The sequence below is a fragment of the Protopterus annectens genome, chromosome 4.part1, assembly GCF_019279795.1.
Source record: "Protopterus annectens isolate FY-2018-M chromosome 4.part1, PAN1.0, whole genome shotgun sequence".
In the NCBI taxonomy this organism is placed as follows: Eukaryota; Metazoa; Chordata; order Ceratodontiformes; family Protopteridae; genus Protopterus; species Protopterus annectens.
The window spans coordinates 465946324-466008981 of NC_056734.1; the positions used below are offsets into that span (position 1 = coordinate 465946324).

General features: G+C 40.8%; 1 long non-coding RNA gene across 1 annotated transcript; it reads left to right on the plus strand.

Moving 5' to 3' along the window:
• The first annotated feature begins 41852 nt into the window (after positions 1–41852).
• On the plus strand, positions 41853–55986 carry LOC122800924. The gene is made up of 6 exons (XR_006364658.1): positions 41853–42071; positions 44719–44843; positions 47491–47615; positions 50246–50370; positions 53023–53147; positions 55817–55986. It is a non-coding gene; the product is annotated as an uncharacterized LOC122800924 (long non-coding RNA).
• Positions 55987–62658: the final 6672 nt, after the last annotated feature.

Below are 62658 nucleotides of genomic sequence, written 5' to 3' on the forward strand. Positions count from 1 at the left end.
CTTAAAGAGGGCTAATGAGGAGCTTTGCTTGACATGAATGGGTAGTCTTTTCCAGTGCATGGGACGTCTCTGGGACAAGAATCTATCCCTCCAGCATGTTCTGTTATTGTGGTGACAAGGTTTAAGTCCCTGGAGCGTGTGGCCCGGAGAGATTGGGATTTCTTTAAGTGTAGCATGTCCATCAGATCTGGGTTAGACATGGCTTTGTATGTTAGGCAGAGGTCGCCTCTGAGTAGGCAATATGCGGCAGAGTAGAGCTGGAGTTTTTTGAGGTGGTCTGCATATGGCAGCTGTTTGAGGCTGGTAATCCTCTTAGTGAGGTATTTCTGTGGCCTTTGTAGTTGTTGTAGATGTCTTGCAAGGTTCATGCCAGTTGGGGCATTGTACTCTATAATGGATCTGATGAGGGATGAGTAGAGAGGAAAGATAACCTCTCTTTTTCTGGAAAAGAACCCCTTTGACATGAGGAGTGCCATGTAGAAGGATTTCCTGAATACTGTGGTGACGTGATTATCAAAGGAGAGATTTCTGTCCAGCTGTGTCCCAAGGTCTCTTATCACACTTTCAGAGCATTTCTTTAGTGGTACACTTTCGGTATTTAGCAGGCTACCGCCTATGTGGTAGTTCATGGGTGTGGTGTTTTTCCCAAAGGGGATGGCAATGCACTTCTTGACACTGAGCTTTAGGCCATGACTTTGACACCAAGCATCAGTCTCAGTGAGGCCACTTTGTAGAATGTCCACATCCTTAGGCAAATCTATTATGGCTCCTAGTTTTCAGTCATCTGTAAACTTCATTAGCCAGAGACCAGCTGTATTAACCTGGACTTCTGAGATGTAGTTACCAAACAGGAGAGGACCCAGGACCGAATCCTGTGGTACTCCGCTTGTCACTGGTCTGAAGTCGGATTTGGAGTTGGCTACTTTCACTGTGTGGGTTCTGCCAATGAGCCAGTTGGCCACCCATCTTATGACATAGGGATTTATGCCCAGTCCAGTGAGTTTATATATAATACCAGAGTGGGGGATGGTGTTGAAAGCCTTGGTGAGGTCAAGATAGGCTGTGTGTACCACCTTACCTTCATCTACGGCTCTGGCAACTGCTTCAAAGAAGTCAATCAGGTTTAGGAGGCATGATCTACCTTTTACAAACCCAGACTGAGTGGGATCCAGAGTTTGGAGGTTACCTATGTCTTTGTTTATAAGCTCCAGGATGATGTGTTCCATGGCCTTGTAGACCAGGCTCATCAGGCTAATGGGGCAGTAGTTCCTGGGGTCAGTGGTGGCACCCCCTTTGTGGAGTGGGATAACCATCACTGTGCACCATTCCACAGACACAAAGCTTGAAGTGAGGCTATGGTTGAACATGGTACTTGGGTGGGGTGCCAGTTCGTTCTGTAGTTAGTGAAGAACACAGCCAGGGATGTTGTCTGGTCCCATGGATGCTGTGTTCTTGGCTTTGGGGAGTGCTGTCTTTACTTGTGCGTCCGTGATTACAGGGGCTTTGCAAGTCTTCCTTTATGGAGATGGACTCTTTTGGGGGGTGAGGGGGGGTAAAGTTTGCACTGAAACTGTCTGCCAAGATGTTGGCAATATCAGTTGGTTCAGTAAATCTAGTGCCATCTTTTCATTTTTATCATTTTTATCATCACATCTTATTCCTACTCTTTGGTTTTGTAAATATGTACATGTCTTATACCTTCATGTCATGTTTATTTGTTAGCTTGCACTTAACTTATTTATATAACACTATGTTTGGTGTACTTAATTTTGTTTATAACCTTTACTTCATGTAAAGCTTGTTTTTAAATAAGAATAATTATGTATGTGCTTTTTTTCCATATGTTCCTGGGATGAGATTGAAATTGGTCAGTTGTGATCAGAATACTACACCAGTAACAAATTAAAAAATAATAAATACATATATACATGCATATAGAATAAGCTAAAGTAATCTGCATATTTGTAAAGATGGGAGCTGTTTAGGAGTGCCTACACTAAGGCACTGTATGAGCACGTCCACTCATGCATGAATCGTGCCATCCCAAATAGAAACAAGATGTTCTCCTCCAAAAAAAGGAAGCCAATCTGGTGATCCCCTGCCATAAACAAACTTTACAGCAAAAGGAAGAAACTGTTGCAGGAAAGTGGAAAATCACAGGATGCAAAAACTCTCTTACCAGCCTCAGTAAGAAGCTGAGATCCCTCATAAAATCCTCCAAAGCTAGTTACGAAAATAAAATTGCCAAAGATTCCAAAGACAACCACAAGGCATTCTATAAATATGTCAAGAATCTAAATGGCAATGGTCAGATCTGCTCTGAGCTACAACAGAATGGCATTAAATATACTGATCCCAAGGATACTGCCAGTATCCTGACAGATCAATTTCAATGCCAACTTCACCCCCCCTCTCACCCCCTAAATGGCCCATCTCAATATCGGAAGATTGCCAAATTCCAGTAATAACGGCCACACAGGTAAAAAACGCACTCTTCAAAGCTAAGAATACAGCATCCATGGGACCAGATGACATCTCAGGCTGTGTATTACATGAACTACAAAATGAACTGGCACCTCACCTAAGTGTCATGTTTAATAATAGCCTCACCTCAGGCTTCGTGCCCACTGAGTGGTGCACAGCTACAGTTATCCCACTCCACAAGGGGGGATCCACCTTGGATCCCAGCAACTACCGCCCCATCAATCTGATGAGCCTGATCTGCAAGGCCATGGAATGTATTATCATGAAACTTATAAACAAAGACATTGGCAACCTACAAACACAGGACCCCACCCAGTTTGGGTTCATGAAGGGCTGCTCTTGTCTCCTGAACCTGATTGACTTCTTCGAATCAGTCTCCAGAGCCGTGGATGAGGGCAAAGTGGTCCACACGGCCTATCTGGACCTCGCCAAGGCCTTTGACACCATCCTCCACTCTGGAATTATAGATAGACTTACTAAGCTGGGCATTAATCCCTACGTCACTCGATGGGTTGCCAACTGGCTTACTGACAGAACCCACACTGTAAAAGTAACCGACTCCAAATCCAGCTCCAGACAAGTGACAAGTGGAGTACCTCAGGGTTCAGTCCTGGGACCACTCTTGTTTGGCATCTACTTCTCTGAAGTACAGGCCAACACTAAGGAACTCTGGCTAACAAAGTTCGCAGATGACTGCAAACTGGGAGCCATTATTGAATCCCCAAATGATGTGGATACTCTACAAAAGGCCCTTACAGAAACAGATGCTTGGTGTCAGAGCCATGGGCTCAAGCTCAATGCCAAGAAATGTATAGTTATCCCCTTTGGGAAAAAACATATACCCGTGAATTACCACATAGGTGGCAGTACACTAAACACCTAAAGTGTGATAAGAGACTTAGGAACACAGGTGGACAGTGGTCTCACCTTCGATAACCACATCGCCAAAACAGTCAGGAAATCCTTCTGTGTGGCACACCTCATCACTAAGGGCTTTTCATCCAGAAAAAAGGAGGTCATTGTCCAACTGTACCCATCCCTCATTAGACCCATTATAGAATACAACGCCCCGTTTGGTATGTACCTCTCAAGACATCTGCAACAACTGGAAAGGCCGCAGAAATACCTCACTAAAAGAATCACAAGCCTAAAGCAGATGCCCTACGCTGACCGCCTTCAAAAACTCCAGCTTTACTCTGTCGCATATCATCTACTCAGAGGCGATCTCTGCTTAACATACAAGGCCATGTCAAACACAGAACTGTTGGACATGCTACACTTAAAGAAATCCCAATCCCTCAGAGCCACACACTCCAGGGATCTAAACCTTGTCATCACAATAAACAAAACATGCTGGAGAGATAGGTTCCTGACCCAGAGACTCCCCAGACTCTGGAATAGACTGACCATACATGTCAAGCAGAGTGTCTCTTTGGCCCTTTTCAAAAGGAACCTTGACGATTGGATGGGAGAAAGGAAATTTACCCCGGGGATCACATCAGTCACCCTGCTAGACAGGGGTCCAGGGAAGTAAATAGTGTGGGAAGAAATAGCCAGGGAATTGTTATGGCTAGGCTTGTATAGGCCCTAGGGCCGATAGCCTAGTACCAACCTATGAACCTATGAAGGAATCATACATAATCGACTGAGTCAAAGAGGATATCAGCAGAAAAAAATGTATCAGATCAGCAATAGACTGTTCAAAATAAAGTGTGACTATCTTATGGAAAATGTGCGAACTTTTTTAATGTTTCAGAGAAAGAGTGGCAGATAATTTGAACAACTTATCAGTTTATTTATTTGATTTTGTTGATAAGGATAATCTGAGTGGGCAACAACCCATTTTCAGTGAGGTCCAAGGAGAAAAGTTCCAAAAAGGTGAAAGCAACATACATTACTTGTCACATACTAGAAAATACTTACAAAATACACATTAAAAATTGCAAACATTAATTGTCATGTACATGCAAATATTTGCAAAATGCATTTAATAGTAAAGTCTCATACAACAATGATTACACAAATCTTAGAGAAAGGCTATACAAATAGCATACAGACATCATTTAGTAATACTGTACAAGTTAAACATCATGACGTGGGACAGAGTTCTAAAACATGTACAAATGCAGATATTACAAGACAGCATTCAGTGCTGGGCAGGTACGTTATGTTAAGGCAGTACACAATAAAATAGAATGTGTGAAGAGAAAATGAGTAGAGATTTAACATAAATATTGTGCTGTTGAGATATTAAGATGTTAGTGAAGTAAGTTATTACAGCAATGTATATTAGAAAGACAGTGAGTTGTGATAGGATCTGAATACACAGACCATGTGGACAGTATGTTATATGTTTGTTAATGTTATCAGGCATTTAAATGACATATAGCAAGAGTCAGACTTATAAGAAAACAGAAATACATGTGAGAAATATAAACCATTTCTTATGTAATTTGATGAATAAATTTGACCTGTAGCTTTTTCAGTGACACATAAGCAGACTCCAGAACAAAGATTTCTTAATTACCGGTGGTGCCTAATCTAAACTAATCACCTTTTTATTTTTTTAAATGTTCACAGGAACAACAAATGCATATGAAAAGAAACAATGCACATTGGATCTTTAAATGGGGTTTTGTGTGGAGCAGAACATTGAGCATGGATCAAATTCCTGACACCAAGAGGTTACAACACTATATAAAATAGGAATTCTCACTTCAAAAGAACAGCAGAACTGAACAGATTGGACTGAGATTTCATACTACTGAGAGACCGTGCTACAAACATGAAAATAGGTATTCTCCTTGGCTTCCTGCTGCTGGCTGTCTCACATTGTGCATGGGGTGCTCAGGAAAAAAAGGTAGTTAAACTATAATCAGTTTTTCTTTTTTTCATCTGTATATATAGCACCAGACTGGATGAATTGAAATTAACCTGTTTCATGATGGTTTTAATATTTACTGAAAGTGATTCTTAACTAGCAGAAGCAATATACTAGATTGACCACATGCACATATTTTTAACTTATTGTTTTCTGTGAAATAAAAGCATAAATGCATTACTACTACACTGATATTTACAGGAAGAATACAATACTTAATACAGTTTATAAAGAAGCATGACCTTTAAATAGTAAATAGCATATGCTGTACACACTACTGACTAGAACGGGTGTACACAGTTTATCTAGTGCTTAAGAAAGCAAACGATTATATAAAACTTTATTAAGTTGACAGAAGAGACCAGGTCCAGAAAGAGGCTATCTACAGTGTAATTCAGCTGTTTTAAATTATTGTGTTTCTGCTCCATACTCCCACTTAAGGGTAATGATTAAACATGTGCATGGACACTGACATTAAGAGAGAGAGAGAGACATAGAAAGAAAGAGAAAAAAATAAACTTTGAAAGAGTTTGAAACTGCAAAGAGTACAATGAAGAACATTGTAATATCCCTAAAATAACCCAGGTTCTCTTGGACAGGTCTTGTGTATAAAACAATGCCAGGATACTGAAATAATAGATGATTTACAATAAAGGAAACATAAATAAATACATTCAGCAATTAACTGTAATGCTGTTATGAAATATATAAATATATATATATATATATATATATATATATATATATATATATATATATAAAATATGTATATAGAAAGAGGGAGAGAGAGAGTGAGAATGAGAGATAAAGAAATAGATATATATGGCTCCATGTCATTTGACTGAATGTGTCTTTGGCTAAACTACAAATGGTTGAACAAAACTGACTGAAAACTCATTTGACTGAATCACAAGAGAATGAAAACTGTAGAACTCTATGTGCAGCATGTTATGATGCTGTTTTATCATAACAGCTGTTAGTGAAGTAATTGTAAAAAGAGTATGTTGGTAAAGCCCTCTATTATGTTGTACCCCCCAGATTTTTAGATGTTTTTTCCGCACCAGCTCTGATTCAGTGTGTGTGTGTGTGTATGGTGTTTTTTTTTTTTCTTCTATGGTTGTGCAACCATGGAGTTAGAAAATATAAGGGTGGGGCAAAATCCCCACTGAGGGGATGCAAGGGGCTTCCACCGCAAAAAAAAAAATAATAATAATAATTGTGATTCACTGAAATGTATTTTCAGTCATTTGTGGCCCCTGATTTCTCTTTCAGTCAAACATATAGTCGATCAACTATCTTAGAAGCATATACAGATAAGTAATATATCTATCTATAGCTATGTATATGCTCCATACATGCATAAATTATATGATATATGATATATATGACAGCAGTGCAGCTGAGGAGCTTCTACCACCACTGCACTTTCTCTGGATCTCTCCCAGAAAATGGATGCAATAAATGAAGGAGGGGCAAACTTCACACGTTTTTAAAAACTCCCTGATTACCTTAAAGGTTTTAACACAGACTGCTCTGATTTGGTTGTTTGAATATTTAGTATAATAAAGAATGACTGAATTAGTGTGTTTGTAATGTTCACATCAAAGAGGTACTTTAGAATGCTATGCATGACTCACTATGAATTGATTGGCTACTGATGGTTTTGGAGACTTTATTTGCTTATGTTTTGTTAACTGGATTGAGGCCCATTTTCTCTGGAAATCAGGATGCAACTTGATCAGAGTCAGATAGCAGGCAATTGGAGACTGAAGTAATCAAACTCATGACTAGATGATGAAGCTTACTAGCAGCTTGAATACTTAATAATCCGTGTTAATTGTCAGACGATCTGTGGCACTCATGTTCAAGTAATCTACAATCACAGCTGCTTTAAAAGAGATCATCAGTCTCATCTGTGTACTTAGAATACTAACTGCATAACAAAACAACTCCATAATAACACCACCCTCTAAGGCCTCCATAACCTTTCCCAATTAAATCCCTCATTCCAGATACCCCAAACTAAACTGCACTGTACCAACCATTCCTTCTCAATTCTTGCACCCAATCTCTGGCAACCCCCCCCCCCCTTCACCTTAAAGAAGTCTTCTCTTTCACCACATTCAGAGCTCATCGCGAAAGACAACTTCATCAAAAATCTGACTGCAAGTACTTTTCCACAGACACATAACCAACTCCCTCCTCACCTACATTCCTTCTACTTTCATCATATGTTCTCAGCTGCTGCTTCCCTCTCATATTTACTATTAAAATTAATTCTCATTTGATTTTCTACTGTGATAACATTTACATATTGTATCAATTTTCTATGGGGTTATGTACCTTCTGAAATTATTATGTGCTTGTGAATTTGTTCTGTTTTCTTTTTTTTTTGTATGAATCGCTTCACTTGGGCTGTGCCTACAAATGGTCTTTACTAATGAGTGTACTATCCAAGTAAGCAAGCTAAAAAAATAAATACATATTTATCATGCACAATGCTGTATAGTGTAGGAGAGACATCTGTCCAGATGTTGCTTGTCCAAGCTGATCTTCAAAACTTAAACAATATCCTTATTTTAGTCGTGTTTCCACATGACAGCAACATCCTCAATGAAGTAACCAAAGAAAAGTGCACATTCTCTGTATGCTCATGTTCCAATGGCCTGTGCCTCACTGCTGTACCATAAACATATTTCACATGAAATTAAAGCAACTTTTCTCCAAATCGTCAATAAATGAAATTATGTTCACTGTCTCTGTCTAATTTATTATTCTGTGCACAGCTCCAGTACTTTTTGCTTTGCCAACCATTCTCCTGGGAGGCATCTTGTGACTGGATACAATTACATAAAGATATGCTGCAGCCACATATTTTCCTTTTCACAGAGCTGAACTGGTTCTAACCATCATGAACAATGCAGTGAATGTTCACACTGATAGCCATCTGCTCAAAGATCTGCTATCACTGACTGTATGGTTTGACATGAACACTTGTTTTTTTTTTTTTTTTATTCTTTCATTGAATTAGTGCAAAACTGACTTGCAAGAAAATAACTATTTCCCATTGTCAATGTCACCCTTCCCTTTAGCATGAGAGTTTTTTGATTCATGTTGGTCCTCTGAGTCCAGAATAGTACACAGGAAAAAGGATATATAATTTTGTTTCTTTAGCTATTAAACATGCATGTCAGTTCCCTACCATAAACTGCGAGCTCAGAGCATGCCTCCAACACTTCCACAGCTCTTTCCTTTAGATGACCTCTCCATGAGAATCAGTAAATAGTCACTGGCTTTAATCCAGAAGTGATGTCACTGATAGGCGCTGTGCTACATGATAATACTTTCCTGTTTAAATCGAATGTTAAACTGATCAAACAATTTCAGCCTCTGTCACTATAACCAACAATATTTTACCTTTTAATAAAATCATCATACTGCCTAACTCATATCATTATGTCTCTGAAACTGGTAGTAGCATGATCTATTGAACAGGAAGTTAGTTAATATAACATAGCTGTGTGCACTTGTCTGATCTGCTGCTTGTTGAAAACAGGCACATGATCTGACTGATACGTACATGCATTTGCTAGTTGTTGTGCTGACTTATATTCAGACCCAAACATTTTATAGAAGCAGTATCAGGTCTAACTTGATCGAGTACTGAACAGAATATTTAATCTAAGACTGGTCCAGATGTGGAGTCAGATTATTACATCTAGTAAATAATCAAAGGAACTGATCCCTAGAAGGAAGGTAGAGTGAGGGAGTGGTCTTTGCTCTAACATCAGGATGTAATGCATTTATATTATTATTTTTTTGGGGGGTGTTTGCCCTTTTCAGCATTCTAATACATGTAGGCTTAGTTAACTTGATGTCTGGTTTTCAGCCTGTGGGCCTTCGCAGTGTTGCATATTTGGATGAGAAATTCTAGTTCCTCACATCAGAAGCTTGCAAGTACCATTTAATGATATATTTAGATTCATATTATACAAATAGTCTGAGTAATATTGGGATGTTCATCAGGATTCTTTGAAATAAAATTGGACACAAATCTTTCCCTTATTTCCCATGCATAAATGACTTTAATTATGTGCAAAATCAGCCTTAGATATAATATAAAATAGTTAACCCTCTGACATTAAAAATGACAGAAGTTTTTGCAAGCAATGTATTGCTACCCAGCCTACAATATTGTTTCCATATCACTGCATTGCTTGCTGATCAAAACTCCACTCTAAATCATATTGGAAATACAAAATTCTCAGATGTGCTAATTTTCCTAAACTGCGCTACATTCTCCATGCTAAAGTGGCTGTCAATATCATCTATTGCTCAGTTTTAAAATCAAGTTATGGTCTCTCAGATTATGTTTTCTTGTCACCAGCTAGACTCTGCTTAGACAGCTACTACTGAAAAAGCCTTTATAAAGACAGCATGTGCCTATAGGAATGCCACCCACAAAGAAAATGAGTTATTGCTTTGTCAGGTTTGACACAAATTCTTTCTTCCCCTGAAAGAAAAAATAAGACTGAATCTTTTTCATTACTGATGACTTTTGTTCAGACCAACTTATCAGTATAACTTGGTAGCTGAATTTCTAAGTCCCTGCCAGTGCATCTCAGGAATTATTTTAATTTTTTCCTTTTGCTGATAGCCGTAGTACTTAACAAGTCTTCATGCTTCTCTGGTAAATACACAGTACTCAGCAAATCTGCATTGCATATGTTTTGTCTAGCATGTATTTCAATTTCAAATCATACTGCTGCAGAATAAGCAGCATTCACTGTAATCGTAGATGTTCTTTCTACAAACATTGTCTGTATCTGCCTTGCAAGTGTTAATATTCTGTTTCCATGTGAAGGTTTGTACCACCATCACAGCTGTGCAAATTCTGGCATGCAGATATTAGTGCTAACTGTTCCTTTTCTATCTATACATACCAATTTTGTGCATCTGCAAATGCTCTTATTCAATATGCAGTTAGTTTATTCTCTACTTTTCTGTCTGGCATCTACTTGCAGCAGAGTTTGATTATTTACATCATAGTAGTTTAACACTGGTGCCCGTGTAGTTTCTTAATCATGTCAAAACTCATGTTTTCTTCATAGCTAAATTATCATTTTACATCTTGCTCTGACAGCTTTCAATGGGGGATATTTATCTCCATCACATTACAAACAAACTTTGCTGTCTAGTTCATAAAAGCATTAGAAATTGTTTCCTATCTAGCCAACAGTTAATTACCCAATAAATGTCTTCACAAAGCAGAAGTACAAGAGTCGGTGGCAGCATTTCTGTTCTTTCCGGAACTGTGGCCTAGAAATTCTGGCATTACTTCAGTAAAAATTCTTTGATGTATGTTCAATGGAAGTTAATAAATAGCAATATAGAGGATGTGTCTAGTTCCATTTTCTGTATTTTATCATATTGGAGACATCCAGTTTGGTAAAGTTTTTTTAAGAAAGGTAAGGGTTTGCAAGATTCTTCCTAAACAGATTGTGCCATATATCAGAAATGTGAATGCTAATAACACTGATATTTTGTAGGATGTTTGTAGTTTGTTTGCATGCAGATAAGTGGATTTTATTTATTAATTCCAAAACTTTCACATAAAGTGAAAAGCCCTTTCCCTAAACTTGCCACTATTTAACAAAGTACGTATGAAGGCCCTGTAAGGATTTTTTTTGTTATATTTGGGGATAAGAAAAAGAAAATATTTGCTTTTTTATCATTGTAGATTCAAGATTGATGGTGATATGCTCTCACTTGCTTTTTAGTAACAGGAATTGGCCACACTTGAATAGCTTTTACTTTGACAGGTTCTAGCCTAATATTACCACTCCCCACTCCCCACTCCCTACTCCGTGTCCTAAGTAAGTGACCTCTGCCATACCCACCTGACACTTACTGGATTGAATGGTTAATGCTGCCCTTTTAAACTGGTCTGCACATGCCCATAGCATAGTCTTTAATGTAGAGTTTAACCTCTCCACAAATAATATTAGTCTGGGGATGGTAAGAGGTGATCTTTAAATGTGTCACCCCACAATGTTTCCACAAACAAGTCAGCAGGTCTGACATGAAGATGGCAACTTAGTCAGTCAGTATCTCCCTTGGAAAACATACCCTGCTGAAAATTTCTAGCAAAGCACTTGCCACATTTTCCACCTCAATGCCACCTGCAAAGGGAATAATAAATACTACAGCTAGAAGTGGCAAACAATAGGCTCTAGGCTCTGTAAACTGCCATATTACCTCACCTTCTATCCCTCCCTTAGCAGTCCACTCTTTATACAGCAAACCTTCCTTCTTTACCTCAATATCACCTGCACACAGAATATTAGGGACTATAATGAGAAGTGGCAGATGGTAGGCTCTAGGCTGTGCCAACAGCTGTACTACCTCACCTTTCAGCCCTCCCTTGGGAGTCCACCTTTTATACAACAAACCTTGGTTCCTGTATAGACTCCCTTCTTCCTTAAAATTCGGGAACTTTCTTAGCCATCTCCCTCAAGCTTTGTAATGTAGTTGAGCCTGTCTCAACTATACATTTGTGACCCTCCCAAGCTTCCCTTCCATAGGAAGTCTAGTAACTTCTGACAGCTGTAACTCACTGTCAGTCTGAGTACTGTCACTCACCTCCATCCTTTCAGTCACTGTGCCCAAGGGAACATCAGTACCTACAACAGCCATGGCTCACTTTGAGACTTAATCCTACAGGATAGCTCCTTCTCTGAAACAGCCACCACACCAGTCCCAGCTTCAGGTATTAGATCTGTCTTGGTCTTCCGCAGGCTACCAGATCTACATGCCTGTCTACATGCACACAAGGTACTGCATCATCAAAGTCATTCCCTGTCAGGACATCTGCAGGAATATCCTCAAAGACACCTACCTGCTTGGTTCCTCTTCCACCCTCCCAGTCAAGATGAACCCTAGCCAATGGTATCTGGAATAAGGTCCCTCCAAAAGCTCATACTGGAGTGGACTTTCCAAGCAAGTACTGCTCTTCTTGAACCATTGCAAACCTCACAGTGGGTATATCAGAAGTTGTGTCTCTCTTAGCAGTAACCTGTTTACCATCTACTAAGGTAGGATATAAATTCTGGTGATAGTTTGATACCCCTGTTGTTTCCAAACAACTTAGCACTGGCAGTTTATCATCCCCACATGCTGGCTCCCTCACCTTTTGTTTCTCACCTTGCCTTGATGGATGTTTGACTGCTATGTGGCTCCTCTGGTTACATTTGAAACATCTAATCCCTAACAATGTACTTGGACTAGTAGTTTCCCCTTTTACTGGTGTAGTCTGTTGGAATAGTTTAGACCCCCCCCCCACACAATGGGTTCCCTTATGTCCATGTGCAGCATTGGGTAACCCTTTCTTATTCATTTTTCACTGCTTGCTAAGTAGAGATCCCATTTTTCCTCAACTCCTCAGCAGAGTTACACTCTCGGCCTGCTAACCAGATTCTCATGTTATCAGGCAAAGCACGGAGGGCTTGTTCCCTCACCAAAACATCTGCCAGTCCCTTAAAAGTGGTGACCTGACACCCACTCACCCATCTGTGAAAGTAAGTACTTAAATCAGAAATATAATCACATACACTTTCATCTACCCTGCGTCTATGTTCATGAAACTTTTTTTCTATAAGCTTCAGGTGTTAGTTTCAAACAATCAAGACAGTTTTTAAACTTAACATAATTCAAACATTCGACATCAGACAGTTTTGACATGGTCTGAACAGCTTTATCATGGAGTAAGGGAGTCAAGAGTCAAACCCAGAGCTCACGGTCAACATCATACTGTCTACATACCCTTGCAAACATATGAATAAAATTATCAAAGTCATCCCCATCCCTCTATTGAGAAAAAAGCTTACTGACCTTTACAGTTTCTGAGGTCTGATTATTCCCTTCCCCATTATCTCCATGACCCTCTTGAAGGGTAAGAAGCTCCACTGCATGCCAGTGTTGTCTCTCATTTTCCTTGACTTCTAAACATCTCAGTTTCTGCTGATTCCAGTTCAAGATGTTTGACCTCCAATACATATTGATGCTGTTTCTCCCCAGCCTCAGCCTCCAGATGTTACATTCTCTCCTTGGCCTCCTGGCACAGTGTCTCTAACTCCAAATGGATTCTCAGGTCCTCCAAAGAATAGTTGGACTATCCTGCCTCAGCAGGCTGCCCATCCCCAATACCAAACTGGATATCCTCTGAATGTCTGGTCTGAACTGAAACTTCAACTAAGGCTACAATCATTGCCTCCTTAGGCTGGCATGCATCAGTCCTCTGGCTTCACACTCCTTAGCCAACTGGTTCTTTGTCAGCTTACTATAGTCATCTGCTTACAACATTGCCTGCTGTCTCTGACTAACTAAAATTAAATAAAACTGGAGAATTGAGATTCTGAATGTTTACTTTTTGGCTGTCAAGAGTGCACACCTTAATAATAACTATCCACAGGCTACTGAAGTCCAATTCAAAATCCCACACCATTGCCACCAAATAATGTAACATCCAGATAATGGATCTATATCACATAATTGAAAGCTGATAACTCCAAAGCACAATACCACGAACTTCAAACCTTGAAAGCTGACAACATCGAATCCACCAAAAAAACCTAATTACCCCAAAAAAATGCTCTATGCAGGGGGGCAATCCCCCCTGCACACCCCCCACACCCACTACTCCTTAAATATACCAACTCCAAGATCACGCTACAGTGCAGTAAAGGGAAATCTTTCCTTCCCACACTCTATGGCGATCTCCGTTCTACGGTTCGGCGTTTTTGGACTTCGAGGTTTGAAGTTCTGAGTTTTGTGCTTCAGAGTTGTCAGCTTTCAAGCTTATGATATAAACCCCCAGATAATACCCCACCAGGCTGTCAGCAATAATTTGATGTCTTTACTATCCTGGGTCAATAACTAAGCTTCAGTCCTCACTACTGACGCCAGTAGGAGACCATCACTTAAAAGGAGTAATACTTCACAATTTTCCCCTAAGACCACAACAGGAACATACTTTATAACCTGGGAATGGACTATATACTTCTGTCCACCCCTAATGTAACTCCTTATTACATACTTCAAAGCAATGTGCCCCTGTTTAAGACCTCTGATATACTCACACATCCAAACACTTCTGAGAAAGCCAGACACTGATTTTTAGCTGTGCCCCTTTCCCAAAATAATATGGTAACATGCATCCACCAATCATCGAGCCTACAAGCTCTTTTAAAGGGGTGTCCAATTATGAAAACTAGATATTAAAATAGATGACAGCAAATGACCTAAAGCAGCCAGGCTTTCAGAGTGGCCTGGGAAGTTATCAAAACAGGTATAAACACTTTCAAATCACTAAAAAAAACACAGATTGACCATCCACAATGTAAGTTAATAAAATATTTAATGTTGTTGTTGTGTCTTTCGGCTTTTCTCGGTTAGGGGTCGCCACAGCGGAACTCCGGTCTGCTAATGATTGGCAGTTGATTTTTACATACCGAGTTGCCAGCCCTGACACACAACCTTCAATGAAGGAATGCCCATTCACGCATGTCTCCACGCAGAAGACGCTCTAGCTGAGAGTCGACCCGGACGGCATCTTACTGTGAGGCGACAACGCTACCGCAGCACCACCACTGAGATTAATAATAATGAGCAAAAATTAAAAATTTAAAACAGAAATCTCCAGTAAAAAAACAGAACTCAATCACCAGGAAAATGAAATCAATACTGCAGGATAGACTTCCAACATGTAGAAAAACTCTAAACTGATTAGTTATAATGTTCCTATCTGACAGAAGAGCACTGTCCCTGATCTAAACTCAATTATTACAACAGAGCAAAGGCTGGCTTACAGTTCTTGGTAAATTCTTTTGGGCATCCACTGCACAGTGCAACTGTAAACAACTGACAACTGCAACTGGCTATTAACTGACAATAACTGACTTCAACTGTCTCCAGCAGGCTGTTTAACTGTCACAACTGTTCCAGTTCTAATTTTCATTCCATATTTTGAAAATCAACCAACAGATGTTTAATAAAGTTCCTTCCTGTCTTTTAGCCTCTGACAGTAACACATATCAGCTGTCAACATTCTGATGACATCATCTGCAGATCAGCTGATTCTGAAACAGTCTGCAGTTAGAATCCTTTTCACAAATATGCACAGTTAGAAATGTAAAGGAACACTGTTCAAGTCCCTAAAACACTCTGTACAAACAGATTATAAATCAACATGCATGAACCTATCTGCAATAGTTTTACCTTTAAAACCTTGAATCACATTGGTTCTAGTGCTCATATGAGTGACTCAAAACCACGAAAATGTAAACATTGACAGTCCTTAATGTTAGAAAAACAGCAAATCGAAAAGCAGATTCACTGTTTTTCGAACATTAATGTCAAAAACACCCCCCTACTTTATAATTCTAACTCCAAGATTGCACTACAGTGGGGAAAGGAACCATTTCTAATCCCCACTATAGTGCAATCCGCCCCAGAATGTCGAATGTGCAATGAGCGAAGCTCACTGTGCATTCGCTCATTGCACATTCAAACCTTTTTCTGTTCGGCGTTTGCAGATCTTGCAGACTGCCTTTCGCGCAATTGCAATTCACCTGTGTGCAATACACACATCTAAAGGTAAACCCTACAATACCATAGCTAGTCATGCTGGCACACAATACACAGGCCAACCTGAAACCATGCACAAAAACTTTAGCTATACATGCTAGCACTGAGGATGGTGTGTAATTTCTTTACAGAAGCACCCAAGCACTGAGTGACAGTGGGCTATCATTGTTGCTGGTCCACATGTGTTACATTTCTATTTATTAGGTCCTACTGCTACATTCTCCATTTTATCTGCATGTCCTGTGTAATGTCTTATTTTGAGGCACACTGGTTTCTGGGCTTCTCTTCTCTTGCTGCTTTACTTCAATCTCAGTGTTCCTTGCCAGTCTAAAATGTCTGAACCCACTATAAATGGGAGCTGCCTACTAAGGCAGCAAGTAGTACAGTAATGCCATCCCTGTGCTGTCCTCATCCACAGTACCTTCTTCCACTTGAGATGGATGACCCTCCTACAAGTCACTCCCTCATACTCTTTCAACTAGCTTTATTGTGCCATCAGGGGTCACTATAGAACCTCTTTGCCTAATGCTTGTAATCAGGTGTCTCTTTCCATTTGTGTCAGAGATGCAGATGTTAATGTATTATTATTATTTTTATTATTACTCTTTTTCTAGAAGAAATCTTAGAATGGCTGACATAGCTGGTCATTTTGAAACGCAATATGTCATACCTTTCAACTGTCTTGAATTTTGTGGAGTATTTAGATTTTTGACTCATTTTTATTTATCCTCAGAAAATGTGATTTTCTGGCAAATCATTGAAGATTACAGTCTTTAAAAAATTATTGACTTCTGAGTTTCAGACAAGAAATGCTCTGGGAAACATTTTCTTCTATCAACTTTCTAACTTGATAAGAGCAATATTTAAAATCTGTACCTAATTTTAAGGCTTTTGTCACTCCCATTACTTTTGCCTTTGTCCTTGATTCTACAGCTAAAATAATAAGAGGTATGGCTGGTGTGTGTGTGTGTGTGTGTGTGTGTGTGTGTGTGTGTGTGTGTGTGTGTGTGTGTGTGTGTGTGTGTGTGTGTGTTTGTAGATTTGTATAATTAATATTATCAGCACAAGCTAGCATATTCTTAAAGGGAACCCAAGAACACCAGAGGAAATTGTGCAGACTGCTTGATGTCTCAGCCATGTAAGTACATCCCTCTTGGGGACCAGATTCTACAATGGCTTAACCATTGTAGTACTCTGCTATTATTCATTATAAAAAAATCACATTATTAGTATTAAAATATATTTAATAGATCATGGTAATAAAAAATAACAAGAGTATTTGAAATACATTCAGATAATCAAAGCTTAAGAATTAACAGGTCTGCCAAAAGGGATTCAAATACAGATCATCTTGCAGGCTGTTAGTGTATAACTACATATTGTACTTATTTTACTGCCTGCATTTTAACAAAGTTGTTTTTATGTTTAAATTACCTGTTTAATTGTTGTAGACTACACACTCAAGTGTGATAGCCATTTCTGTGCATTTAAAGTGTTTTTTATTGTATCTGCTTTATTTTCTGGAAAAAAAACAAAAAAAAAATACTTGTGTTGCCTTTCTAAACTAGTATAGTCCAGTTTTCAGGTTAGTGCTGAATTCAGGGCTGTGTTACAAGTTTCTGTGTTTGCCCATACCTTACTTGGATAGAAGCACGTTTCTCTGTTCACCTGTGAGAGAGGGGAGCTTTGAGCAGCCTATCTGTCCCTGGAGGAGTGGTTTCAGCCCAGAAATTAGTAGTTTATTGGCCATTTTGGGCTAATTTCTATCTCTTTCATTTCCCTGCTATAAAACTTGCATTTGTGAGGTTTTTGCTCTTGCATACAGCTCGGCAAGCTCCTGCCTGGTGCCCTGCAGATTTCTACAGCAGCAGAGAGACAAAAAGAGAGACTTTGGAGTGATTAAGTATCATTTTTCTGCATTGTTCTTGCGGCCTTTAGCTAATTCCGCCTAAAATGCTGATGTTTTAGAGTTTCTGTGATTTAAAAAAGCTTGTTTCAGCTACATATTGTACTTATTTTACTGCCTACACTTTAACAAAGTAGTTACCCGTTTAACTGTTGTAGGCTACACACTCAAGTGCAATAGCCATTTCTGTGCATTTAAAGTGTTTTTTTTTTATTGTATCTGCTTTATTTTCTGAAAAAAAAAACAACAAAATACTTGTTTTCCCACCTTTCTAAGCTAGTATAGTCCAGTTTCCAGGTTAGCGCTAAAATTTATTTATTTATTTATTGACATTTGTTAACCGGGTTTGTCTAACTGGGCTTGTGGCCCATTTTCAGTGGAGACCCGAGGAGAAAAGCTCCAGTAGTACATTTTAAACAAGTACAATTTTAAACAATATTGATATAATAGCAGTTATAGCAAAAAGATTTGAATATGTTGGGTTACGTGCATAAAGTTAAAGTTGCATTAAAAAGAAGCTAAGTAACAATTTTACATTGATATAGGTCAATAGGTCAACAATAAAAATTTTTTGTTTGCATAAAGACACATTGGAAAGAGAGGTGTAATGAGATACTATGTATGGTCCTTTTGAGGGTACATAAAGGGAAGGAAGACTAGGTAGGGTCATGCTAAGGGCAGGTTCTGGAATTGAGAAAATAAGCTTTTAGTTCATTTTTAAAGTGTGAGGTGTGGGAGATTGAACGTAAGTCAAGGGGAAGTTTGTTCCAAGCATGGGCAAGGGAGTGTTTGTACAGTAGTTTGCCTACTGACCTTTTTGGGTGATAGATATCAAGTAATTGTTGGTTAGAAGTATGGAGGGTCCGGGATGGGATGTAGATGGAGACTAAGGAAGATAGAGATGGACAGAAGGAGGGGTTATAAAGAATAGAGTGTAGCATATGCAATTGATAAGATAGCAGAAATTGAGGAAGTTCAAGCCATTGAAGAGTCTTTAAAGAAATGCAGTGGTGTGAGTTGTATGGGGAGTTAGTAATGAATCTGGCTATTTTATAGTAAGCCTGTTTAGAGTGGAGGCCTGGATATTAGTAAGAACTGGGGCAGTGTATAAGAGGGAGGGGAGGGAGGAGTGCCTGGACCAGGGTAAGTGTAGACTAAGGGGTTAGGAATTATTTGTTCCGATATAGCAGACCTAGTTTCTGGCTTGTTTTTTTTTTATACATTGGAGTATGTGTAGGTTGAACTTTAGTTCATCGATAATGACCCCTAGGAGTTTTGTGTGGGTGTCAGGTTGGATAGTTGTATTATTAGAAGATGTAATAAAAAAGGATGTTTTGTGTTGAGAAAGAGAATGGGGAAGGAAAAGGAGGAGTTTGGTCTTTTTGGGATTTAGGATCAATAGGTTGTGAGAGAGCCATTGTTCAGTGGATAGTAGGGCCTTTTGGGTCAGGGAGTGTAGTTCAGGAATGTTATTTGAGATGGATATAAGTGTGGAGTCGTCAACATACTGAATATGGGAGGATTCTTTGCATGAGGTGTAAAGATCATTGGTGAAGATGTTAAACAAAAGGGGTCCCAAGATGGAGCCTTGGGGAACACCAGTGGAGATGGGAAGTAAAGGTGAGGAGGATAAGAGCCATTTGACAGATTGTTCCCTGCCGGATAGGTAACTATTAAACCAGGCAAGTGCAGAGGGGGACAGGTGGAGATTTGCGAGTTTGGATAGTAATAGAGGATGAGAGACAGTATTGAAGGCTTTGGAGAGATCTAGGAAGAGACAGGAAATGAGTTTATTGTTACCTAGGGCTTCTGCAATGATATGAGTGAAGGAGAGGAGGGCAGTGGTGGTGCTGTGGTGAGGACAAAATCCATGTTGGGTAGGGGTAAGTAAGTGGTGTGCGAGGAGGTGATTCAGAAGCTGTGTGTGAATACATTTTTCTAATATCTTGGAGAGTGGGGACAGAATGGCAATGGGTCTGTAGTTTGAGGGGTCAGTGGATTTTCCACCTTTATGAAGAGGGATAGTGAAGACAGATTTGCAAAGGGTGGGGACAGTTGATTCCAGAATGGATCGATTAATTAGTATAGATATAGGATAGGCAATTGAGTCAGCAGCAAGTTTGAGGAATGTAGGAGATAGATTGTCAGTGGAAGGAGAGCAAGGTTTTAGCTTGAGTAGTAGAGATTTGATGTAAGTAATGGAAACTGACTCAAAAGAAAACAAAGTTGTGTTAGTGGGACTTGGAGGGGTGGGTGTCGATGTAGAGTTTGGCTTAGAGGTTACCAGATTTTGGATGGAAGAGATAAAGTGTTTATTCAGGAGGGTAGCTGTTTCCTAAGAAGAAGAGTTAGAGTATGGGGTGGGATTAGAGGGCTTTCCAGGATAGAGGATGTTGAGAGTTGACCAAAATTTTCGAGGATTGGATTTGTTGTTAAGCTGAGCAGAGCTATAGTATAACATTTTGTCATTAGTTGTATGATTTTTTCCAAGGTTCCTCAATTGCCTGCATTTTTGAAGAAAAGGTGGGTGTTTAGTTTTAGTCCAGGTTTTTCAAGCACAAAGTTTAGGGCTGTGTTACAAGTTTCTGTATTGGCCTATATCTTACTTGGATAGAAGCAAGTTTCTCTGTTCACCTGTGAGAGAGGGGAGCTTTGAGTAGCCTATCTGTCCCTGGAGGAGTGGTTTCAGTCCAGTAATTAGTAGTTTATTGGCCCTTTTGGGCTAATTTCTATCTCTTTCATTTCCCTGCTATAAAACCCACATTTGCGAGGTTTTTGCTCTTGTATACAGCTCAGCAAGCTTCTACCTGGTGCCCTGCAGAGTTCTACAGCAGCAGAGAGACAAAAGAGAGACTTTGGAGTGCTTAAGTATCATTTTTCTGTATTTCCTTGCTACCTTTAGCTAATTCTGCCTAAAATGCCGATTTTTTAGAGTTTCTGTGATTTAAAAGGCTTGTTTCAGCTACATATTGTAGTTATTTTACTGCCTGCACTTTAACAAAGTTGTTTTTGTGTTTAAATTACCTGTTTAACTGTTGTAGGCTACACACTCAAGTGTGATAGCTATTTTATGTGCATTTAAAGTGTTTTTTTTATTGCATCTGCTTTATTTTCTGTGTTTGTCCATACCTTACTTGGATAGAAGGAAGTTTCTCTGCTCACCTGTGAGAGATGGGAGCTTTGAGCAGCCTATCTGTCCCTGAAGGAGTGGTTTCAGCCCAGAAATTAGTAATTTATTGGCTATTTTGAGCTAATTTCTATCTCTTTCATTTTCCTGCTATAAAACCCACATTAGCGCGGTTTTGGGTGCTGGGCAGTGCTGGTTAACTGGGGTATAACTATTTCCAGGCTCCACAAATTCTGCTCTTCAATTTTTCCCTTGGAACTAGACAAACTTTCAACTGAAGCACTCAAACCAATCACTTCTCAGCTCGGCACTTGCTCAAAACTCATAGCAAGCACTAATAAACCTTAGCACTAGACCCCCCCCCATGTACTCTAGAGAAGGACAAGGCTCTCTAGTCAACCTCACCAGCCAATCAGTAAAACAGTTCACTGTACCTATCCAGGCATGTCCAAAGGGCAGTTTTAGGTGTACTCTCTGGTCCAACTGGTGAATCTTGGGCATTTTGAGGCAATGTTACAACTGCCTCATGTACACAGACAACCCTCTCCTCTTACCACCAAACACTAATACATCCGAGAGATGCAATTATACAGCCAAACTGGAGGCTAAGCTCTCTCAACCCAAGACTGGACCAGGCAGTCAAGAGAAGAAGGGAATTACTTGCATCACACCTCCAGTCTCACATAGGCCTATGAAACCAGCAAAAAACACACATAAATACATGAAAACATACTCAGAGGCTCTAAATAAAAATCTGCAAAAGCAACAGAGACCTCCAAAGCAGACATCCAAGCAACCTCCACCCCCCAACACAAACCATGAAACACATACTTCACAAAACAAGTGCACCACGCAATCACAGCCTTTAAGGCAAAATAACATACCCAACAAACTAGTAATAGATGACACTATAGTCAGGCACACTGATGTCCCACTCACTAGGCTGAACAAGGAGAAGGTTACTGTTAGCTGTCTGTCAGGCGCCAGGATCCGCCACATAACACAAGCACTCAGGTCACTCCAGAACAAGTACAAATGCGACTCTGTCATTGTCCATGTTGGTGTGAATGACCGGAGCCATACCTCTCTGGACTACATGAAAAGAGACAAAGAGGAGCTCTCTGATCACATAGCCCAGGCCGGTCTGACCCTGACCCTGAGTAGCATTCTGCCCTCACCAAGAATGATACCACGGTATAAAGAAAAAATGATCAGTTTCAACAATTGGCTAAGCTTCTGGTGTCATTCAAAGGGGATCCAGTGTCTGTCAGCCTGGGATGATATGCTCGACAAGCCACACTGCTTTGCTAGAGATGGCTTGTACCTGTCACCCTTAGGCTTTCGAATACTGGCCAAGGCTCTTGCCACCCCCATAATGCCTTTCTTAGGCAAGGCTCAAAAGACAAACCCACTACTGTAAATAGCACAAGTAACAAAAAACTGAGGGTAATGTTACTCAATGCCAGTAGTCTAAACATCAAAATGCAAGCACTCAAGGCACTCCTCAGTATGGAGAAAATCGATATATGTGCAGTAACAGAAACCTGGTTTAAGGCTCCAGAAAGCACCCCAGCATTACCAGGCTACAACTCATACCATACATTTCGGCCACAAAACCCAGACTGAAATACAAAAGGTGAGGACGTATCCATATTTATCAAGGATACCCACACCTCCAGGTTAGTGCACAGCACGATGCCTCAGAGATCATCCACGTGCAACTAACAATGGGCAAAACAGCAATCCAAATTGTAGCTTGCTACAGATCACCCACTATGTCCCAGGACCCTCATTCCACATTTCTGGAAACACTGGGAAACATAAAGGTCCTACCAAACACCCTAATATTGGGTAATTTCAATTGCCCAGACATTAACTGGGAGAACTACTCAAGTACTAACTCCCTTACCCAACATTTCCTAGAATTTATAAACTCTAACACCCTGGATCAACTGGTCAACACCCCCACCAGAGGTGACAACATATTGGACCAGGTCATCACCAACATGGGAGACCAGTGTTCCACACCAGAGGTCAACCCCTCACTGGTTAAATCTGACCATAAACTAATCACTCTGGATATCCACATTCTGCCCCCACCCCTGGTCAAAGAAACCACTGTAAAAAGCTTTTCAAAAGAAAACTTCACGTTACTTAAGACCATGGTGGAAATTGCCAAAGCCCCCATGCTTAAGGATAATGCTGTCCAAGCTGCAAATTCCTTTACAAATGCACTCTATGGGCATTTACATGAATGCATGGATCGTGTTATCCCAAGCAAAACCAACACTCACTCCTCCAAAAAAAAGGAAACCAGTCTGGTGGACCCCTGCCATAAACAAGCTATACTATAGAAGGAGGAAACTAGTACAGAAAAGAGTAAAATCACAAGAAGGGAAGACATCCCTGATCAGCATCAGCAGGAAACTATGATCCCTCATAAAGTCATCCAAGGCTAGCTTCGAAAGAAAAATTTCCAAGGACTCCAAAGATAACTACAAGGCATTCTTTAGCTATGTCAAGAATCTAAGTGGCAATTCTCAGATCTGCTCAGAGTTAGTGCAGAATGGCACAAAATACACTGAACCGACCGATATCGCCAACATCCTGGCAGACAGGTTCAGTGCAACTTCACCCCTCTCTCACTCCCAAAAGGGCCCATAACCATACCAGAAGAATGTAGTGCCCCTGAAATCAGAGATACTCAGGTTAAAACAGCCCTCTCCAAAGCCAAAAACACAGCATCAGTGGGACCGGTGACCCAGGCTGCATCCTACACAAGATCAAAGATGAACTAACCCCTCACTTAAAGACACTGTTCAAACTCAGCCTCTCCACAGACTACACGCCCATAAAGTGGTGCACAGCAATGGTTATTCTGCTCCACAAAGGTGAAGCCACAACAGACCCCAGGAATTATCGCCCTATAAGCCTGACTAGCTTGGTCTGCAAGGCTATGGAGCACATCATCATGGAGCTCATTAACAGACACTTTGAGAACCTCCAAATACTAGACCCTACCCAGTTCGGCTTTGTTAAGGGCAGATCATGCCTCCTAAACCTGGTGGACTTTTTTGAGACAGTTACCAAGGCTATAGATGAGGGAAAGGTGGACCACACAGCCTACCTAGACCTCGCAACGGCCTTCAACACCATTCCCCACTCAGTTATAGACAAGCTCACCAGCCTGAACATAAACCCCTATGTCACGAGATGGGTTGCCAACTGGCTCATGGACAGAATGCACATGGTAAGAGTTGCAGGAGCTAGGTCTGACTCTAAACTGGTGGCATTCCTCAGGGCTCAGTCCTAGGACCCCTCCTGTTTGGCATATACTTCTCAGAGGTACAGGCTAGCAGAGGAAGACTATGGCTGACCAAGTTCGCAGACGACTGCAAACTAGGGGCTATAATTGACCCTTCAGCTGACACAGACATCCTGCAAAAGGGTCTCATGGAGACAGATACCTCGTGTTAAAACCATGGCCTCAAGCTAAATGCCAAAAAGTGCATAGTCATCCCCTTTGGAAAAAACATAGTACCCAGAAACTACCACATAGGTGGTAGCCCCCTAAATATGGAAGATGTTGTAAGTGATCTGAGGACCCATGTAGATAGCAACTTTCCCTTTGACAATCACATTGCCAAAGTGGTTAGAAAATCCTTCTATGTGGCCCACCTAATCACAAAAGGGTTTGCATCCAGATCAAAAGAGGTCATTGTGCCCCTCTACACATCACTCATCAGAGCCATCATAGAGTACAATGCCCCACTTGGGATGTACCTTACACAACACCTGCAACAACTGGAAAGACCACAGAATTACCTCACCAAGAGGATCACTGGTCTCAAACAGATGCCCTATGCAGCTCGACTGAAGAAACTCCAGCTATACTCGGTTGCATACCGCCTACTCAGAGTTGATCTCTACCTGGCATACAAGGCCATGTCCAACCTAGAATTGATGGACATGCTCCACCTAAAGAAAACCATATCCCCTTGAGCCGCACACTCTAGGGATCTAAACCTCACCACAACAATAAATAGGACATGCTGGAGGGATAGATTCCTGTGCCAGAGACTTCCCTTGCTCCGGAACAAGATTCCAATCTACATTAGGCAGAGCTCCTTGCTAACCCTCTTCAAGAGAAACCTTGATGAGTGGATGGGAAACAGAAAGTACACCCCGGGATCACTTCAATGGCTCTGATGGACAGAGGTGCAGGAAGCTAATCTAAGGGGGTGGTGTAAGCCAACACATTCCAGCTAGGCTTATAAATGCCTTCGGGCAGATAGCCTAGTACCTATGAACCTATGAACCTATAAGATTAACACTATGAGCTACTGAAATATTTCATCTTGTAATGCTGACTTTCACACCATGAGTCTCAAATTAATACTTTGCAGGCCGAGAAAATAACTTGCAGGCAATGATCATAACTCACCAATGAAAAGAGGTTAATGGGTTACCTAGTGGCCAGCAATAAACAAATAAATACAAGGTTTGCAAGACTAAGTTATACTGTGTTAAGACCCAAAGGTCATATCAAAATACACATCCTGGTGCATATGGATATGCCTGTTGACTTACTAAATAGTCCAGTGCTGTCTTAACGTACTTCAGGGCTGGACTGTTCCTAACAAAAAGAGGCAGTGTATTACATGCTTTAACAACAGATGTGTGAAATACTTCATTCTTCTCATAGTATTACTTTTTTTTTTGTAATAATTTTTATTTTTGTTTTATATTTGCAAAATCCATAACCATTCCATATTTACAAAATGACCATATTTGCATGTTATACATTTTGGATAAAGTAGAAACATGTAGGTCATACAACATACCTAATTACAATATATGCAAAGATGCTTTCCCAATTAATGCCATTAGTCTAAAAACAGCACATACAAAAATGATACTTCATCCATAGTTAAGCTGTGTACTCGTGGGAATACTTCCAGTTCATAAGATATGGTGTACCTGGTGCTTTATGCTAATAAGATGCTATAGGACTGTTCCCAGATTTCTCGGGCTTTCATATTTTTGTTTCTTTTGTCCAATACTATTTTATGTGCTAGTAGATGTTTAATAGCAGATTTCTTGAATTCCTCCCAAGAGATACTTACAGGATCTAACCATTTGCGAGCTATATATAGCTTCATTAATAAGAAAATCGTTATGTGTGTTAGCTTGTTTTCCTGAGATGTTGGCCGGGAGGATGTGTAAAAGAGTAAATTCCCATGTTAGTGTTGATGCTTGATACCCCATTTTCTGCAGTTGTAACTTAAGAGAATTCCAAAGCTTGAAAACGCATTTACAACTCCAGAATATATGTATTAGGTCTGCAATCTGGTCTTTACAGTGTGGACAGTATGGGGACTTAGTTGCATTGAATTTGTGAAGAATTGCTGGGGTGAAATAAGCATTATTATTAATCATGAGTTGCGTGTAAGAGAGTTTTTTTAAGTGGAATAGTTTCTAATGTTAAGTTGATTGCCTTTTCTATTTGCTGGTCATCCATATCAGGTTTTAATTTTCTCCAGTAATTAGAGAAGAGAATATCTTTCTGGAATTTGATTTCCCATATCATTTTGTATGAGTTCGTTATTGCTTTCCTTGACATTAACATAGTCTTCCAAAGTAGGGTACAGTTTTCTATGTCACTTTCAAGTATGGTAAGGTTTTGGAGGTAACTGGAACACACCTCTTTGATTTGTCTTAAAATTATTATATATACTTTAGGTAAGTTTAGATTACTTCTTAATTCATGAATTGTGCTATTGAGGAATGGGTAGATATCTTGGATTCTCTTATGTTTTAACCGAGGGAAGGAGTCTAGGTTTAGCATCTTGTTATTTATTTTTAAGTTAGGATTTTTATGGAGGGGTTGTAGTATTAACATAGCTTGTCCAAGGTTTAAGGAGTGAAAAAGTTTTTGTGTTATATTTAAAGAATGTTTTAGTGGCTCTATTATGTTATAGGCTTGTAAATCTTTTTTATTTAAGAAGGGAAGCACTTTGGGATTGATGTCTTGTGTTTTTATGTACCTATAGTATATTGTTACCCAGACCGGTGAATCAATCTTTGCCGAGGGGTCATACTCTACTATTCTCAGTATTCTATTAGGGTTGATAATAGAGTAGTAGGTTTTGAAATCTGGCAAGTTCAGACCCCCTTTGTTCTTGGGAAGTGTTAGTTTTTGATAGGAGATTCTGGTCTTTTTAAGTTCCCATACAAATTTTGCTAGAAAGGTATGAATTTGTTTGAAGAATTTATTATGTATAGTTATCTGAGATGTCATAAATAAATATATTAATCTAGGTAATATGTTCATTTTAATTATTGATACTTTAGACAAAAACAGTAGCTTAAGGTTATTCCATCTTGTACAATCTTGTGTTATGTTTTGCCATTTAAGAGTTACGTTATGTTGGTAGAATTCCTTGTTATTCTGAAAGAAAGGGATCCCCTGGTATTTTGTTTCTTCTTTTATTTTTAATTTGTCTAAGAGAGGTATTAGGGAGATGAGTCTAGGTGGCCTTAAGGGGAATATATTAATTTTATTAAGGTTTAATTTGTAGTTAGACATGTATGAGAATTGTTCAATTGTGTTTATTATTTTGGTCATGTCTGAACTTGGTGTAGTAAAGTGTATGTTTAAATCGTCTGCAAATGCTGAGAGATAAACTTTGAAGTTATATATTGAGGGGGGATTATGACATGTATTTTGTTTAATATATAGAAATATGGGGTTCTAGGTAAAGGTTGAAAAGAAAGGGTGATAGCGGGAGTACTACTTTTTCTATCCTGTATGCCAGCTTATTTCCCCTAAGGTTCACTTCAGTATGTATAACGTCTATGTTTGGTAATATTCTTTGTTCTTCATCAAGTAATGCTCAATACCACAGACATAATTTATACTTCAACAGCCTGTAGCAGCTATAATATGATCCTAAATACTGCTGCTTTTGACTGAACTTCATGTTCTTACAGTCAGATATTTTCCACATGAATTTCCTTTGAAAACTTTCAAACCCAGTAAATTCTCCTTAAAATAATTGCAAAATAATAAATTAGATTCAATAATAGGTCTAACATAATTATCATGCAGCCTTTGCAGGACATCACTCGATCTACATGTAAACAAATGAGTGAGTAGATACATGTATAAAACTTTAGAATCATTTTAATTCCTTCTGTTTAAATTTTGAAAAAAAATTGAATTTCAATTCACTGTTGGATATATTAATTTACTTTTCAACTCTAAAAGAGAACCAAGGTACAAGTCTGTTTTTTCAGCATTGACATAGAAACACTCATGTAGTAAAATAACTTTCCCATATTCAAATGGTATGCAACTGGATGCATAGGGTATTGAACCTGCAGAATGTAGACACTCTTTAAATGGGCTTGAACTGCACCATCACCTAACTACTTTCAGCTACTAGCTGCACATAACACAATATAATTTATAAACCATCTGCTTGTCCTGACTGCAACAATATTCTCCCTTGCTAGTACCTTAAAAGTCCTCTTTGCTCTAATAGCAAATATCTTATCCACATCTTCAAATGCAATAAATTTCCTGGTCTCTTCCTATACTCCTACACTGTTGAGAAAAACTGGAAAACTGTCCCACTACCCATTAGATGTAACCCAAACCTATTAACATTCAAAGTCTCTCTAAATGAATTCCTATCCAATACTTGTATCTGCTCTTCTTCCTTTCCTACCTAATATCTTACCCACCCCCTACTTCTCATTGCTAGTATTTGCAGTTTTCACTCTGCATTTCCTGTCTTAGTCTTGACCAAGATATTGTAATTATATATTTTCCACTACGAACCGGATTTTCTTCTTCATGTATTACTACTACTGTTGTTTAAACTTCTTTATGGAAGGTATCTTATCATTTTGTATCCTTGAGTGTGAACTGTAAATGCTTCTGCTTTCTTAAATATATTGTACGTTTATTTATGTGAAGCTTTTCCTCCTGGGCCCCTGCTGAAAATAGGACTATGAGACCCAGTTGGACTATACAGGTAAATAAATAATACATAAATAAATAAAAATTACTGTTAGCATCTCATTTTTTTTCTGCTTTCTTCTGCCATACAATTAGGAAAAAAGCATGTAGTATGAGAATTGCCCTCTGTACTGCAATAGCAAACCAAATTCTGATGGAGGGCAAATCTTCATTTTCAAGATTAATGACAAATAATGCATCCCATTTTATTTACATCTATTCAAAACTAAATTTATTGAGGAGTAAACAGGATTATGAAATGTGACAATTACTTTTGAAATTAAAAGGCTGCAGCATTCTATATCTATTTATTTATTAATTAAATTGGCTTACAGAAGTAAAGCACTGACAGATTCTGATCAATTTCAGTCTCCATTCAGGGTCAAAAACTGACTAGACATACAAAATAGACAAGAGTACAATAGCTCATCAGTGATAGCAAAGCAATTGGTGCATTAATGCTTTGGATACATAGCAAATCAAATGTATTAATTTATAATGTGTACAAATGTTTCAAAACATTTGAGAAATTAGAGATGTAAAAAGGAGCAAAGTATCTTAGTGGACGATTTAGAGTGGAGAAGAACTAAAGTAGACTTAAGTAATGTGACCAGAGGGGTAAAATGTACATTCTGCTTAATTTTGATTAACTAAATGTGATTTAGTAGAGAACAGAACTTGGAGGAAGAGGATGAGTGTGTGCAAGGGCGCCCGCAGGCAGGTGCAAGGGGGTGCACTTGCACCCTCCTGGAATCATCTGGCCAGGAGATTAATTTACTTCTAATTTAAAAAAAAAATTTTAAGGGCACTCTTTAAGAATGCCCTTTGTGTCCAGTCAAACAAACGGAGGTGCTTGCGACCTGTTTTTGTCTTCTCCATACGTGCGATCAATGGTTTACATCTTCATCTTCCGCATTCACGCGCAGAATTTGAATTCCAGATGGGGGCCAGCAGAGATGCCATGTTGTGTCCAGGAAGAGGGCATTGCCATAAGAATTGGAGTAAACAAGCTGTTTCAGGAGTAGAGAGGGATTCCACAAAGGTAGGAGGTAGTGCCGTTTAAGCAGCATATAGGGATTCCACAAAGGTGTGTGTGTGTGTGTGTGTGTGTGTGTGTGTGTGTGTGTGTGTGTGTGTGTGTGTGTGTGTGTGTGTGTGTGTGTGTGTGTGTGTGTGTATGTGTGTGTGTGTTTGTGTGTCCGTGTGTGTGTGTGTGTGTAATGTTAGAAACAGGAGATTCAGTGCCTGTTAGCCTGGCTTGAGATGTGCACCAGATAGGCTTCACTTCTCAGTCTCTTTCCCTCTCTCTCAAGGGAGTACAGAAAATGAGCAGCAAATTTTCTCTCCCCCAGTTCCTTTTTCTGACCTTTTCAAATTTCAAGAAAATAAAAAATATGCAAGATAAAGATCAGAGATGCAGTAACTACTAAATGCCAGAATTCTCATCAAAAAAATTCTTGTTGTACAAGAAGGTTTGATTCTGTCACCCTCCATTTGCCTACTATGTGATTCTGAGCAAGTCACTTACCCAGACTGGAGTTGCCTGTGAAAAGGGGCACTTGTGCCCAATGGGTTCACCTGCTTAGAAATAAATTAAAATAATGTGACATAGACGCTTCCCTCTACATGGATGGTATTAATATCTGTGCCAGTACTGAAATTTGATTTACATATCCAGAATTCATATCAAAATTTTAGAATATTCGTCCTTTCACTGTTGCAGAGCCAGTGGGACAGGTGGTGGCATTTCAATCCTAGTAAAAGAACATATAAAACTAGAAGCTAGTCACTGTAAAAGAACACCTAAAAAACAGAAGCCATGTATAAAACCCAAGACCAGGGCTGAATCCATAGACAAGTGCTGCATGGAGGAGTAGCACTAATTTTCTGTGGGTTCATGGTACAAACTCTTCCCTCTGTCTTAGTTCATCAATACTTAACTTCTACCTTTATACACTCAAAGTAAAACTAATATATTTTATGCCTTTTGTAGAATTAAATCTGCTCTGCCAGTAATGCTCATCTTAAAACTAGAATTTTAGACTGAACTTCTATAATTTGCTTTTAATTGCTATCAATCTGCATGACAAATTGCATTCTGCCCATAGATATATGTATGATTATGTTAACTGTAAAAAACGACTAATGTTTGAATTTTTATTAGAGCCTATATAATATTTAGATACAACTGTTAAATCCTTCATGTCAGCATTGTGTTTGGAGCTTTTCTTCCAGAGTCTCCACTGAAAATGGGTTTCTGACCCAGTCGGACCTTCCCAGTCACCAAATGTCAGTAAGTATATAAATAAACAGCCACATAACTAATCATGTGTGTTAGACGCTGAACAGCTTTGTAAGTCTAAGTAAAAGCCTTCATAATTAGAGACGTGTGATGTTAATGGGAGAAATGGTACCTGGCTGCTCGGAATCTGATCAGCGTTACAACAGATGTGTGACAGACATGATATAATACACAAGGAAGGCAGGCTAATGTGGCTAAATTAATGCATGCTCACATGTGCATTGTAGCACAATATAGCTGCATCTCATCCTCATCTGGTACAAGAAGGGCAGCGTAGCAGCTATCAGGTATGACACTGCAGGCGTGTAGAACAAAAACCCGATCCTGCTCATCTTATAAATGGAGAAGAAATGGGATAGATAAGAAAGTAGCAAAAGGGAGAACAGCAAGCAGGGACAGACAGTAGGATTACCATAAGGCATGAAAGGGGAGTGGGGAAAGAAGAATGATTCATTAATTATGTATGTATGTATGCATTCATTCTTAGAAAGAGCCCTTTTTCATATATAGGAAATAAGTGTATCAGATGAAAGAGAGAAAGAAGAGCAGGCAGCAGGGTCAGGTAGACCAATGTAAACAGACCCAGATAGAAATACAGACTCTTGCGGTGGAAAAAACAAAAGGTAGGGAGGACAGCAGAGAACCACAGACATATAGGGGATGTATAGGGGATGGACAAGTGATAGTGGTCAAGGCTGGAAAATTTACAAGGAATGTAGAAAGGCACATAAGGGATGGAAAACCCCAAGATGGGGATAGGGTAGGTCCTTGCACAGTTGTATGCCAGGCCAATCGGGAGGGCAAGAAGGCCAGGCAACACTCACTTGGATGGATAATATTATAGGATCATAGGAAGTTACTAGGCTATTGGCCCTGAGGCCCTTATAAGCCTAGCCAAAAGTTTAGCCCATGTTTAGACAAGTCAGTACCCAAAGCCCCTGTCCAGCGGGGCCACAGGTAAAATCCCAGGGATGCATTTTCTGTTTCCCATCTAGTTATCCAGGTTGTGCTTATAAAAGGATAATGAGGTACTCTGCTTGACGTGGAGAGCAAGTCTATTCCACAGATGGGGGAGTCTCTGGGATACAAATCTGTCCCACCAACAAGTCCTATTGATTTCACAGATCAGGTTGAGGTCACACAAGCGTATTACTCTTGTGGAACTTGACTTGCGAATATGCAGCAGTCCCATCAAGGCAGGGTCTGAGATCACTTTGCATGCAAGACAGAGGTCACATCTGAGGAGTCTGCATGAAACTGAGTAGAGGGACATAGCTTTTAGCCTATCTGTATAAGGTAGATGTTTGAGGCCCTGGATTCTCCTGTTGAGGAACCTCTGTGTGGTCTTTCCAGCTGCTGCATGTGCTTTACAAAGTACATGCTGAAGGGGGTATTGTACTCAATTGGCCTTATAAGAAAATAATGCAGGGATGTTATGAGCTCCTTGTCCCTGGATGAGAGAACCTTACTTATGAGGTGGGCCATGTAGAAAGCTTTCCATACAATGGAAGCAACATGGTGGTTAAAAGTCAGGTTGCTATCAACCTGGGTGCCCAAATCCCTCACGACTGATTGCTTGCTTAGGACAATGTTATTAATGAGATAATATGTGGTGACATCACTTTCCCCAAATAGGATGATGATGCATTTTTTGGCATTCAGCTTGAGGCCATGTTTCTGGCACCAGTCATTTGTTTGGGTGAGACCCTCTTGGATGATGTCCACATCACTTGGGGAATTGATAACCGTGCCCAACTTGCAGTCATCTGCAAACTTGGTCAGCCATAGCCCACTAGTTTTGGCCTGCATCTCAGAGAAGTATATCCCAAATAACAGAGGCCTCAAGACCAATTCCTGGGGTCCTCTGCTCATTTTGGGTCTACTGCTTGAGGTGGCTTCCCCTATTTTGATTAGGTGGGTTCTATCAGTGAGCCAATTTACTACCCATCTGGTAACATACAGAATGATGCCTAGTTGAGAGAGTTTATCTATTATGCTCAAGTGATGAATAGTGTCAAAGGCTTTGGCCAGGTCAAGGTAGGTGGTGTGCACCATCTTCCTCTTGTCCAGTGCTTTGGTGACTGTCTCAAAGTCAACCAGATTTAATAGACATGACCTCCCCTTGATAATACCAAACTGTGTGGGGTCGAATGTTTGGAGGCTGGCAATGTCCCTGTTAATGAGGTCCATGATAATCCATTCCATGGCCTTGCAGATCAGGCTAGTTAGGCTGATGAGGCTATAATTTCCCGGCTCGGTGGACACTCCACCTTTGTGTAAAGGGATGACAGTGGCAGTCCTCCACTCGGCTGGGACAAAGCCAGTACTCAGGCTTTGGTTGAACAGGGTGCCTAATGGTGCTGCATGTTCATGCCTGAGTTCATGTAGGATGCAGCCTGTGATGTTTTCAGGTCCCATGGAGGCTGTATTTTTGGCTTTTGAGAGGGCAGTGAGGACGTGTTCCCCTAGAGAAAAGGGGAGGAGGCAGGTACTGAGGATGTCCTGATTTACTGATGGGGGGACAGAGGGGTGAAGTTTTTGCTGAATCTGTTAGCCAGTAGATTGGCTATATCTACAGCATTTGTGTATGTGGTGTCCTTGACCACCAGCTCTGAACAGATCTGGGTGCTTCCTTTGAGATTGCGGACATATGTGAAGAAGGCCTTATGATTGTCTCTAGTAGATGTGGCCAATTTGGAGTGTCAGTTGGCTTTACAAAATTTCACTAGTGCTCTTATTTTCTTGTTTAGGCTAAGGAGAGATTGCTTCCAATTGGGCACCTGCTCCTTCTTGGTCCTAGACTGCAATATGTTCCTTCTGTTATATACTTTATTGCAGATGTCCACCAGACATGTTTACTCTTCTTGCGGAGGATGATTTTGTCCTGTTGGGTATTCCTGATTCCATGTATCTATATAAATGCTCGTATAGTATTTTGGTGTAGGTTTGGATATTGGTGCCAGTTCCCACAGAGGGAAAGGAGGCTGTGAAGCTGTTTATACCATTCCTCAGGAGATTGTAATCAGTTTTGGAGAATTAGTTTTGCTTGACCCTAGCTAGAGGGGGTCAGGGGAGATGGTGACTTCGAAAGTGACTGCTGTATGGTTGGATTTTGCAAGGGAGGATGATACTGCAGGGGGTGTTGCAGTGGTTACTCATGTTGGTTAATACCAAGTCCAACATATTATCACCTCTTGTTGGAGTATTGACTAGCTGTTCCAAAGTATTTGCATTAATAAAATCGAGGAATCTCTGGGCATTTGTGTTCTGGCATGAGTAATTTTTCCAATCTATGGTTGGGTAGTTAAAGTCACCCAAAATCAGGGAAAAAGGTTGAATCTTGATAGATTCAAAGAGGTCCAGATAGGTGGAGTGGGCATCTTGAGTCAAATTTGGGTCTTGTAGCTAGCTATGATTTGAATAGGGGTCTTGTCAATGGTTAACTGCACCTGGAGTGTCTCCTGTGTGTCATACTGTTTGTTCAGCCTGGAGGTGTGTGTGCCTTTAATTAATATATATATATATATATATATATATATATATATATATATATATATATATATATATATATATATATTGAAACTCCACTCATTTGGCTTTGCTGCCCACAGTTTGGGGTCTGAATGTATGATAGGATGAGAAACCAGGTAAGGCTGGGGTGCTCTTTGCAGCTTTGAATCAGGTTTCTTTGACTGCACAAATGTCAGCATCTTCCAGGGTTAAGAATGCTTGCAGTGAGTACAGTTTCATGTTTAGACTCCTAGCGTTTAGCAGTATGACCTTTAATTTGCATTTTGTTGAAATTTTTTATGTTGGTAGTATCGACCTCATGACTTTTCCTAAAAAAGGCACTATAGGGGAGACAAAGGCCTTTGCCATAAGCCTGAAGCCCAAGTGAGACAGATGCAGGCCATCTCTAGCAAGGCCTTGTGGTCTGTCAGTCATATCTTCCCAGGCTGACAAGTACTGGATCTCCCTGGAATGACACCAGAAACTAAGCCAATTATTAAAGTCAATCATTTTCTGTTTATCTTGAGGCATCATTTTGTGTGATGGTAAAATGCTGCTTAAGGCTAGGGTCCTACCTGCCTGGGACACATATTCAGCGAGCTCAATCATGTCTCTCTTCAAATAGTCTAGGGAGGTACATCTCAAGTCATTCACACCAACATGGACTAAGATAGAGTCATAACAGTACTTGTCATTGAGAGACATGAGTGTATGTGTGATATGGCAGATTCTGACACCTGACAAGCAACTAACCATGACTTTCTCCTTATCCAGCCTGGTGAGAGGCACATCTGTCTAGCTCACAATGGAGTCTCCTATGACTAATATGTTGGGTTTATGGTTAGGCCTTAGTGGCTGCGAGACACAGGTGTGTGGACTATGCATGGTATTTGGTGTGGAGGGTTGTGGAGTTAGTGTTTGGTAATGTTAGTGTCCGAGGTCTCCTTTTCTTTGGGTTTGCTTTTGTTGAGAACATCCGCATATGTTGGTATGTGTTGTGTAGTTGTGGGTGGTTTTTGAGGTGTGCTGATTGTATTGACAATCTTCTCAGTGCCAGATATACTGGCTTGTGAGGGACAGAACATATACTCTAGGTTTTTAATGCAATTACATCTCACAAATTGCGTCCTTAGGTGGTAGTAGATGGCTGTCCATGTACATGAGGCAGTTCCTACACTGTCTCAGGATGTCCATATCAACCAGGCTGGCAGGAGAAACTGTAGGAAATTGCCCATCCAAATTTGTCAGAATCTGAGGGAGAAAGGTCAGGGAGACCTAAGGGGTAGGCCTAAAGCCCAAGTGCTTAAACCAAAACTAACACTTATAATTTCAACAGGCTATAAACATGCAGTAATAAATGCAACAGAAAAGATGTAATTCAACACTTTAGAGAACATGTAGCAGCAAGTAGCAGAAAAAATAAGATGAAGTAATAGAGTAGGAGGAGGAAACACAAATAGTGCATAAGCAGATGAATAAAGTGTTTTTTTTTTGTTTTTTTGCATTATATTTTTGGTCTGTTCCTCATAAAAATTCTGTTTTTTACAAATCACTGGGATGAGCCAAGGATTAAAGTTACTATATAAATTACATGCATTTGTGTTTCAGACTTGATATCCTTCAGAAAATATGTTCTAACACATGTCCTGTTATTCTAGCAACATTCTAAATGTGTCCCTAGTTTGGGGCCTGTGTGTGTGTGTGTGTGTGTGTGTGTGTGTGTGTGTGTGTGTGTGTGTGTGTGTGTGTGTGTGTGTGTGTGTGTGTGTGTAAAAAGGAGGTAGCATACCCTTCAGATATCCAGGTTTTTGAAGAATGTCCAGATTTTGCCCCATATTCCTCCTAAAAAGGATTGAAATTGCTAAATAGTTTTAGACATCATATCCTTTAGAAAAATGCATACCAACACAAATCCTGTTGTTCTAGCAATTTTATAAGCTCATGAAAGCAATGTTTATAATCTGTCTTTGTATATTTTAGGCTTTGTTCAGATTTCTTACACTAAGAAGTTGAGGTGTGTGTGTGTGTGTGTGTGTGTGTGTGTGTGTGTGTGTGTGTGTGTGTGTGTGTGTGTGTGTGTGTGTGTGTGTGTGTGTGCACACGCATGCATGCGTGTGTGTGTGTGTGTGTGTGTGTGTGTGTGTGTGTGTGTGTGTGTGTGTGTGTGTGTGTGTGTGTAAGAGAGAGAGATAGAGAGAGAAATGCCCTAGTTAGATTTAGCAGGTGGAATTTATTTTCAAATGCATTTTCAAGGAATTGAGAGCTTCAAGTGAAGCAAAGGTTACTGCTGCTCATGCTGTCTGCTTAAAATGTGCAACTGTTTTGTTTAGCAAATGGTATCATTATTGTGGTATAGAATTTTAACGCAGTGTTAACACAGCAAGTAGCATACTTGCATCTTGATGTAAAGGGCTGTAGGTTCTATTCCTACAGCATGTACATTTGTATTTTAAGGGGGTATAGCACTGCAGCCCTTAGTATGTCCTCCTTTGGATGAGACACCTAATAACTATGAACCTGTTTTTCATCTTGCCAATCATTTCCTATTGCAATATACCAGCTTATCGTATATTTTAATGTAACATAGGCAATTTATTCTTTAATGGGAAATAGGCACTGAATTTGTAAATGAAACACTGAAATATAAAGTTGTTTTCTAGCAACAACGTCTTCATTGGTTTCAGATCTCTTTAATGTGGAATTATTTAGATGACTTACTTCTGCAGAGATTCTGCATATTGATTGATATTGGTGGATTGTATGACAGAAGTTTGAGTGGCCCTTTATGGTTGAAATGTTCTGAATTGGGCAGGTTGTCATTATTGGTTCATATGATTTGTTTCATTGCTTAAAGGAAAAATGTTCAGAACTATAAATTTAAAACACACTCTAACAAGTGGTGCTGTATTATACAAGGGACATAATTAAATTATTATATAATTAATACAGTCAGGAAGGTGACTCAAAGAACTTTTGCATGGTTCTAAAAATGTGTGCAAGGAGCCTATAATTTGGAAACAGGCCAAAGGTAAACTTACCATGACACTAGCCAGATGCATTTCTTTTGAATGTGGGTTTCAAAGGTAGAGAAGTTTTAATGCTAAGTCTGTTTTCATTGTAAGACCATTGTTTTGTTTAAGTTTAGTAAATGTCTATCAGTGTTTATGCTATAAAATTTGAAATAAAAGTTGTAAATGAAATCCAAATACCTGTAATCATTGCACCTTGCCCACCCTGAACATCTCTGGATCTCTGCTGCTGTGGCTGCTGCACTGTGAGCTTAATCTGCTCTAGGCTCTAGCTCTACTCCTGCCCTAAGCTACTCCCAACCTGTGTCTGAAGACCTTGGCCGTCCTTTCAGTGAAACTAACGCGGACTGCATCAACCTACCCTGTCCATTCTAGGAATAAAGACTCTAGGCTCTAGCTCTACTCCTGCCCTAAGCTACTCCCAACCTGTGTCTGAAGACCTTGGCCGTCCTTTCAGTGAAACTAATGCGGACTGCATCAACCTACCCTGTCCATTCTAGGAATAAAGACTCTAGGCTCTAGCTCTACTCCTGCCCTAAGCTACTCCCAACCTGTGTCTGAAGACCTTGGCCGTCCTTTCAGTGAAACTAACTTGGACTGCATCAACCTACCCTGTCCATTCTAGGAATAAAGACTCTAGGCTCTAGCTCTACTCCTGCCCTAAGCTACTCCCAACCTGTGTCTGAAGACCTTGGCCGTCCTTTCAGTGAAACTAACGCGGACTGCATCAACCTACCCTGTCCATTCTAGGAATAAAGACTCTAGGCTCTAGCTCTACTCCTGCCCTAAGCTACTCCCAACCTGTGTCTGAAGACCTTGGCCGTCCTTTCAGTGAAACTAACGGACTGCATCAACCTACCCTGTCCATTCTAGGAATAAAGACTCTAGGCTCTAGCTCTACTCCTGCCCTAAGCTACTCCCAACCTGTGTCTGAAGACCTTGGCCGTCCTTTCAGTGAAACTAACGCGGACTGCATCAACCTACCCTGTCCATTCTAGGAATAAAGACTCTAGGCTCTAGCACTACTCCTGCCCTAAGCTACTCCCAACCTGTGTCTGAAGACCTTGGCCGTCCTTTCAGTGAAACTAACGCGGACTGCATCAACCTACCCTGTCCATTCTAGGAATAAAGAAAGCTCTAGGCTCTAGCTCTACTCCTGCCCTAAGCTACTCCCAACCTGAGTCTGAAGACCTTGGCCGTCCTTTCAGTGAAACTAACGCGGACTGCATCAACCTACCCTGTCCATTCTAGGAATAAAGACTCTAGGCTCTAGCTCTACTCCTGCCCTAAGCTACTCCCAACCTGAGTCTGAAGACCTTGGCCGTCCTTTCAGTGAAACTAACGCGGACTGCATCAACCTACCCTGTCCATTCTAGGAATAAAGAGTATGTTTGGGCTCCTATATTATTGATTTGTTTGGCTCCCTTTTGAGTCTCCTAAAAGAGCTTAAAGCTGCCAGTGTTTCAGCCGCTACAGCCAGCTACCTCTTGCACCTGACCTCCCCTTGTTTTGTACTCACTTCTCCTCCCAGCCTCTCTCTTCACCCTACTTTCCTTCTTTTCACTTTGCCCCTCACTATCCTATCCCGTATTTTCCATCCCCACTTGCTGTCCTTTCTACCTGGACTACTACCTACCATAGTACCTTCCTCTCCTAGCTACTACTTTGTTACTACCTTGACTCCTTCTAGCCCTTTTCAGACCTTAAGCTTATCACTGTCCTTTTTCTCTTAGCAACCTGTACTCTCTACCCTATTTTGCCATCAGCCTTCTCATCTACTTTGAATCCTTATCAGCAACTAGCTTTCTCTCTTCTTTACCTCTACAATTCCTCCTGTCCTCCTGCTGTAAGCCTTACACTACCTCTCTTTTATTAAAACACTGTTCAACTTTCTGGTAATCTCTAGTCTTATCCCTACCCTTTCCTACTAGACTTTCACCTAGTCTATTCTAAATTACCTGCATTTCTGATTGTCTCCTTCCTCATCTCTTCTTCTGTGGTTTCTCATCTTTCCTTCTCTCACTTCTACCTTTCAGCGAAACCATCTGTTCTAACTCTTTATTCTCTGCCTTCTCTAACTCACTTTGCATTTCTACTGTTCCTCTCACTGACCTTCCTCCTTCTCCCCACTATCTCCACTTGGTTCCGCCCACCCTCTCCTACATCACACCTGATCTGCTTCCGCCCCGCCCCTATCTTTAATAAGTTTACTTATACCCCTTCCTGTCTCTGCGACACTCCCTTGCCCACCTTGAACATCTCTGGATCCCTGCTGCTGTGGCTGCTGCACTGTGAGCTTGCTCTGGTAGGTTTACTCTTACGGAGTCACCAAATACCTATTGAGACTGTGTACTGTATGTACATTTGCTGCCCATTACCTGGGCTTCTTTCACATTGCTGTATTTCTGCTGTGATAACTGTGATGGTATTTTGTTCGATATCTCTACTGAAACGATGCAGCGTTGTTCGGACTTGATGTGTTTTAATCACTGCATTTGCTAACAACAGATTTGTCATAGTTTAATACTGTTTTGTGCTCCAAGCGCACTTACTCTGTAGTAAGTGGCCCAAGGTGCACGTACTTTTGTGTTTTCTTTTTTGATTGCTGCTACTCTGTTTTTTTGGTGCTTGTACTAGAGCGTTTTAGCGGGTGACTTGAATTTAGAATATTTAACCACTGTAATGAGAACAACGGCGTTTTTCCAACTCAAATTGCTGTAGCGCTCAAACGCGCACTGTTTTCTAACTTATTTCAAACTCTGTTCTCGCGTTGAAGCCTAGACAAGCTTTCTTTCATTTTGCTTGAGAGTATTGCACTTTCTGTTTCCTTATCAATTTAGTTAATGTGTTGATGTCACTTAATTTACTAGAGGCTTACTAACGGGTTTCTACCTCCTTCCTCATATGGTTTGGAAGAGCGTAGCCTATTTTGAATGTACTAGCTGGCTTAATGTTCTGTTTCCTGTAATACCCAGCATGTTTTAATCAGCGACTTACTGTCTGAATTATGGCTAACTCTATGTAGTCTTTTGGGCTACAGTGCTATTTCTTGTAGTACCCTGCTATTACAACTACGCCTCTCTTTCTAAGCTCCCCCACGTGTTGAGCTGGTATCAGTTGGGAGGTATATAGCTAGTATTTTTTAAGGTCACTACCCCATCGTGTTACACCTATTATAGCAGTTAGCCCTTTTGAGGATACTGCTAGTTTATAACTTCTTCTCTTTTCTCTACGACGCCAGTTGCTACCTGCTTCACCCACCTAAGTCGCGAACAACTGTATTTTTGCGATTTAGCGGAAAGTGGTTTCAGGTGCCCTGCTCCTCTCTCCCTCCTCTAGCGACTCCAATTATACCGCTGGATTATCCCCTTATATTTCTCTCAATTTTGCTGCTATTTGAATCACTAGATGCATCTCCTTGTTAGCTGATGCTAACTACAAGTGCCCCCCTAACTTTATTTAACTCCTCTCTGAGTGCTCAACGCGGTCCACTGTATTTCGCGCCTTAGTGCGAAAGTGGTTTCAGATGTCCTGCCCCTCTTTTCACCCTACTCTAGCGACCTATATTTACATCTTTCGTATGTCCCTTTCTTTCACTCTTTTTTACTGATTTTGTAGGCCACTGGCAGTAATTACTGGATACAACCCTACTTTTAACTTTAGTCTGGGGCCCTTAAGGTTGCTCCCTACCTGCTGTATGTATTGTACTTACCCCCCCCCCCAGATTAATATAGTACTTAGGCTGCCCTCTAGTTCTGTCCTCCTGAAGAGAATTTCTATGTTTTTATGGCTGCACAATGATTCTTACACAAATGAAATAAGACAGATTTGCTACCTGCTTCTAATGTCTCAACTAGAACTTTGTATTAGACTGTATATTGTATGTACTTTAATGCAACTGTTGATTACTTTTGTTGATGGTATGCTACTACATTACCTGTTTGTTAATGCTATGCTATTTTAACTTAATATTTTGCTAATACTGTCTCTCTTTTTGTTTTTATTCTCTGTATCTTGTCCTTCTTCTTTCCCAAAAGCTCTAGGCTCTAGCTCTACTCCTGCCCTAAGCTACTCCCAACCTGTGTCTGAAGACCTTGGCCGTCCTTTCAGTGAAACTAACGTGGACTGCATCAACCTGCCCTGTCCTTTCTAGGAATAAAGAGTATGTTTGGGCTCCTATATTACTGAGTTTTGGCTCCCTTTTGAGTCTCCTAAAAGAGCTTAAAGCTGCCAGTGTTTCAGCCTCTACAGCCAGCTACCTCTTGCTCCTGACCTCCCCCTTGTTTTGTACTCACGTCTCCTCCCAGCCTCTCTCTTCACCCTACTTTCCTTCTTTTCACTTTGCCCCCTTACTATCCATATCCCGTATTTTCCATCCCCACTTGCTGTCCTTTCTACCTGGACTACTACCTACCATAGTACCCTCCCCCCCGAGCTACTACTTTGTTACTACCTTGACTCCTTCTAGCCCTTTTTTAGACCTTAAGCTTATCACTCTCCTTTTTTCTCTTAGCAACCTGTACTCTCTACCCTATTTTGCCATCAGCCTTCTCTTCTACCTTGAATCCTTATCAGCAACTAGCTTTTTCTCCTCTTTACCTCTACAATTCCTCCTGTCCTCCTGCTGTAAGCTTTACACTACCTCTCTTTTATTAAAACACTGTTCAACTTTCTGGTAATCTCTAGTCTTATCCCTACCCTTTCCTACTAGACTTTCACCTAGTCTGTTCTGAATTACCTGCTTTTCTGATTGTCTCCTTCCTCATCTCTTCTTCTGTGGTTTCTCATCTTTCCTTCTCTCACTTCTACCTTTCAGCGAAACCATCTGTTCTAACTCTTTATTCTCTGCCTTCTCTAACTCACTTTGCATTTCTACTGTTCCTCTCACTGACCTTCCTCCTTCTCCCCACTATCTCCACTTGGTTCCGCCCACCCTCTCCTACATCACACCGGATCTGCTTCCGCCCCGCCCCTATCTTTAATAAGTTTACTTATACCCCTTCCTGTCTCTCGCACACTCCCTTGCCCACCTTGAACATCTCTGGATCCCTGCTGCTGTGGCTGCTGCACTGTGAGCTTGCTCTGGTAGGTTTACTCTTACGGAGTCACCAAATACCTATTGAGACTGTGTACTGTACGCACATTTGCTGCCCATTACCTGGGCTTCTTTCACATTGCTGTATTTCTGCTGTGATAACTGTGATGGTATTTTGTTCGATATCTCTACTGAAACGATGCAGCGTTGTTCGGACTTGATGTGTTTTAATCACTGCATTTGCTAACAACAGATTTGTCATAGTTTAATACTGTTTTTTGTGCTCCAAGCGCACTTACTCTGTAGTAAGTGGCCCAAGGTGCACGTACTTTTGTGTTTTCTCTTTTGCTGCTACTCTGTTTTTTTGGTGCTTGTACTAGAGCGTTTTAGCGGGTGACTTGAATTTAGAATATTTAACCACTGTAATGAGAACAACGGCGTTTTTCCAACTCAAATTGCTGTAGCGCTCAAACGCGCACTGTTTTCTAACTTATTTCAAACTCTGTTCTCCGCGTTGAAGCCTAGACAAGCTTTCTTTCATTTTGCTTGAGAGTATTGCACTGTTTCCTTATCAATTTAGTTAATGTGTTGATGTCACTTAATTTACTAGAGGCTTACTAACGGGTTTCTACCTCCTTCCTCATATGGTTTGGAAGAGCGTAGCCTATTTTGAATGTACTAGCTGGCTTAATGTTCTGTTTCCTGTAATACCCAGCATGTTTTAATCAGCGACTTACTGTCTGAATTATGGCTAACTCTATGTAGTCTTTTGGGCTACTTCTTGTAGTACCCTGCTATTACAACTACGCCTCTCTTTCTAAGCTCCCCCACGTGTTGAGCTGGTATCAGTTGGGAGGTATATAGCTAGTATTTTTTAAGGTCACTACCCCATACGTGTTACACCTATTATAGCAGTTAGCCCTTTTGAGGATACTGCTAGTTTATAACTTCTTCTCTTTTCTCTAGACGACGCCAGTTGCTACCTGCTTCACCCACCTAAGTCGCGAACAACTGTATTTTTGCGATTTAGCGGGAAAGTGGTTTCAGGTGCCCTGCTCCTCTCTCTCCCTCCTCTAGCGACTCCAATTATACCGCTGGATTATCCCCTTATATTTCTCTCAATTTTGCTGCTATTTGAATCACTAGATGCATCTCCTTGTTAGCTGATGCTAACTACAAGTGCCCGCCTAACTTTATTTAACTCCTCTCTGAGTGCTCAACGCGGTCCACTGTATTTCGCGCCTTAGTGCGAAAGTGGTTTCAGATGTCCTGCCCCTCTTTTCACCCTACTCTAGCGACCTATATTTACATCTTTCGTATGTCCCTTTCTTTCACTCTTTTTTACTGATTTTTTAGTCCACTCGCAATAATTACTGGATACAACCCTACTTTTAACTTTAGTCTGGGGCCCTTAAGGTTGCTCCCTACCTGCTGTATGTATTGTACTTACCCCCCCCCCCAGATTAATATAGTACTTAGGCTGCCCTCTAGTTCTGTCCTCCTGAAGAGAATTTTTATGTTTTATGGCTGCACAATGATTCTTACACAAATGAAATAAGACAGATTTGCTACCTGCTTCTAATGTCTCAACTAGAACTTTGTATTAGACTGTATATTGTATGTACTTTAATGCAACTGTTGATTACTTTTGTTGATGGTATGCTACTACATTACCTGTTTGTTAATGCTATGCTATTTTAACGTAATAATTTGCTAATACTGTCTCTTATTTTGTTTTTCTTCTCTGTATCTTGTCCTTCTTCTTTCCCAAAAGCTCTAGGCTCTAGCTCTACTCCTGCCCTAAGCTACTCCCAACCTGTGTCTGAAGACCTTGGCCGTCCTTTCAGTGAAACTAACGTGGACTGCATCAACCTGCCCTGTCCTTTCTAGGAATAAAGAGTATGTTTGGGCTCCTATATTACTGAGTTTTGGCTCCCTTTTGAGTCTCCTAAAAGAGCTTAAAGCTGCCAGTGTTTCAGCCTCTACAGCCAGCTACCTCTTGCTCCTGACCTCCCCCTTGTTTTGTACTCACGTCTCCTCCCAGCCTCTCTCTTCACCCTACTTTCCTTCTTTTCACTTTGCCCCCTTACTATCCATATCCCGTATTTTCCATCCCCACTTGCTGTCCTTTCTACCTGGACTACTACCTACCATAGTACCCTCCCCCCCGAGCTACTACTTTGTTACTACCTTGACTCCTTCTAGCCCTTTTCAGACCTTAAGCTTATCACTCTCCTTTTTTCTCTTAGCAACCTGTACTCTCTACCCTATTTTGCCATCAGCCTTCTCTTCTACCTTGAATCCTTATCAGCAACTAGCTTTTTCTCCTCTTTACCTCTACAATTCCTCCTGTCCTCCTGCTGTAAGCTTTACACTACCTCTCTTTTATTAAAACACTGTTCAACTTTCTGGTAATCTCTAGTCTTATCCCTACCCTTTCCTACTAGACTTTCACCTAGTCTGTTCTGAATTACCTGCTTTTCTGATTGTCTCCTTCCTCATCTCTTCTTCTGTGGTTTCTCATCTTTCCTTCTCTCACTTCTACCTTTCAGCGAAACCATCTGTTCTAACTCTTTATTCTCTGCCTTCTCTAACTCACTTTGCATTTCTACTGTTCCTCTCACTGACCTTCCTCCTTCTCCCCACTATCTCCACTTGGTTCCGCCCACCCTCTCCTACATCACACCGGATCTGCTTCCGCCCCGCCCCTATCTTTAATAAGTTTACTTATACCCCTTCCTGTCTCTGCGACACTCCCTTGCCCACCTTGAACATCTCTGGATCCCTGCTGCTGTGGCTGCTGCACTGTGAGCTTGCTCTGGTAGGTTTACTCTTACGGAGTCACCAAATACCTATTGAGACTGTGTACTGTACGCACATTTGCTGCCCATTACCTGGGCTTCTTTCACATTGCTGTATTTCTGCTGTGATAACTGTGATGGTATTTTGTTCGATATCTCTACTGAAACGATGCAGCGTTGTTCGGACTTGATGTGTTTTAATCACTGCATTTGCTAACAACAGATTTGTCATAGTTTAATACTGTTTTTTGTGCTCCAAGCGCACTTACTCTGTAGTAAGTGGCCCAAGGTGCACGTACTTTTGTGTTTTCTTTTTTGATTGCTGCTACTCTGTTTTTTTGGTGCTTGTACTAGAGCGTTTTAGCGGGTGACTTGAATTTAGAATATTTAACCACTGTAATGAGAACAACGGCGTTTTTCCAACTCAAATTGCTGTAGCGCTCAAACGCGACTGTTTTCTAACTTATTTCAAACTCTGTTCTCCGCGTTGAAGCCTAGACAAGCTTTCTTTCATTTTGCTTGAGAGTATTGCACTGTTTCCTTATCAATTTAGTTAATGTGTTGATGTCACTTAATTTACTAGAGGCTTACTAACGGGTTTCTACCTCCTTCCTCATATGGTTTGGAAGAGCGTAGCCTATTTTGAATGTACTAGCTGGCTTAATGTTCTGTTTCCTGTAATACCCAGCATGTTTTAATCAGCGACTTACTGTCTGAATTATGGCTAACTCTATGTAGTCTTTTGGGCTACTTCTTGTAGTACCCTGCTATTACAACTACGCCTCTCTTTCTAAGCTCCCCACGTGTTGAGCTGGTATCAGTTGGGAGGTATATAGCTAGTATTTTTAAGGTCACTACCCCATCGTGTTACACCTATTATAGCAGTTAGCCCTTTTGAGGATACTGCTAGTTTATAACTTCTTCTCTTTTCTCTAGACGCCGCCAGTTGCTACCTGCTTCACCCACCTAAGTCGCGAACAACTGTAGCTTTGCGATTTAGCGGGAAAGTGGTTTCAGGTGCCCTGCTCCTCTCTCTCCCTCCTCTAGCGACTCCAATTATACCGCTGGATTATCCCCTTATATTTCTCTCAATTTTTGCTGCTATTTGAATCACTAGATGCATCTCCTTGTTAGCTGATGCTAACTACAAGTGCCCGCCTAACTTTATTTAACTCCTCTCTGAGTGCTCAACGCGGTCCACTGTATTTCGCGCCTTAGTGCGAAAGTGGTTTCAGATGTCCTGCCCCTCTTTTCACCCTACTCTAGCGACCTATATTTACATCTTTCGTATGTCCCTTTCTTTCACTCTTTTTTACTGATTTTTTAGTCCACTCGCAATAATTACTGGATACAACCCTACTTTTAACTTTAGTCTGGGGCCCTTAAGGTTGCTCCCTACCTGCTGTATGTATTGTACTTACCCCCCCCCCCAGATTAATATAGTACTTAGGCTGCCCTCTAGTTCTGTCCTCCTGAAGAGAATTTCTATGTTTTTATGGCTGCACAATGATTCTTACACAAATGAAATAAGACAGATTTGCTACCTGCTTCTAATGTCTCAACTAGAACTTTGTATTAGACTGTATATTGTATGTACTTTAATGCAACTGTTGATTACTTTTTGTTGATGGTATGCTACTACATTACCTGTTTGTTAATGCTATGCTATTTTAACTTAATATTTTGCTAATACTGTCTCTCTTTTTTTTTATTCTCTGTATCTTGTCCTTCTTCTTTCCCAAAAGCTCTAGGCTCTAGCTCTACTCCTGCCCTAAGCTACTCCCAACCTGTGTCTGAAGACCTTGGCCGTCCTTTCAGTGAAACTAACGTGGACTGCATCAACCTGCCCTGTCCTTTCTAGGAATAAAGAGTATGTTTGGGCTCCTATATTACTGAGTTTTGGCTCCCTTTTGAGTCTCCTAAAAGAGCTTAAAGCTGCCAGTGTTTCAGCCTCTACAGCCAGCTACCTCTTGCTCCTGACCTCCCCCTTGTTTTGTACTCACGTCTCCTCCCAGCCTCTCTCTTCACCCTACTTTCCTTCTTTTCACTTTGCCCCCTTACTATCCATATCCCGTATTTTCCATCCCCACTTGCTGTCCTTTCTACCTGGACTACTACCTACCATAGTACCCTCCCCCCCGAGCTACTACTTTGTTACTACCTTGACTCCTTCTAGCCCTTTTTTAGACCTTAAGCTTATCACTCTCCTTTTTTCTCTTAGCAACCTGTACTCTCTACCCTATTTTGCCATCAGCCTTCTCTTCTACCTTGAATCCTTATCAGCAACTAGCTTTTTCTCCTCTTTACCTCTACAATTCCTCCTGTCCTCCTGCTGTAAGCTTTACACTACCTCTCTTTTATTAAAACACTGTTCAACTTTCTGGTAATCTCTAGTCTTATCCCTACCCTTTCCTACTAGACTTTCACCTAGTCTGTTCTGAATTACCTGCTTTTCTGATTGTCTCCTTCCTCATCTCTTCTTCTGTGGTTTCTCATCTTTCCTTCTCTCACTTCTACCTTTCAGCGAAACCATCTGTTCTAACTCTTTATTCTCTGCCTTCTCTAACTCACTTTGCATTTCTACTGTTCCTCTCACTGACCTTCCTCCTTCTCCCCACTATCTCCACTTGGTTCCGCCCACCCTCTCCTACATCACACGGATCTGCTTCCGCCCCGCCCCTATCTTTAATAAGTTTACTTATACCCCTTCCTGTCTCTGCGACACTCCCTTGCCCACCTTGAACATCTCTGGATCCCTGCTGCTGTGGCTGCTGCACTGTGAGCTTGCTCTGGTAGGTTTACTCTTACGGAGTCACCAAATACCTATTGAGACTGTGTACTGTACCAACATTTGCTGCCCATTACCTGGGCTTCTTTCACATTGCTGTATTTCTGCTGTGATAACTGTGATGGTATTTTGTTCGATATCTCTACTGAAACGATGCAGCGTTGTTCGGACTTGATGTGTTTTAATCACTGCATTTGCTAACAACAGATTTGTCATAGTTTAATACTGTTTTTTGTGCTCCAAGCACTTACTCTGTAGTAAGTGGCCCAAGGTGCACGTACTTTTGTGTTTTCTTTTTTGATTGCTGCTACTCTGTTTTTTTGGTGCTTGTACTAGAGCGTTTTAGCGGGTGACTTGAATTTAGAATATTTAACCACTGTAATGAGAACAACGGCGTTTTTCCAACTCAAATTGCTGTAGCGCTCAAGCGCACTGTTTTCTAACTTATTTCAAACTCTGTTCTCCGCGTTGAAGCCTAGACAAGCTTTCTTTCATTTTGCTTGAGAGTATTGCACTGTTTCCTTATCAATTTAGTTAATGTGTTGATGTCACTTAATTTACTAGAGGCTTACTAACGGGTTTCTACCTCCTTCCTCATATGGTTTGGAAGAGCGTAGCCTATTTTGAATGTACTAGCTGGCTTAATGTTCTGTTTCCTGTAATACCCAGCATGTTTTAATCAGCGACTTACTGTCTGAATTATGGCTAACTCTATGTAGTCTTTTGGGCTACTTCTTGTAGTACCCTGCTATTACAACTCGCCTCTCTTTCTAAGCTCCCCACGTGTTGAGCTGGTATCAGTTGGGAGGTATATAGCTAGTATTTTTAAGGTCACTACCCCATCGTGTTACACCTATTATAGCAGTTAGCCCTTTTGAGGATACTGCTAGTTTATAACTTCTTCTCTTTTCTCTAGACAACGCCAGTTGCTACCTGCTTCACCCACCTAAGTCGCGAACAACTGTAGCTTTGCGATTTAGCGGGAAAGTGGTTTCAGGTGCCCTGCTCCTCTCTCTCCCTCCTCTAGCGACTCCAATTATACCGCTGGATTATCCCCTTATATTTCTCTCAATTTTGCTGCTATTTGAATCACTAGATGCATCTCCTTGTTAGCTGATGCTAACTACAAGTGCCACCTAACTTTATTTAACTCCTCTCTGAGTGCTCAACGCGGTCCACTGTATTTCGCCTTAGTGCGAAAGTGGTTTCAGATGTCCTGCCCTCTTTTCACCCTACTCTAGCGACCTATATTTACATCTTTCGTATGTCCCTTTCTTTCACTCTTTTTACTGATTTTTAGTCCACTAGCAATAATTACTGGATACAACCCTACTTTTAACTTTAGTCTGGGGCCCTTAAGGTTGCTCCCTACCTGCTGTATGTATTGTACTTACCCCAGATTAATATAGTACTTAGGCTGCCCTCTAGTTCTGTCCTCCTGAAGAGAATTTCTATGTTTTTATGGCTGCACAATGATTCTTACACAAATGAAATAAGACAGATTTGCTACCTGCTTCTAATGTCTCAACTAGAACTTTGTATTAGACTGTATATTGTATGTACTTTAATGCAACTGTTGATTACTTTTGTTGATGGTATGCTACTACATTACCTGTTTGTTAATGCTATGCTATTTTAACTTAATATTTTGCTAATACTGTCTCTCTTTTTGTTTTTATTCTCTGTATCTTGTCCTTCTTCTTTCCCAAAAGCTCTAGGCTCTAGCTCTACTCCTGCCCTAAGCTACTCCCAACCTGTGTCTGAAGACCTTGGCCGTCCTTTCAGTGAAACTAACGTGGACTGCATCAACCTGCCCTGTCCTTTCTAGGAATAAAGAGTATGTTTGGGCTCCTATATTACTGAGTTTTTGGCTCCCTTTTGAGTCTCCTAAAAGAGCTTAAAGCTGCCAGTGTTTCAGCCTCTACAGCCAGCTACCTCTTGCTCCTGACCTCCCCCTTGTTTTGTACTCACGTCTCCTCCCAGCCTCTCTCTGCACCCTACTTTCCTTCTTTTCACTTTGCCCCTTACTATCCATATCCCGTATTTTCCATCCCCACTTGCTGTCCTTTCTACCTGGACTACTACCTACCATACTACCCACCCCCCCTACCTACTACTTTGTTACTACCTTGACTCCTTCTAGCCCTTTTCAGACCTTAAGCTTATCACTCTCCTTTTTCTCTTAGCAACCTGTACTCTCTACCCTATTTTGCTATCATCAGCCTTCTCTTCTACCTTGAATCCTTATCAGCAACTAGCTTTTTCTCCTCTTTACCTCTACAATTCCTCCTGTCCTCCTGCTGTAAGCTTTACACTACCTCTCTTTTATTAAAACACTGTTCAACTTTCTGGTAATCTCTAGTCTTATCCCTACCCTTTCCTACTAGACTTTCACCTAGTCTGTTCTGAATTACCTGCTTTTCTGATTGTCTCCTTCCTCATCTCTTCTTCTGTGGTTTCTCATCTTTCCTTCTCTCACTTCTACCTTTCAGCGAAACCATCTGTTCTAACTCTTTATTCTCTGCCTTCTCTAACTCACTTTGCATTTCTACTGTTCCTCTCACTGACCTTCCTCCTTCTCCCCACTATCTCCACTTGGTTCCGCCCACCCTCTCCTACATCACACCGGATCTGCTTCCGCCCCGCCCCTATCTTTAATAAGTTTACTTATACCCCTTCCTGTCTCTGCGACACTCCCTTGCCCACCTTGAACATCTCTGGATCCCTGCTGCTGTGGCTGCTGCACTGTGAGCTTGCTCTGGTAGGTTTACTCACGGAGTCACCAAATACCTATTGAGACTGTGTACTGTACGCACATTTGCTGCCCATTACCTGGGCTTCTTTCACATTGCTGTATTTCTGCTGTGATAACTGTGATGGTATTTTGTTCGATATCTCTACTGAAACGATGCAGCGTTGTTCGGACTTGATGTGTTTTAATCACTGCATTTGCTAACAACAGATTTGTCATAGTTTAATACTGTTTTTTGTGCTCCAAGCGCACTTACTCTGTAGTAAGTGGCCCAAGGTGCACGTACTTTTGTGTTTTCTTTTTTGATTGCTGCTACTCTGTTTTTTTGGTGCTTGTACTAGAGCGTTTTAGCGGGTGACTTGAATTTAGAATATTTAACCACTGTAATGAGAACAACGGCGTTTTTCCAACTCAAATTGCTGTAGCGCTCAAACGCGCACTGTTTTCTAACTTATTTCAAACTCTGTTCTCCGCGTTGAAGCCTAGACAAGCTTTCTTTCATTTTGCTTGAGAGTATTGCACTTTCTGTTTCCTTATCAATTTAGTTAATGTGTTGATGTCACTTAATTTACTAGAGGCTTACTAACGGGTTTCTACCTCCTTCCTCATATGGTTTGGAAGAGCGTAGCCTATTTTGAATGTACTAGCTGGCTTAATGTTCTGTTTCCTGTAATACCCAGCATGTTTTAATCAGCGACTTACTGTCTGAATTATGGCTAACTCTATGTAGTCTTTTGGGCTACGCTATTTCTTGTAGTACCCTGCTATTACAACTACGCCTCTCTTTCTAAGCTCCCCACGTGTTGAGCTGGTATCAGTTGGGAGGTATATAGCTAGTATTTTTAAGGTCACTACCCCATCGTGTTACACCTATTATAGCAGTTAGCCCTTTTGAGGATACTGCTAGTTTATAACTTCTTCTCTTTTCTCTAGACGACGCCAGTTGCTACCTGCTTCACCCACCTAAGTCGCGAACAACTGTAGCTTTGCGATTTAGCGGGAAAGTGGTTTCAGGTGCCCTGCTCCTCTCTCTCCCTCCTCTAGCGACTCCAATTATACCGCTGGATTATCCCCTTATATTTCTCTCAATTTTTGCTGCTATTTGAATCACTAGATGCATCTCCTTGTTAGCTGATGCTAACTACAAGTGCCCACCTAACTTTATTTAACTCCTCTCTGAGTGCTCAACGCGGTCCACTGTATTTCGCGCCTTAGTGCGAAAGTGGTTTCAGATGTCCTGCCCCTCTTTTCACCCTACTCTAGCGACCTATATTTACATCTTTCGTATGTCCCTTTCTTTCACTCTTTTTACTGATTTTTAGTCCACTAGCAATAATTACTGGATACAACCCTACTTTTAACTTTAGTCTGGGGCCCTTAAGGTTGCTCCCTACCTGCTGTATGTATTGTACTTACCCCCCCCAGATTAATATAGTACTTAGGCTGCCCTCTAGTTCTGTCCTCCTGAAGAGAATTTTTATGTTTTATGGCTGCACAATGATTCTTACACAAATGAAATAAGACAGATTTGCTACCTGCTTCTAATGTCTCAACTAGAACTTTGTATTAGACTGTATATTGTATGTACTTTAATGCAACTGTTGATCAATTTTGTTGATGGTATGCTACTACATTACCTGTTTGTTAATGCTATGCTATTTTAACTTAATATTTTGCTAATACTGTCTCTCTTTTTGTTTTTATTCTCTGTATCTTGTCCTTCTTCTTTCCCAAAAGCTCTAGGCTCTAGCTCTACTCCTGCCCTAAGCTACTCCCAACCTGTGTCTGAAGACCTTGGCCGTCCTTTCAGTGAAACTAACGTGGACTGCATCAACCTGCCCTGTCCTTTCTAGGAATAAAGAGTATGTTTGGGCTCCTATATTACTGAGTTTTTGGCTCCCTTTTGAGTCTCCTAAAAGAGCTTAAAGCTGCCAGTGTTTCAGCCTCTACAGCCAGCTACCTCTTGCTCCTGACCTCCCCCTTGTTTTGTACTCACGTCTCCTCCCAGCCTCTCTCTTCACCCTACTTTCCTTCTTTTCACTTTGCCCCCTTACTATCCATATCCCGTATTTTCCATCCCCACTTGCTGTCCTTTCTACCTGGACTACTACCTACCATAGTACCCTCCCCCCCGAGCTACTACTTTGTTGCTACCTTGACTCCTTCTAGCCCTTTTCAGACCTTAAGCTTATCACTGTCCTTTTTCTCTTAGCAACCTGTACTCTCTACCCTATTTTGCTATCATCAGCCTTCTCTTCTACTTTGAATCCTTATCAGCAACTAGCTTTTTCTCCTCTTTACCTCTACAATTCCTCCTGTCCTCCTGCTGTAAGCTTTACACTACCTCTCTTTTATTAAAACACTGTTCAACTTTCTGGTAATCTCTAGTCTTATCCCTACCCTTTCCTACTAGACTTTCACCTAGTCTATTCTAAATTACCTGCTTTTCTGATTGTCTCCTTCCTCATCTCTTCTTCTGTGGTTTCTCATCTTTCCTTCTCTCACTTCTACCTTTCAGCGAAACCATCTGTTCTAACTCTTTATTCTCTGCCTTCTCTAACTCACTTTGCATTTCTACTGTTCCTCTCACTGACCTTCCTCCTTCTCCCCACTATCTCCACTTGGTTCCGCCCACCCTCTCCTACATCACACCTGATCTGCTTCCGCCCCGCCCCTATCTTTGGATAAGTTTACTTATACCCCTTCCTGTCTCTGCGACACTCCCTTGCCCACCTTGAACATCTCTGGATCTCTGCTGCGGTGGCTGCTGCACTGTGAGCTTGCTCTGGTAGGTTTACCCTTACGGAGACACCAAATACCTACTAAGACTGTATACTGTACGTACATTGCTGCCCATTACCTGGGCTTCTTTCATATTGCTGTATTTTTTGTTGTGATTACTGTGATGGTATTTTGTTCCGATATTTCTACTGGAACGTTTCAACGTTGTTTGGACCTGATGGGTTTTAATCACTGTATTTGCTAACAACAGATTTTCATAGTTTAATACTGTTATTTGTGCTCCAAGCGCACTTACTCTGTAGTAAGTGGTCCAAGGTGCACGTACTTTTGTGTTTTGTTTTTGACTGCTGCTACTCTGTTTTTTGGTGCTTTTGCTAGAGCGTTTTAGCGGGTGATTTGAATTTAGAATATCTAATCACTGTAATGAGAACAACGGCGTTTTTCCAACTCAAATTGCTGTAGCGCTCAAACGCGCACTGTTTTCTAAACTCATTTCAAACGCTGTTCTCCGCGTTGAAGCCTAGACAAGCTATCTTTCATTTTGCTTAGAGAGTATTGCACTTTCTGTTTCCTTATCAATTTAGTTAATGTGTTGGTGATACTCAATTTACTAGAGGCATACAAACGGGTTTCCACCTCCTTCCTCATATGGTTTGGAAGAGCGTAGCCTATTTTAAATGTACTAGCTGGCTTAATGTTCTGTTTCCTGCAGTACCCAGTATGTTTTAATCAGCGACATACTGTCTGACTTATGACTAACTCTATGTAGTCTTTTGGGCTTCTCGAGACAGCGTGCTATTTCTTGTAGTACCCTGCCATTACAACTACGCCTCTCTTTCTAAGCTCCCCCACGTGTTGAGCTGGTATCAGTTGGGAGGTATATAGCTAGTATTTTTAAGGTCACTACCCCATACGTGATATACTTACTACAGCAGTTAGCCCTGTTGAGGATACTGCTAGTTTATAACTTCTTCTCTTTTTTCTAGACGACGCCAGTTGCTACCTGCTTCACCTAACTAAGTTGCGAACAACTGTATTTTTGCGATTTAGCGGGAAAGTGGTTTCAGGTACCCTGCTCCTCTCTCTCCCTCCTCTAGCGACTCCAATTATACCGCTGGATTATCCCCTTCTATTTCTCTCAATTTTGCTGCTATTTGATTCACTAGATGTTCTCCTTGTTAGCTGATGCTAACTACAAGTGCCCACCTAACTTAATTTAACTCCTCTCTGAGTGCTCAACGCGGTCCACTGTATTTCGCGCCATAGCGCGAAAGTGGTTTCAGATGTCCTGCCCCTCTTTTCACCCTCCTCTAGCGACCTATATTTACATCTTCCGTATGTCCCTTTCTTTCACTCTTTTTTACTGATATTTAGTCCACTCGCAATAGTTACTGGATACAGCCCTACTTTTAACTTTAGTCTGGGGCCCTTAAGGTTGCTCCCTACCTGCTGTATGTATTGTACTTACCCCCCCCAGATTAATATAGTACTTAGGCTGCCCTCTAGTTCTGTCCTCCTGAAGAGAATTTATATGTTTTATGACTGTACAATGATTCTTACACAAAAGAAATAAGACAGATTTGCTACCTGCTTCTAATGTCTCAACTAGAACTCTGTATTAGACTGTATATTGTATGTACTTTAATGCAACTGTTGATCAATTTTGTTGATGGTATGCTACTACATTACCTGTTTGTTAATGATATGCTATTTTAACTTAATATTTTGCTAACACTGTCTCTCATTTTGTTTTTCTTCTCTGTATCTTGTCCTTCTTCTTTCCCAAAAGCTCTAGGCTCTAGCTCTACTCCTGCCCTAAGCTACTCCCAACCTGTGTCTGAAGACCTTGGCCGTCCTTTCAGTGAAACTAACGCGGACTGCATCAACCTACCCTGTCCATTCTAGGAATAAAGAGTATGTTTGGGCTCCTATATTATTGATTTGTTTGGCTCCCTTTTGAGTCTCCTAAAAGAGCTTAAAGCTGCCAGTGTTTCAGCCTCTACAGCCAGCTACCTCTTGCACCTGACCTCCCCCCTTGTTTTGTACTCACTTCTCCTCCCAGCCTCTCTCTTCACCCTACTTTCTTTCTTTTCACTTTGCCCCCTCACTATCCTATCCCGTATTTTCCATCCCCACTCGCTATCCTTTCTACCTGGACTACTACTTACCATAGTACCTTCCTCTCCTAGCTACTACTTTGTTGCTACCTTGGCTCCTTCTAGCCCTTTTCAGACCTTAAAGCTTATCACTGTCCTTTTTCTCTTAGCGACCTGTACTCTCTACCCTATTTTGCCATCTATCAGCCTTCTCATCTACTTTGAATCCTTATCAGCAACTAGCTTTTTCTCTTCTTTACCACTACAATTCCTCCTGTCCTCCTGCTGTAAGCTTTACACTACCTCTCTATTATTAAAACACTGTTCAACTTTCTGGTAATCTCTAGTCTTATCCCTACCCTTTCCTACTAGACTTTCACCTAGTCTGTTCTAAATTACCTGCATTTCTGATTGTCTCCTTCCTCATCTCTTCTTCTGTGGTTTCTCATCTTTCCTTCTCTCACTTCTACCATTCAGCGTAACTATCTGTTCTAACTCTTTATTCTCTGCCTTCTCTAACTCACTACGCATTTTTACTGTTCCTCTCACTGACCTTCTTCCTTTTCCCCACTGTCTCCACTTGGTTCCGCCCACCCTCTCCTACATCACACCTGCTCTGCTTCCGCCCCGCCCCTATCTTTGATAAGTTTACTTATACCCCTTCCTGTCTCTGCGACACTCCCTTGCCCACCCTGAACATCTCTGGATCTCTGCTGCTGTGGCTGCTGCACTGTGAGCTTGCTCTGGTAGGTTTACCCTTACGGAGACACCAAATACCTATTAAGACTGTATACTGTATGTACATTGCTGCCCATTACCTGGGCTTCTTTCACATTGCTGTATTTTTGTTGTGGTTACTGTGATGGTATTTTGTTCCGATATTTCTATTGGAACGTTTCAGCGTTGTTTGGACTTGATGGGTTTTAATCACTGTATTTGCTAACAACAGATTTTCATAGTTTAATACTGTTTTTTGTGCTCCAAGCGCACTTACTCTGTAGCAAGTGGTCCAAGGTGCACGTACTTTTGTGTTTTCTTTTTTGACTGCTGCTACTCTGTTTTTTGGTGCTTTTGCTAGAGCGTTTTAGCGGGTGATTTGAATTTAGAATATTTAATCACTGTAATGAGAACAACGGCGTTTTTCTAACTCTAATTGCTGTAGCGCTCAAACGCGCACTGTTTTCTAAACTCATTTCAAACGCTGTTCTCCGCGTTGAAGCCTAGACAAGCTATCTTTCGTTTTGCTTAGAGAGTATTGCACTTTCTGTTTCCTTATCAATTTGGTAAATGTGTTGGTGATACTCAATTTACTAGAGGCATACAAACGGGTTTCCACCTCCTTCCTCATATGGTTTGGAAGAGCGTAGCCTATTTTAAATGTACTAGCTGGCTTAACGCTCTATGTTTCCTGCAGTACCCAGTATGTTTTAATCAGCGACATACTGTCTGACTTATGACTAACTCTATGTAGTCTTTTGGGCTTCTCGAGACAGCGTGCTATTTCTTGTAGTACCCTGCCATTACAACTACGCCTCTCTTTCTAAGCTCCCCCACGTGTTGAGCTGGTATCAGTTGGGAGGTATATAGCTAGTATTTTTAAGGTCACTACCCCATACGTGATATACTTACTACAGCAGTTAGCCCTGTTGAGGATACTGCTAGTTTATAACTTCTTCTCTTTTTTCTAGACGACGCCAGTTGCTAACTGCTTCACCTAACTAAGTTGCGAACAACTGTATTTTTGCGATTTAGCGGGAAAGTGGTTTCAGGTACCCTGCTCCTCTCTCTCCCTCCTCTAGCGACTCCAATTATACCGCTGGATTATCCCCTTCTATTTCTCTCAATTTTGCTGCTATTTGATTCACTAGATGTTCTCCTTGTTAGCTGATGCTAACTACAAGTGCCCACCTAACTTAATTTAACTCCTCTCTGAGTGCTCAACGCGGTCCACTGTATTTCGCGCCATAGCGCGAAAGTGGTTTCAGATGTCCTGCCCCTCTTTTCACCCTCCTCTAGCGACCTATATTTACATCTTCCGTATGTCCCTTTCTTTCACTCTTTTTTACTGATATTTAGTCCACTAGCAATAGTTACTGGATACAGCCCTACTTTTAACTTTAGTCTGGGGCCCTTAAGGTTGCTCCCTACCTGCTGTATGTATTGTACTTACCCCCCCCAGATTAATATAGTACTTAGGCTGCCCTCTAGTTCTGTCCTCCTGAAGAGAATTTATATGTTTTATGACTGTACAATGATTCTTACACAAAAGAAAAAAGACAGATTTGCTACCTGCTTCTAATGTCTCAACTAGAACTCTGTATTAGACTGTATATTGTATGTACTTTAATGCAACTGTTGATCAATTTTGTTGATGGTATGCTACTACATTACCTGTTTGTTAATGATATGCTATTTTAACTTAATATTTTGCTAACACTGTCTCTCATTTTGTTTTTCTTCTCTGTATCACTTCCTTCTTCTTTCCCAAAAGCTCTAGGCTCTAGCTCTACTCCTGCCCTAAGCTACTCCCAACCTGTGTCTGAAGACCTTGGCCGTCCTTTCAGTGAAACTAATGCGGACTGCATCAACCTACCCTGTCCATTCTAGGAATAAAGAGTATGTTTGGGCTCCTATATTATTGATTTGTTTGGCTCCCTTTTTGAGTCTCCTAAAAGAGCTTAAAGCTGCCAGTGTTTCAGCCTCTACAGCCAGCTACCTCTTGCACCTGACCTCCCCCCTTGTTTTGTACTCACTTCTCCTCCCAGCCTCTCTCTTCACCCTACTTTTTTTCTTTTCACTTTGCCCCCTCACTATCCTATCCCGTATTTTCCATCCCCACTCGCTATCCTTTCTACCTGGACTACTACTTACCATAGTACCTTCCTCTCCTAGCTACTACTTTGTTGCTACCTTGGCTCCTTCTAGCCCTTTTCAGACCTTAAAGCTTATCACTGTCCTTTTTCTCTTAGCGACCTGTACTCTCTACCCTATTTTGCCATCTATCAGCCTTCTCATCTACTTTGAATCCTTATCAGCAACTAGCTTTTTCTCTTCTTTACCTCTACAATTCCTCCTGTCCTCCTGCTGTAAGCTTTACACTACCTCTCTATTATTAAAACACTGTTCAACTTTCTGGTAATCTCTAGTCTTATCCCTACCCTTTCCTACTAGACTTTCACCTAGTCTGTTCTAAATTACCTGCATTTCTGATTGTCTCCTTCCTCATCTCTTCTTCTGTGGTTCTACCCGCTCCGTTCGCCCTGCGGGCTCACTCCGCTCCCCTCCCTACCCCCAATTCCCACCCACCCCCAGGGGTCCTACTCTTATAGCTCCCCAGACACACCCCCTATACCCTACTGCCCTATCCTACCCTTTCTTTGTCTAACCCCACCCCTCTATACACCCCTCCTACTATTTACCTCTTCCTCCTGGTCCTCTCTACTTCCTTCCCCATTACCATAACCTTACACCTCTCATACTATTTATCCCCTTCATCCTTCCACTCTCTCCACCAGCTTTACCCCTCTCTGATATATTTTAATATACTACAGCTCCCCCCTACCCTTCTTAACAGGCTCACTTCCTCCTACTTAACTTATCTCCCATATCTTTCTATCTTCTCTCTCTTCTTTCCTTATTTTTGTAAACAATGACTCCCTACTCTCCAACACTCTGTATTCTATCAGTCCTACTCTTAACCACCCTATTTTCCACTTACCATCTTACCTTCTTTGAAACCTCACTTACCATCCTGCCTACTTCCACACAAAAACAGACCTCAACCATATACACCTTCACATCATACTCCAATACTAAATCCACCCCTAATTACCTTCTTCCTAGATTTCACAGACTATCTCACCTCAAATATATCCCACCCTCAGATAAAAAAACCTAAACTTCTAACCTTACCAAACAATAACATTATAGACAAACTAGGTAATCCCACCTTACTAGATGGTGACATTCACCCCAACCCAGGCCCAGCTGACCTCACCCCTCAAATATGCTCTTCAAATCTTAAACATCAACTCCTCATTGGGCACCTTAACATTCAAAGTATAAACAATAAAATACCCCACCTTCATGCCCTCCTAGAGACCCACTCTTTCGACATTCTATGCCTCTCAGAAACCTGGCTTAAATCAAGCACCAAGGATTCTGAGATAATACCAAGGCTATAACATACTTAGACAAGACCGAGCAAAACGTAAGGGTGGTGGAGTAGCAATCCTTTTTAAAAATCAACTTAACATTACTACTCTACCAACATGTCCTAACCAGGATAGCAAAATAGAAGCCATTACAACTAAACCCCAACTAAATGCTAAAAAAGCCCTTTATATCATATGCTTATATCTACCTCCAGGTAACAATATTCCAATATTAGAAGACTTTCTTAGTTGGGTTTCTACCACCTACCCACAGGAAACAATAATCCTAGGTGACTTTAACATAGATTGGAGTACTATTAATGCTGAAAATCCATCCTCTCATATTAATCTACACAGTTTCTCCCAAACTATCACCTCTACCACCAGAATCAATAAGCACACTAAAAGAGAAAGCATATTAGATTGGATACTCACAAACAATAATAACAAAATATATAACGTAGGTACCTTGCCAGATGATATCAGTGATCACTTCCTAACTTATATTTCTAGAGAAAAGTCAGATTGTGTAAGTACCCTAATATCCAACAAATTCGCTCTACCAAGAATTTTAATATAAACCTTTTTCAAGCTGAACTCAGCATCTGTAACTGGAACTCCTTAAAAACACTTCCTCTTGATGATGCAGTTTTATTCTTTAATACTACTTTCTTATCCATTCTTGATAGACATGCTCCAGAGAGATCCATTAGAATGAAGTCAAAAACTGCCCCTTGGCTCTCCAAAGACACTAAAAAACTCATCCTCACCAGAAATAAAGTCTGGACCAAATGGAGATGCCACAGAAATAACCCAGATTTTCTTTACTTCCGCCAGCTTAGAAATCAAGCTAAAAAAGCTATAATCTCAGACAAGAAAAAATACTACTGTGAACTTCAGCAAACACATCTTAACAACTCCAAACAATTTTGGTTATCTGTGAACAGACTCCTCTCCCCAGGTACTGCCAAAACTCCCTCCCCACTAAATGCCAACCCAGACACTCCTCTCCTGACTGCTAATACTTTTAACTCTTTTTTTTCAGAAACTATTCAATCCCTAGCTAGACAAATGAATACTAACAACTACTACCCCCCAAACAACCCAGCTAACTCTTCTTACAACTTCTCTCTAAAACCTACATCTACTTCTTACATCTATAGACTCATTCACAAACTGAAACCTTGTACTCCTTCAGCTGATAAGCTACCCTCACTTTTCCTCCAAAAAGCAGCCAAAGAAATCGCATACCCTATATCCATACTCATAAACAGAACTATCCAAGAATGATCCATCCCAGAAATCTGGAAAGTCTCTCACATTATTCCTCTACATAAAGGAGGAAACTCTACTGACTACTCCAACTATAGACCAATTGCTCTCCTCTCACCCCTAGCAAAATTATGGAAAAATGCATTCACCAGCAACTAGTACAATATCTGTCTCTTCACAACATAATAGCTCCCTGTCAGCATGGCTTTAGACCTCATCACAGCACCACCACTGCCCTTCTTTCTTTTATAGATACTATCAACAAAAATCGCAACAATAATCTTCTCTCTTCTGCTCTTTTCATTGATCTCTCAAAAGCATTCGACATGGTCAATCACTCTCTCTTAACCAACATTCTTGAATCTCTATCACTCGACAACCTAACTATTAAATGGTTCACTTCATATCTTAGCATCAGGCAGCAAGCAGTCATATGGGAAAACCATATCTCTTCTCTTTTGCCTATTTCCATCGGAGTTCCTCAGGGCTCCATTCTTGGTCCCCTTCTTTTCTCTCTCTTCATCAATGATCTTCATTCTGCTATCCCACAAGCAACATGCATTCAATATGCAGACGATTCAACCCTTATCTGTTCTGCTCCTTCCACCACAGAACTGATCTCACTCACCCAAAACGTATTTAATACTGTTGAAACATGGTTCTCAAAACGATTCCTCCTACTTAACGCCAAAAAAACTAAACTTCTCCTTTTCACCCCCACCTCTCGTACCACCACCTTACATTTCTCCATCTCCTCTAACACAAACACTATCATCTCACCTGACTCTACTACAAAACTGCTAGGTATAACTATCGACAACAATCTCTCCTTCAACCAACACATTAACTACACCATCAAATTAGTTAACAGAAAAATAGGATCCCTATATAGAATTAAACCTTTTCTCACCCCAGCAACTAGAACTAAAATAGCCCAATCACATCTCTTATCTTCACTTCTATATGCTTCATCTATTTATACCAATCTTAAAAAAAGCAATCTAGCTAAATTAACAACCTGCTACAATAATATTGCCGCTTTGCCACTGGTAATCCCTTCAGAACCCACCACTGTCTAAACCTAAAACTTCTAGGCTGGCTTGAATTCC